Source organism: Saccopteryx leptura, chromosome 1, assembly GCF_036850995.1.
Source record: "Saccopteryx leptura isolate mSacLep1 chromosome 1, mSacLep1_pri_phased_curated, whole genome shotgun sequence".
Lineage (NCBI taxonomy): Eukaryota > Metazoa > Chordata > Mammalia > Chiroptera > Emballonuridae > Saccopteryx > Saccopteryx leptura.
This window is the reverse complement of record NC_089503.1, coordinates 167,390,448-167,462,536: the sequence shown is the minus strand read 5'-3', so window position 1 is coordinate 167,462,536 and position 72,089 is coordinate 167,390,448. Positions and strand designations below refer to the sequence as shown.

General features: G+C 37.4%; 1 protein-coding gene across 1 annotated transcript; it reads left to right on the top strand.

Moving 5' to 3' along the window:
- Positions 1 to 23,101: 23,101 nt before the first annotated feature.
- On the top strand, positions 23,102 to 44,802 carry RGS21 (regulator of G protein signaling 21). Its single transcript, XM_066360879.1, has 4 exons — positions 23,102 to 23,112; positions 28,312 to 28,388; positions 32,255 to 32,421; positions 44,599 to 44,802. The coding sequence occupies exons 1-4, from the start codon at positions 23,102 to 23,104 to the stop codon at positions 44,800 to 44,802; spliced, it is 459 nt and encodes a 152-aa protein (XP_066216976.1).
- Positions 44,803 to 72,089: the final 27,287 nt, after the last annotated feature.

The window sequence follows — 72,089 nt, the reverse complement described above, 5'->3', positions numbered from 1 at the left end:
CCTTAAAATCTTAAAAGAGAGGTAAAATTTAAAAAAAAATTGTAAGAGTACTTTCTATGAAGTAGAAAAAATGGATAGTATGTTATTCCTAAAGTGAAAAAAAAATAGATGAAAAATAACCTCTATTCCAGTAATAGATGAGATGCTTGCAACAGACTGTATTAAAGGGAAATTGAGGTATTTGGGAGAACTATAGTTAGCATTTGGAGACTGTCATGGTTGACTTCCTTAGATAGAATGCTAACTTTCAAAATTATTCTCTGAGAACCAGTGTCAGAGACAAACATTGGGTTTAATGAACCAAAAATCTGACATTACTTTTTAAAGATATTACTAAAGATCATTTGTGTGTAAATCAACTGCATTCTTAACACTGTTTTGCAGACAAAATAGGGTAACCTGAAGAAGGAAATGAGAAATTCAAATATTTTTGCTTTCATTCTGATCTTAGTCAAATTAATTTATTAAGCTTTTTATGTTTTATTAGAAGATTACCATCTCTGTAAATGTTAAGCAATGATATTGAGCCAACCAAATAAATATTACTTGGAAAGATCTAAGAACCTATCTTTAAATGGAAAGGAACATATAGTGTTAATCATTACACATTTTAACTGAAGTAACAAAGTTCTCCAGTGACGTTCAAGGACAAAAGTTTTCCATCTCAAAGTAGTATTTTTGTTATTGACCTTAACAGATGTTCAACCTCCTTCCAATACAGCCTCACCACACTTTTGAAATAATGATAATTCATCTCTGGCTCACTGTCCATCAGTATTCTGCCTTGACCTATTTCCCTGGGAGTTAAAGGTTTCCTCTTAGAAGATCATAATGGCATGAATTTCCAGAGAGTTAAGGGATATTGAGAGAAAAATCCAGAGGTGTGGAACAATTTTCTTTGTACAATGTTAAGGATTTTGTATCACTGTCCTTATCTCCCAATGATTCTGTATCATTGACCTCCTAATTACCTTCCCTAATAAACTAATCATAATTTTTTTTTTTTTCCAGAATAATGAGGTTGGGTGAGGCAGGAAAGCAGCCATTTTGAACACATACAGTGTACAGAAACAGTGTTAGGGGCTTGGCATACGTTATAGATCTCCTTAATGTTACTAAATCTTGCCAAGGTAGATATGTCAGAGTGTTTTTTTGTTGGTGTTGTTTGTTTTGTTTTTTAACAGTCGAGGAAACCAAAGCTCAGCTGGCCTGTGTTTACACAGGAATGAAGTGGTAGAGATGCAATTCTGATATAAATTCATGCAAGTAAAAGAAAAGCAGGAATGAAAGCTGTGTAAATTCTAGTTCTTGCCAGTTTTCCTACAGTCTGCCTGTCCAGACGCTAAGGCTCTTTATGAGCCGACTGGTGTTTTTGTGAGAGATTTTCCTTGTTTTGCTGTTTGGTTTTTCAACAGCAGAAATTAGAACCTCAATAGAATACGGAAGACATCCATTCATTCATTTTAAATTGCCAGTATTTAAATATATCAAAATGTATAGTACTACTTTGGAATCATGGGGGACCTTCCAAATGTTTGGTTCTAATTCCCAGCCTTTCCAATGGGTCAACCATGATGGTCCAGAAATGATCACTCTTTGTTATCACACAGCTGGGAGTGACCAAGTGAGAATTTGTACTTAACGTCTTCTAATGCTGAGCCAGTGAAATGCCCAGGACATTAGTTTTTCCTATAGAGAGTGGCCTGCACAGAAGCAGTCATTTTAAACTGTGTTGTTTTACAGTTTCTGCCTTCACTTGCTTTAAGAGCACCTCTTCCTGTTTGGTCTTACAACTGCCAGTTGCCAGAGAGACACTCCCCAACTCAAATTTCAGGAGCTCCAAGAAGCATGTTTTCTAGAATGGGGTCTTGACTATGAAATTACCTCCACTTTTCTTCTGACAAAACTCAAGTTTATTAAGTTTCAAGATGTTGCCCAAGGACTAGGGCTAAATATAAGAGAAAGATTTATGCTTATAAACAGTTATTTTCCCTTTATTGTGTAAGAAACCTCAAGAGAAATAGCTCATAAACCTAGAGAACAAAAAAATAAAGTTTTAAAATAAAGTATGAGTTTTCCTAATAATTCTTCTTACTTCTATTTTTTCCTAATAATTTTTCTTAGCTCTATTTTATATATACATATATATGTATTTTTACTCATATTTTTCAATTGTGGTGAATATTTTTTTATTTCTAAGAGTTCCTTATATATTCTGCACATACATCTTTGGTCAGATTATATATGGCAAATATTTTCTCTCTCTCTGTGGCTTGTATTTTTTTTCTTTTCACTCAGTGAGATTACTTAATCTCCCCCCCCACACACACAATTTTTTATATGTTAGAGAAAAGCAAGAAACTTCTTTTTATGGCAACAGGTAACCATAGGTAAGATAGAAACATGTTAAGTTCCTGTGATACAGTAGGAGCTCAATAAATAGGTTTTGAATTACCATTAATTACCAGAATACCTTTTAATTCTGTTCAATGAAATCATTAACAAAATATTGCTTCAATAACATGTTCAACATAGTAACTACGGTTTTCTAGCACACACATACACAAAATGAAAGCATGATTAAGAAAATTTTTGCAATATCTCAAGGGTTTGTCCATTTCCCACTGACTATAGAAGAGAAGCGTGAGTTACCATTGTTGAAAACTCTTAAGAACTGTTAAGCAGGTTTTTTCTTTAATTATTAATTCAGGCAAATATACTATACACTGTATTATTGCTAACATAATTTCTAACTCAAGAAGAAATATTTTTTTAAAAAAAGACATTGAGGGGAGAGAATTCTAACTAGTAGAAAAGGAAATGGAAACATATTGTGTCTCACTGGAAATGTTTAAGACCTTAGCACAAGAATATTTCCTGTCAAATGTAATGTTCACAACCTGTTTAACAAAGAAAACGGTGACTACTCAACTACCATAAAACTATTTGTAATTAAAAAATAAAATATAATTTTATTTGCAACCTGCCTTGGACAGTGTTTTTGGATTTGTTTTTAAAGAAGCTGCTTGAGACTTCAGTAAAAATCTTTGTAGCAGGCATGAATGTGAATAAAACGTATATTTTGAGCAGTTTCTCTTGTATATTAAAAACCGCTTGGTTGGAGGGGCATAAATAAATCTATATAAACAAAGCAAGCCTTTTAAAATGTCAATTTAATTTTGTGAAGGCTATCTACAGCTCTTAAATATTTCAATAGCTGCAATCAATTAAGGAATCTATTAACATTTCCTATTGTCAACTCTCTCATGTCATAAATATATAATATATTACTTCGCAAGGTGAAGTGATAAAAAAAAGGATCATTTAAGGAATGATACATTCCTTTAAAGCCTAGCCTTATAAAAGTGGAATAAAACAAGTACCTGTATAGCTACAATAATTTTACCAGTATGGTCGACCACTGACATCTATTGGCAAAAATAAGTAGACAAGGTTCAGTTAACTTTCAAATGCAGGTTAAAATTGTAATGGCTCTGGTTTGAATATTAAAGTTTATTTAGAAGCCACTGTTTAACTATAGTTTTAGTAAAGTTAAATAAGGATATGAATATTTAAAATATATTGCCCTACATACTGAAGTTAAGTATCAGAAGTAGCCTAAATAATTTTGTTTTCTCCATCATAAGATTACAAATCAAAGAGAAAACCAATTTTGTTATTTAAAAAAAAATAATTTAAACACCTTGTTTTAGAACAAGCTTCACATTTGGGGAATTTTTTCTAATTTGCCAAAAGGTTAGATAAGCTCAGTAACTATTATGATAGTCTTAACTCAAAAAAAAAAAATAGTGTCTCTTAAATTGTCAAGCAAATCATATCATAGCTGTATCTCTTTTGTGGACTTTCCTGGGCTTTTCAGAGCCTTTATTTAATTTTTTCTCTAACGTCTCTCTCTCTCGGTAAGCACCACTTCTCAGACTTAGCCGGATACATCTCCCCAGGGTTTTATAACTCCAAGACCACGATGCACTTCATCAAGACTCTGTTCCACTAGCAAGCTTCCAGGTGTAATAACATCCTTTGTTTAAACATTCAACAAATATATATATTTATATACCTCTACATGCTATACACTGTTTTAGGCTCTGTGATTCAAAAGTCAACAATCACAGATAATAATCCCTGTGTTCCTGGAATTTTCCATTCAAGTAACGCACGAGAGAATACACACAGAAAGTGAAATAAACGGTAGAGAATGCCAGGTGGTGCTCAGTGCTATTCAACAGATAGAACAAGGAATACAGGGAAGGGGGAGGGGAGTCATCAGCAAGGAGACAGCCTGCTCAATGGAGTGGCCAGGTAAGGCCTCCCCTGTCATTTGAGCAGATCAGCTGAGGCGGTAAGTTATGGACATGTCTCAGGAAGAAACATCCAGAAAGAAGGAGAGAGCAAGAGGAAAGAGGCTGAGGAAGGTCAGAAGACAGCAAGTAGACGATGAACATAGCTAGCATGAAATGAGCGTACAGTTGTGAACGAGGAGATGATGTCAGAGAGGGGGCAGGTGGATTAACTCTGCAAAGACGTTCAGCCCACTCTGAGACCATGGCCTTGACTATGAGTGAGACGAAAGTCGTAGAAGACTTGGGTGGAAGAGTGATACAATCCAATTTACATTTTACAAGGATGCCCCAGGTGGCCAGATTGAGAATAGTGTATAGAGCAAGGGCACAGCCAACTTCTTGGACATTTTTGACAATCCAATGTGGAGTCACTGTCAGCTGTGACAGGTGTGTCAAGTGCTATGTCAAGACAGAGGTAGTGGGGTATAATGGAACACCCATAGGAGAGGCCAAGAACCCCCAAAACCACAAGTTTAGACACTCTGATAAGGATGCCATCCAGATGCCAGTATGACTGGGACCTCCCTCCTGGTGGGTTATGAGGACTCAGAACTCCGACCACTCAATGCTCAAACATGGCTGTACTGTGGACACGCTGGCTGTACTGTGGACACGCTGGGCATCCTGCCAGACTTACACTCCACGGGACACATGCCACCACAGCAGCTGCCTGGCTTGACACTCACGCCCACACCTCTACCTGCAAATCCACCAGTGTCTGGGACTTCATTGCCACATGTTCACTCTGCCTCTGCCATAAGCTCCCCCTCTCTGTGTGTAACCTGCATGTGATTCTAATACACCTGGCATCGTGGAAGGACACAAAGACGTGTGAGTGACTCCTTTTGAGGATGCTTCCTTGGTCTCAACAAAGAGACTTCTGGAGGAAAAGTAGAGAGCCAGTGCCGAACTACTGCCGTCATCCAGGGAGAGGACTGTAGTGTGAGTCAGCATGCTGGTGACGGAGGTGAGTAAAGACAGGGTGTTGGGCGTCGCGTGAAAGTAGAATCAGAGGGGTTTGGTACTGAAGGGGAGAGAGGTCAGAACAACCAAAAATGGTCAAAGAAAAAGTCTACAAACTAAGTCAAGAATGACCCCCTCTGCAAGTATCAGAAAAAAACCCGGATGAGACTGACAGATTTTTCTTTTCTTGTTTGCTCTGAAATGTGTGTCCAATTGGTATAATAAAGGAATCAGATAACATTCTGAAATCAAGGATGTGGAATTAGGTCTTTCATGGCTTTCCATGGCCGCTGCAGTTGGAAATGAAAAATCTATTACCATCTTTCCAAGTATACTTCAGACACATAACACAGCAGGTCATTTCAATGTATCATAGCCTTGTAGTCTTGAGTTGTTCCCCCTGAGCATTTACTGCTTCCAAAAGCCCCTTCCTCAAGTCATTAAGACATTTACTCTTAAAACCCCAATTCTATTTAACTTCAAAATTCCAGTTGATAATACTTTTCAGTAGAAACATTAATGTGGTCACCTAATTAATTAGGGCATCAATACGATATCTAGAGTTAGATCATGAAGGGAGTGCAAACACTCAGTGGTAACACATTTCAATTCAATAGTGCTTGAAATTTAAACAGGTGATTTATTTCAAAGGCATTCTGTTAGCCAGGTGACTGGATAACCAAGTCTACATCAATTAATGAGGTCCGGACACTTAATCAGCAGCTCCACATGGGACACTCTGGGTGGCCCTGTCTAATTTCCTTGTGTTCCCCTTGACTCTCTTTGTTTATCTAAAAGTGGCCACAGATTGTCCTGCAAGCAATTTCTCTCAATTATTACCAGCACACCATTTTAGGGAGGTTCTTTAAACATTTCTATCCTTCAAAACACTTCCCTGTAGTGTTTGGCAAAATAATTTTTATGAACATACTGGCTTCTTTAGTATTTCTATTGTACTCTCTCTTTTATAGCATTGTTTCCTTAGACATTTATTCCAAGTTCACTCTTTGCTCGACTTGATCTGCATTCCTTTTAACCTCGCGCACTTAAATCATTCCATCCTAAGTGCAGTTATCTTAGAAATAAAAAACATCCTTCTACATATAGTCTATTATTTTACAAGATAACTCAAAAAATCAAGATAGTCCTATTTGAAACTCTGTGTGTGTGTGTGTGTGTGTGTGTGTGTGTGTGTGTGTGTGTGTGTTCTTATAGGAGCTTTAAAATTTTCTTCTATTCTTGACCTTCCATTTCCAATATCCTTTGCTTCTTACTGGATTGTGAATGTGCCCTTTCCTTATGTCTGAAAATCTTTCAACCTTCACCATTCATTCTAAGAATCAGCAATATGTTATGTTTTTATAGAAGCTTTCTTTCAGGGAACAGAGAGTGTTTCATATATATTACCACATTCATCCTGAAAATCTCTCTCCCAACGCCCATCACCCTGGCTAAACGACACCTCGGTGGAAACCTCCACCCGTGGCTTCCATTCTCTTTTCCTTGACTGCCTCTCCTATAAACTCTGTAAATCACGTTCTCAGAATTCTGTGTCTGTGGAAAATAAGCATAATTCTGTCACCTAAAGGACTTTCCTTCCCAGCCTAGTTCTCAGGATTCACCACCTCTGTTTCAATATGTTACCACAGTCTCCCTGGTAGACTTAGGTGACGAAGATCCTGCTACTCCTCCTTCTGGAACTTTCTCGTGAAAGGGGCATATTCTGACTTGATAACATGTGGTACCTGGGTTTTTCTTAACCATGCCATGGAATGTTACCCTAAATTACAGTTGTGTTTCTTTAAAACTTATTTCATTTTTTAATAAAGATTAAATATGTTATATTTGATTTTTATGTTCATTCTAAATCATGTTTGAAAATGCAGATCTCTTGGTAGCCATAGCTAGCATTTGGAGTTTTATTTGTTTATTTTTAATTAAATTTATTGGGATGACACTGGTTAACAAAATTACACAAGTTTCAGGTGCCCAATTCTACAATACATTTTCCGCACATTATATTGTGTGTTCTTCCACCCGCTCCAGTCAAGTCTCGGTCATTTGTCAATGATTATCATGAAGCAGTCACTTTGACAAATGCTCAGGGAGAGTGCCTCATTTAATCTTTACTATAAGCTTAAAAGCTCAATTCTATTTCTATACATTAGAGAGAGAGAAATGAAGGTTTTCAAAGTTAAGTAACTTGTCCAATGACGTACATAAGTAGCTGAACACATACTTAGACAAAAGTAGCCAAAACATATCACTATTTATCATTCTATACTGTCTATACATAATTATTTCAGATTGAAAGTTAAAAAAAAAACAGCATTACATTTTCTCAGCATTCATCCATTTTCTATAAAACACTGTATTTGGGGGCTAAATTCTAGGATCAAACTGATTCAGAAAAGCAGTCTAAAATCTGACTATTTACCCTGATAGGACTAGCCATACTCAAATGTAAATGGTTTTTCTGACTTACAATAATTACTTTTAATGTGTATGTTTAAAGTGAGAAAAACCATTAGAGAAACGCTAAAGGAAAGAGACACTCAAAGAGACACTCACAGAGGCTCTGCTTCCTAGTTTTCTGTCCAGAGCTCTTCAGTTTCCCATTCTTTTCTGTTTTCTTAGTGGAATGGCCTGTTTGTATGAGTTAAAGGCTATTCTAAAGGGCCCACGCCATTCCATGCAGTGGCTTTTTCCTCTGACATCTTAATTCTGAGGATTTCATCAGTACTTCTAGGTGAACTGCTTTCTGTAGTCATGTTAAGTAGCAAAGAACCATGGTGAGTCTGCAACTCTGAGACAAAAGGAAAAACTAATAATCTATCTTCAAGGACTGTCACGGTCAAGTGAAGGATTAGGGCTAAGTATTTTTTATAGTTGTATCACATATCAAATAGTACACACAAGATAGAGTTAACAGAGCCAAGTAAAACATGAGCAGGCAAGCAAAGAAATAGGAATATGTTTCCCCACACAATGTAATACTCAAGTAAAATTACTTAATTTCAGGGCTTGTGAAAGAGGAAAGAGTTAATTATTCAAAATGTCAAGAGTAAACATGCTACACACGAGTCTATTTAGCTTTCTGATATCATGTCAGTGTGACAGCAGGGAAGATAAACCCTCTTTTGTTAATGTGTCATTAGTGCCTCTGGATTCTAATGGCCTTAAGATGCTCTCACTGTAGCTGTGGATATTTCACTGATACAAGTTAGAGTCACATGATCTGGGCAGAGGAAGTGCTGGTATCTTTCTCTTTCACCTCTCCATGTTAGACTCATTCCTTTAAAAGAAAAATACTATAGTGTGACAATTTCCCTTCCAGTCTATTTGACTTGATAAAGCTGGTGTGTACACATTTAAAACTACTCCCTCATTAGCCAGAATTAAAAAAATAATAAGAGCTATTAAGCATTTCAAATGGCCTTGATAAGCTTTGAATCCTTGACACTAATGGCTATAAACCATGTGGATGTAAAATAAAAGATAAATTTCCTATGCAAATATTTATTTATACCCTATGGAAGCCATGCAAATGAGACTTTCAGAAGAAGAGAGAAAAAAAGGTTTGTCTGTTTTCTCAAATTAAACCCTTTTCCTCAGAGTGCAATTGCAAAGTAAAGATTTACATATTTTTGACTGAAAAAATATTTTACATATCACATGGAAAGTGACTTCATAATGTAAAGATTTCAGAACACTGATCTTGTATAGGTACCAGATCATTAAAAAAAGAGACTTGGATAGTCAAGGTTATTGTTGGACTTGATCTTTTATACACTGGGTAAAGACACTACCCAAATCCTTCAAGTTAAAATGAATTAAAACCTAAATATCTTGAGTATGGAATGGATTCAATGGCGGTTAGATATTAAACTTTATCTAAAAAATAATGCAGTTATATGAAGATTGTATAGATAAATATATATATAATAGAGAATATGTCAACATAGAAAAGTCACCACTTGGGGGGAAAAAATCATCTAGAAGAAGCATAGATTCTCTCGTCCATCCTGTCAACAAAGAAGGAGTCCAGAGAACAAGAGGGAAGTGATTTCTCCTGCATTGCATTTGTGTGAGTATAAAGAGATTCAACATTTGTTATATTAATGAACTTGCTAAAGATTAAAATAATGACATTCAAAGATGAATATGCCAAATTTGACATTGTAGTCATCAAATTCAATAGCTATAGAATCATTAAAAAAAACCACTTTACTAACTATAGGTTTGGTCACACTTGCACAAAATACTCTATTATCACATATTGCCAGGGGACCAACACTGTGCTAAGCTGTCTTTGATTCAAATTTGTAAAAAGAATAAAACAAAGAATATCAAACTCCACAGAGAGAGGGGAAGAAAGACAAGACATAGGATCATAGAACCTACAGAATTTTAGCACTAGAAGGAATATGGAAAACAATCATCCCTTTCTTCTATCTTTTTAGAAAAGCAACTGGACTACATAATAACAAGACCATTAAGACCTGAATTATATAAAAAAGTAAGATGTTTTCTACATCACACAAGAGCATATTCAATATAAAATTATTCTTTCTATTGCTGTATTTATATATAGTTTAAATAACTTAGGTGAACCTTGTAAAGATGAAAGTGTTACTTGTATCATGTTCAAAGTTTTAAAGATATATTTGTTACTATTTTCACTGTTCTTCTACTATTTATTTTAAAGATAATTTTGAAAACTACATTCTCATATGACCTTAAATAAAATGGTCATAAAGTATTACATTCTTTTGAAGTAGTTTATACATTTTTTTTAATTTGTAATTTAGTAAGATATTTATAGTGTCCATTCCAAACTCGAAAAGTGGTGTTACCGCATCTGTACCTTTTCTAGAGTATGTATCATACTCGTCCATACCTGCACACGAAGCAGACAGTGGTTTGTACCATGCTCTAAAATTTATATCAAGTGCTAACAGCACTTTCCCTTTGTTTCCAATATTTATCATACTATAAAATAAAAATAAATATAAATATATTCACCATCCATCAGCATTTTAAAGAGATCTAATGCCTTGCTGTTTCTAGACACTGTCAAAATATTGCCCTTTCTAAAAAAAAAAAACAGAGTCATTACTTAAAAATGTCAAGTATACCTTTAGGTGGGTTATGAAAACACTACAATTTTCTCTTTGATTTGAAAATAAATCCAGGGACCACAGCATTCTTGAAGTAACCCTCTTAATTATTTCTGCTGATCATCTGTAAGCAGAATGAACCCTTCAGGGGGTGGGGCAAGGCAATGTCCTGTGTGGGTGGACTTGAGGGACATCATCTCAGGGTCTCAGCCCATCAGCCTGCCTGTAACTCTTCACCTCCTTGGGGCTAGACTCTGACCCTCTCCACACAGCAAAATCAGTGAGAGCTTCTGTGCTGAGCTCAGCTCTCTGTTCTGGCCCTTGTGCAACACTGTCCTCTCCTAGGATGGGCCTTCTAGCAGAAATAAGGAAAGAAAGGGAGGAGGGGCTCAGCTTGCTGGTGGCATCTGGGAGCCTACTGCCAGAGTTCTGATCCCAGGTGTGCCATCCTGGTACAATTCTTCAACTCTCCATTCCTCAGTTTTCTCACCTAAAAAAATGGTGCTTAGGGAGCTATAGGAGGATGTTCAACTGAGGTCTACCTGTGATATCTGGGCAGTGGAAGAGTTTGATTTAGAGGGAGGACCAGGTGAACAAACTCAGTAACATATTCCTGTGAATTAGATGCAAAGACACATCCTTTCAAAAAGGACAATGATGAATGGAAGACGAGAAGCAGAATAAATATATCACACAACATCATTTATGTAGTTAAATCAAAATGGATGCATCCAAAATAGCCATAGACGTTTTGCAAGAATCTTTTGCACATGAAGTGTTTCGCATTACAGTGTCTACATGAGCGGTTGAGAATCAGCAGACAGTGTCGAGTAGAAACTCAGTAAATGCTAACTCTCAGACCATAAAGTACTGTAAAGAGAAGTGTGTATGTGAGAGAGTGTGTTATAATAAAGCCCTTCAGGATTTTCTGGCACGAAAAACATTTGCAATCTAAAACAGCAACTACAAGCAGTGGACTAAAACTTCATCAGAACATGATATTTTTGATTTTCTATATTATTGTGAATTTAATTTCCTACTGTTAGATTAGCAGTTTCAGGGGGGAAGGGGAAGAATAGGAAATAGCATAAGAGGAAACAAAGCAAATTTAAAATTGCTAATTAACTAAAAATATTGAAAAATTCTTTTTTAGCTAAGCTGATTTTAAATAAATCATTTGCATGCTTTTAAATTAGGGTAGCAAAAAAAATCATACAGGCTAATTACAATGCTTAAGGATTTACAAAGATTTTAATCTCCACATAATTTATAAAGCTTGCAGTTAGCATATTTTCAAAGATAAGACTATATAATAGATATTATCATGAATCTTTGTCTTTAGTTCATTTAATTTTACATACTTAGTTTAAAATTAAAGTTTTATATAATGATGAAAAATCCTCATATTTAAATTCTAAGCTAAGGCTTCACATCATTAAAATAAGCATGTTAAAGTTTATTAATAACATCAAGTCATTATTCCTTACAAAATTATTTTGTTAGATTTTGATTTCTATTAAAATTATTTTTTTGCTAATCACTTATTTAGAAAAAGGAAGAACAATACACCTTGATTTTCCAAAAAATAATGAATAAATAAAGTCTTTAAAACTGTCTATCAATAATGCAACCACTAATTTAATTAATTTTCCTATTCTCAAGAACATAAAATAGCCTAATTTCTAATAAGGGTTGTTATGACAAGTGCCTAATAAACTTATAATGATTTGACATTAGGGCTGAATTTTTATTGGAACTAGTGGGAAGTTTTATGACTTTAGGCTTTTCTAATTCTCAAGCATATTGATGAAATCCCTCTCTAATAAAACAATCCTCCTGATCCTTGCTGTTTTCTACTTATAAATTTAGAAACTAACACTAAAATATAAATGAAAAAGAAAGTTATTGACACTTTATAAAAAGGAACAAATTTATTTTCGTTAATTTTATGCTTTGTACTGCTTTCCTATGAATTATTTGCATATTCATAATAAAATAAATGTGATGGTGAATCACAAGATATGCTATATGGCAGTACAATTAGCATAAATCAGAGTGTTTTTTCATGAATCTTACCTACACACTGATATAATAACAGGAAGAGCTTGATCTGAGTACAATAATATGCTTTTTAAATACATATTTTGCATTCTCAGAACGTGGACAAATCCTGCATTTTGAGATGCACATTTTACTTTCTTGGAATGAAAGATCAGACTCTAAAAAGCAACCAAAACACAAACCCACAGCCACATACTTTCCCCAACAAATACAGATTACAGCAAGTCCATTTTTTTTGTAATGTCTCATTTTTAATAAAGAAATTTAATGCAGATTTTTCTTACAATGTCCCTGTAACCACACAATATGTTCCCAGGAAATTAAAGGTGGAAGAGCTAACCCAATATCCTGCGCCTTGCAGGGGACTCCAGCGGATGCATCCAGGGACCTTAAGGACCACACAGACATTCTCCTCAGAATCCTAGGGAGATGATTTAGCCAAAAGTTCTGTTTGTCCCCTCTGGAATCTGAGATGATTCATTTGAATAGGAAAATGTGACATTCAAATACCGAGGGTCAATCATAAATTCTGTATCAGCTGAAGAAAACCCTATCATAGCAAGACAATAACCAAACTAATTACTCCAAACCTCAGAATATCTTTTCCCATCCCTAACCAACATCTCCTTCAAACACCGCACAAGGAACCTCTTAAGAAGAAATGTGTACATTTGCAATTCTGGTCAATGATACATATGCTTTTAATTTTTCCCCAAAAGATATTTTTCATTTTGGGTTTGGAATACTAGGATTCAATCATTATCTATCTATCAATAAATATGATTCTCAAACAAACCTCTAATTAAAATGTTCATTTGCAGTGATTCATTTTGCTCCTGTATTCATTCCTTCTTCATGTTGCATCTCCTAAGTCAAGTGTTCCCAGGGTGTCCCTGGTCCCCTAGAGGCTCCCAGCCATCCTCCTTCTAGCCTGGGATCTCACACTAGAGCACACCAAACATCCCGAGACGCTCATTACAAGTTTTACTACCCTTGTCCTACTTGTTTGCTCTGCTAGTCCTATTCTCTCCTCATTTTTTCAGTGGATAAAGAGTGACTGGCTAGTTAATCTGATAAATTGTCTTAAACTAAGTTTTCAATAAATGCAATTAACTTTTTCTATCAAAATAAGTGTTGTCTAAATGCACTGTGGCATTCTGGATGGTTCCTGGAACAGAAAAAAAAACAAAAAACAATTGGTAGGAAAACAGATGAAATCAGAATAAATTTTGGAGTTTAGTTAACAGTACTAGACCCTTCTTGGTTTCTGAGTTTTGATAAACAAATCCAGGATGATGGAATACAGTTAAAGCAAGGAGGGCAGCATGGAGGAGGTGTCTATAAGAAATCTGCATAATTTTGCATTTTCTCTGTAAAATATATATAATCCAGAATAGTTTATTTTTAAAAAATAATAACAACAGGTGCTGCGTTTTAAGATGAGACTTCTATTTATTAGCACAAGGGATGAAGATGGTGGGCCTTTTAGATGAGGCGATGGTGCTGCAGAGAGAAGTCTGTAACAAAAAATCTTCAAGTCACCTTCCCTTCCCCTCACAGGGGCAGCTGGTTCTGCCTTTGCATAACGCTTGGTTGGGAAGGAAATAGCATTCATTTGCATGGCATCTGGTCAGGCAAGGACAGAGCCTCAGATTTACTTGAAAAGATAAACCTTGTTGCATTATTGAGAGTGGCCTTCAGGATGTCCAGTGAGGCCACCCAGCTAACAGTTAAAGAGAGAGTGAAATGAATGAATCAAGAGATATTAACAGACTCTATGGACTGTGGTCAGAGAGAGGGAAGGGCTAGAAGTGATCCCTTGCTTCCTTGTGCTCAGACCATGGCGCAGATGACAGAAACACCGGCTGAAAGAGAGTTTACAGAAGAAGGAGCCGTGGAGGTGGAAGGCAGAGATAGCAAGCATGTGGATGATTCTGAGCTTGGAAACATTTTAAGTAGCTATGAAGGGACAAGACGTTCAGGAGGAGGGCCCAAGCTGCACGTTTAGACTTGAACATCATTGGCCATAAGGTGGCATAGAGAAGTTTATTGAAGAGTATTCAAATAGTTACCAAGATGATGCAAACACAATGCACATTTATAAGAGGAAAGCACTCAAGTACCAAGCTATAAAAATTCACCGCCCAGAGATGATTAACCTAATCATTTATGAGAAAAGACACATGGCCTTATGCTAAGGAATTCATACCAAAAAAGTAGCTTCAAAGGAAAAAAAAAACTCTTAAAAACCAATTTTATCTCATGTAAATATTTATGTTATGTTTCATTATCCAGCCCCATGAAATACCACATTCGACAAATAAAAGCAAATATATAGCTAACTGCAGGTAAAAATGATACACATATAATATACATTAACTTTTCCACAGACGCATGTATATCTATCTAGTCAGCATGTCAAAAAAAATTAGCAGGGGAGTTTTCCTTAAATATCGCAAAATTAATGAGTCTTCTGACAAACTATATATACATATATAGTTACGTTTTGGTTGAAATGAAGTTGGTAAAGCCCTAGGATAATGACAAATTGCACAAGAATAATTCTACAATCAGTCTACTTAGATAATTTTCCCACTAGGAGAGATTTAACTTCTGTTTGATTATTGATCTCCATTTGGAATTAAGTCTCTTCTTGTTTAGGCTCCTCTGTGAAGAGATCTACTTCTCAGAAGGGTCAGGCCTTAATAGTAGCAGTTAACAGCAATTTCACATTGCACTGGTTGTGAAATTGAACTAAACGTCAAAAATAGAATTTGCTGTTCCCTTTAGAATGGTATTTCACCTCAATGGGTGTTGGGCAGATAAAATATATTATGCTCACTTTGTTAAAGACGGCGCTGCCCACACAGAAGCTGTCGCCCAGGTGATATTAATGTGTGTTGGGGGCAGGCTGTGGGCAGGTAGGATCCTTGTAGCCTGGGGCTTGGTTTTGGGATTAAGCCTTTCCCACCCTTTTTGATGTGGGGTGGTACAATCCCATCATGTCCCAGATAAGTGACTTTGTATTAGAGACTTCCCCATTTTGTATATTGGATTAAAGGTTTTGATTTCTACACTATAAGATGGGGGCAGAACGGGAGCTTGCTCTCTTGGTTCTTGAGATTAGCATTAGAGAGCAGAGCAGAGAGAGGCAACGTGTTGGAGGCCAGGAGAAGCAGCCAAGATGGCGGAGTGTTGAGTGAGAAGCCAGTTTGTGCAGTTTGTACAGGGAGAAGGAAGGAGATGGGGAACAGAGGTGAATAAAGTCTGATGAGCTAGGAACCTTTGATTCTAGGAAACTCGGATAAGTCAGTAGCTTTGTGAGCACTGAATGTGAGTGGGTTTTGGAGCCCAGTGTGTGTTTTTACTTGCCCGCCGGGTGCAAGCTAGGATTAAAGATGATGGCCCACCAGTTTTTGGCTCCGTTGTTTCTTTACCGACTGTCTGAATCCAATGCGGACCTGCATGGGCCAGGCGGCTGTAGTAGTGGTCGTGGCTTCTGGTTTTACAATGGGAATTTCACATTGGGAAGGCAGAAATAATGATTACATTGCACTTAGAAATCTGCACATAAAAAACCAAAAGTATATTCACAGAGGGAGATATATATAGACATATTAAACTTTAACTTTTAAGAATCTGTACCTACAGTAAAAAGTTATATTGGCTTCATCCATATTTATTTAACACCACCTACCTCTTCTAACTTTGATGTTAAAATAGAAGTTATATTACATTTCACCAAAGGTAAGCCTACACCAACAAATGTCCTACAAGACAAATGAATCAGAAGCTGAATTAAAATAATAGGAAACTGATGTTTCTTAGAGGAGACTAGGAAAGGGAGACGTCTTAAGCTATGAAAAACTGTTTCCCAAGAGAATGAGAAAACGAGTTACAAACTGGGAGAAGGTACTGGAAAAGACACATCTGATAAAGGATTGTTATACAAAACATATGGAGAACTTAAAAAATTAGCAAGAAAATAACCAGACTAATAAATAAGCCAAAGATCTCAACAGATACCACACAAAAGACAATGCTGGTAGAAATTAGCATATGAAAAACCTTCCTCATCACTTGTTACCAAGGAAATGAAAATTAAAACAACCAGGAGCTTCTTCTACTATACCTCTCTTAGAAGAGCCAAAATCCACAACCCTGACAGCACCAAATGTTGACGAGGATGTGGAGCAATAGGAACTCTCAATTCTTGCCAGTGGAAATGCAAAATGGTGCCGTTACTGTAGAAGACAGTTCAATTGTTTCTGACAAAGCTGAACATATGCCCCATATAATCCAGCAGTTTGGCTCCTTGCTATTTACTTAAAGGAATTTGAAACTAGTATTACTAAACACACATGCACCAACGTCAAGTGGCTGGTTTTGATAAGCTGCTGTAATAATTTGTTAAGATGCAACTGCTAGGGAGGATAGAGTAAAGGGTGGATAGGACTTCTCTGTCTTGTGTTTATAATTTCCTGTGAAGCTACAATCATTTCAAAAAAAAAAAACTTAAAGAAGTAAAGTAAAATATATTGTATGGCTTTAAGTATAACCCAGAATATATCATTAATAAAATGTGGCAAAAGTGAACTACTTTAACATATGGCTGCCTAAGCATATTACAGTTATAAAGAGATGGACTTCATGTATATACATATAGCCTTGTCTTTGGGTCTGGGCTCTATTTTAAGAAGTAGCTTACTAAAAGATCCCCTATAATAAAAAGCATAAAAGGCATGAAATAATAGGGTTAAATTTGCAAAACAACCTATGTCCACCCCCCTTCTCTTCAGTCCCCATCTCTTCTCCCACCAAAATTGGGTTGAGATGAGGGTAGCACTTCTTTTAAAATAAATCACAATATGTATTCCACTTAATGTCATTATGAAACTTGAAATCCTGCTTCATGAGTTTGCAAACCCTATTTTTAAGTTGTATTTTAAATACTTTACTTATTAAATACATATTACCATATCTGGACCTTCAAATAGCATCATTAAGACATATTATATTACTCTCACAGACATGTCTTCTATTAAAAAATGTTCATAATGCTTAATACTTTTTGTTCTTTTAAACTTATGACAAATGCCTTCACATAAAGAATGTACATAATTTGCAAGGTAAAAAACATAGGTTTTGGAATCAGTTAATGCCACATTTGAATGTTTGCTTCGACACTTAAACTAAATGACTTTTAGGCAGGAGGAACAGAAAGAAGGCTTTTGCTGTTGTTCAGAGAAGTATACTCATTGTAATCATGTGTAGGTTAACCACTTTGTATGATATCCTTCTGTATAAAACATATTGTCTAAGAATCGATTGATTGAAAATTAATGTGTGTGATGTTCCTGAATTTCCTGTCGCCAGTCTATAAGTCAAGCCTAAGCACCCCTGATCAGATGATTAAAAATAGTCAATGAATGATAAATTCAGTGGAAGACATTGCTACTGCCTGATTCCTGGTAGCCCACAAATTTGATGACTTCTTGCCTTCTTTCTAGGGTTGAAAAGAGAGTTTTTCCAGCAATAATCTACAAATTAAGAGAGGCTCATTCAGCCTGTCAAAAAATTAAATGATTAAACATCTCTAAGTAACTAGCCAGATATTTTACTAATACTTGCTAGAGTGAATAGATTTTCATTGTCTTTTTCCTTTCTCCATTCCATAAAAACAAATTTTACAAGTTTAAAAGTCAAATATATACATATATAGTGTATATGTATTTTTTCATATATATGCAAAAGCAAAATTATTATGCAAGGGTAAATACCTTGCTAGAAAAAAAAGAAATGGAAACAGTCTTGTTGTGTGGTGACTGGCTTGGCGAGAATTCTGTCTTATTGCCTCCCCTTTGCAGATAACTAGTAAGTAGGAGAAACAAGTTATGCTCTGTGGAAATTTGGATCTCATTTAACTAACAGAATTAAATGAACTTGAATTTATATCACAACTTAGATCATTGATTCTAGTAATATATAATACAATAATGGAAACCTTCCTCTTAAACAATAGTAAAAAATATTGTCTGTTGTACTTGAAATGTGTTTGGATATAGCAGAGAAATTCAATTTAAACATATATAGCCAGGATCTGTGTTTCCCCCTTCTTATTAGGGATCAGTGCTCTCAAACACAAGGACTTTAGCATCTTCTCTCTATTATTTTAAAAAGCTATAATATAGAGAATCATTTCTTTTTAATCTATTGAAATTCTGCTACCTGGTATTTATTTCCTATCAAAAGTTTTAACTATTCTGTTGGACCACAAAAAGTGAATGAAATATTTTTAGCAAAAAATGTACACTAGACTCCAACTGAAATATTCTAAGAATTATTTTACTTAGCTTTATTAATCTCTCCATGACTGCCATCCTACTTGACATGTTTTTATTTTTGTATTGACGACTGAACTCTTTAGCACCTAGTAAATAGAAAGGGCAGGGTAGCTTAGGAGCAAGTCAAATAGATGCTGTGTGTATAAGATGGCAACACAGAAATTGGAAACGTGGGGGAGAAAAGTCAATTCAATGGTTATTGATCTCTATGTTGTTAAAGTACCCAGCAACAGTAAAGCAAAACTATAAGGAATTCAGTTAATAGCAGATATTATGAAGAGTATGAGACTATAACATGGAGTCAAATATTCTTTACCAAAAGGAGAGGAAAGGTGATCTTGTGATTTGGATAATACTATCATAGGATTCCAATGCAATTCTAATTAACTTAGGTATGTGAATGTATTAACATGCAAAACGATATTTAACATGTAAAACATCAGAGACATTCTTGCTTGCATCCAAAAAAGCTTGTTAAACTTACATATTTCACTTTATGGAGGGAGATGTTTCTTTGACTGTCAGTGACACGGTCTTCTAAAATAACACAAAGAAAGTGCACGTAGGACAGACAAACCTGAGCTGTGACCAGCCAGTAATATGACCGATTTGTCAAGAAGCACACCAAAACTAAACAGCGAAATGAGCGTTATGTTTTTGAGCAGCCACTTTGGGAGATGAGACACATTTCAGCGGTGCTGCCATTGCTCAAAACAGTTCACACTTCCTTTTTAGAATGCTCTCTTTAGTAATTTATGAACCATACAAAACTCAGTCTCATTGCTTTATAAATTACACCTCATAACTGGAGGCAAAGCAGAATTGGAAAAATATTATTTCCCCCTCTCTTCTGTATTTATAAAAAGAAATAAATTTTAAATTGTTTAGTCCCAAATAACTGCTTTTATAAGCCTATTATATAAATCAAGAAAGACCATTGTAAAACAACAAATAACAATAACAATCATCTTTCTCTTAAATTTGAATAAGAATGTAATGTAGACTAATAATCATGCAACTTTGTTTGAACAGTCTCTCTCATCTAATCTCATACTTGTCGGTCTTATTCGGTTTTCCAGTGACCACCTTGGCCAGTCCCACAGTATTGTTTCTCTCCTCACGCTCTTTTACCTCTCTCAGTCATGTGACAACCTTGGTCATCTTTCCTTTTTGCCAAAATGGTATTAGGAACAGTGTTCATAAAGGAAATCCACACCGCTCTATAACTTAAGTCTTTCTCTGACTGCGCGCCCCGTCTTCTTCCCCAGTTCATTCATACAAGTGTTGCTGTACATCCAGACATTCCTAAACTATCTGAATATTTCTTTCATAAGCAAACAGCTATGCCCTTGGGTCTCTGCTCTGTCATTGCATTGTAATTGTGAATACCAGTAGGAACGCCATCTGCAGGCTATCAGGTGCCACTCTGTTCCTGTAACCCTCTTTGTCCCATCCATCCCTTCTGCACGGGCACCGCGTGGCTCAAACAGGCTTTTCCATCCTCCTCCGCCCTCGCCCACACCCCCGTTGTCTCCTGCTCGGACCAAACTACACTTCTATGGCTTCCCCGACCCCGCCTGTATTCTCACTTTCTTTCAATTCATTCCACACACAATCTCACCGTGTTCATTTTCCAAAATTACCAATGCCATCCCACCCGATGAAAGTTTTGCATGCCTACACCACCTACCACATTTACCTGCACAATGTGAACTAACAATTGTAAAATAAATCTCACACCCTTCCAGAGAAAACCCCATTGACTGCATGATGGTAGTTGTATTGTCCATGGAGTTCTGTAGGACATCTTAACTATGCTGCTGTGATTACCAGATAAGGAGGAAGGAAGTAAAACAAACAGCTACAAGTAGCGCTGTATATGATGCTCTCTGGCTTAGTACATTCCCACGCCATTTCACAGTAACCCGTGAGAAAGGTACCACCTCCATTTCAGTAGCAAAGAGACCCAGGGAGGTCAAGGTTACTGTTCAGTAGAAAGGGTCCACACTTACATATATATTCACAGATCTGGTCTCAAAATTCTATTTTATTCCATCCATAAGCAGAGTTTTACAGACTGGAGTTCCTTGGATGTCTTAGCTATCTATTACTGCTGCATCAAACTGCCACTAACTCAGTGGCTCAGAAGAAAATAATTTTTTACCTTAGGGTCCAGAAGGGCAGAAGTCTGAAATCAGTCCCACTTGGCCTAAAATCAAGACATTGGCAAGGCTGGTTGTATCTGGAGACTTTGGGAGGTGGGGTGGAAGATCTCGGGGGGGGGGGGATCTGTTTGTGTGTCTCTTTCTGCATCTCAAGGCCACCTGTATCCTTGACTCTTGCTTCTGTCCTAACATACCCTGTCACTGTCATTGGCCCTCCCATACCCTCTGTGGTAAGAACCCTTGTTATTACCCTGGGCCCATCCAGATAATAAACCCACGTTGCCATGTTGGGAAGCATGCTCACAAGTTCCAGGCAGTAAGACGTGGACATCTTTGGGGGCCATGACTGAGCCCCTCACACTAGGAGCTCTGATCATGGATACCGAGATACTGGGTTCCCTGGGACTAAGGCTTGGTGACATTTCGATGTCTTAACAATACTTTTATACATGGTGATCTTTTGTCAAGATGTACTGAACACAACAAAGAGTCATTCGACCTAAAGACACAGGTTATTGACTCACTGATCATTTCTTATGAACCTTCATGTCTATGAATTGAATCTAACTCTTAGCTGTTCCTGAAACAGTTAACAGAAGCATGGAAGGAATGGGCAGGGCACATTAAATGGACAGCCACTGGGCATTGTGCAAGGATTACGAGAAACAGCTCATGGGCACTGCCACTGCAGTCAAAAATAGAGCTTTAATTTTTGTTTTAAAGTTTTTATGTAAAATAAGCCTACTTCAGGCTCATACTTCTTACAGACTTAGCATGGTTTCTCATCCAGGGGGGTTTTTACACTTTTTTTTTTTTACATTTTTAAGTTTATTTCTTTACAAAGCTCACGCATATGTGGTCAAGTCAGCACTTCATTATCCCCCCATCAGCAAAACAAAGCCTAAATTTACCCCCCCCCCCATTCAGATCTTGCGTTTCATAAGAACATAACTTAATGGTGCTTGAATTAACAAAATGGGCTGAGCTAATTGGTGCTCTCCTTTCTTAATGAGACAGTGACTTTGTAGGTCATCTCTTCCGATCCCAGCCATCTCGTTGGCCCAGTGCCGTCTGCACACCAGGCACCCTCGGGCCCTTCTGCAGCCCCCCTAAATGGGGACACCTCCATGCTCCATCAGGGAGAAGCGGATTGCGGCTGTCCTCTGACTCCTCTCCTTCTTCCTCCGTGAAAACCATCCATCTTTCAAGGATGTCTGATGGACATGGAAGATCAGAAATATACACCAGTAGAATTTCACTCCCAAAGAACTCGGTTAGGTTGAAATAAATGCTTGATGAAGCATGGGATTATATGTACACAACTTCAACCTCAAAGAAAAATACCAATCCATGGCCTTGGTTTTGATAAATATATCCAAGCATTATTACCTTAAACATCAGCATTTCCTAAAGAAATATTGGCATAAAATGCCATGAGAGTCATGGTTAAAGGAAGTAGAAAAATACATGTTATTAAGATGTATAAAGCCTATAAATTTCAAGAACAAAAAATCTATGATGCCTTGTGCTAGAACACTTTAGTCCACGCATAAAATTATAAAAAAAATACTTAAACATATATAGTCGTTTAAGGTAACTGCATTAAAAGTAGAGATTTCCTCAGACTATTTTTCAAAATAATCAAAGAACAAAGAAAAACAAAATAATCTTTGGACAGATGAAAGGCCTGAGGGTGAATACTAAATTTTCCACATATATATGGTTCTGAGTCGATTTAACCTCCTGCGAACAATACTTGTCTTATAAACAGATGCATATGAGCTTTAGAAACCAAACGTGTAAGCAGAATTTATTTCAGTTGTGGCAAAGACTGGGACAAGTGTCAACCTCATTCTAAGAGCTATTGGTTACTTAGAAGTTTAAGTGTTTTGACCAGAGAAAAGTTAACATCAAAATGAAAACATAAAAATAATAAAAGCTGGGAATGGCATGATGTAAAGGATGCCAATCTGTAACCCAGGGGACAGGTATGCACAAACTAATTGTAATGTTCCTTGCTGTCACCCCACCTTCAGCTCCAAGATCAGCCAGGGACTCAGCACCACCCGGCGGTCCGAGGACAAAAGATGCCCATGAAGTGAGTCACTGTTTAAAGCTCTTTTTGTCTCAGAAGGTGTACAAATGAAACACTTGAGTCTGCACTCGTCTCGATGTGTGTTTCCTTCACTTGTGGTTGTCTCTCTTCCTGCTTTATTTTTTCGCCCCTCCTTTCTCTATTTATTTCTTCTTCATTTCTAAAATATGTCAACAACTGGATTGCTTCCGCAGCTAATGTTTATACTCGCTAAAGATCAAGAAAGGTTGTAGAGTGGAGACAGAGCTCTCATTATGTGAAGCTTTTCAAAGTTATTCAATGTTCAAGTTAAAGACATATATATATGATATCATATATATATGTATCATCTTAGGTGTATATATATGTACCATATATATATATAGATATATATGTATGTATATGATCCTTGCAAAAAGTATTCACTATTGCAATGCTTCTTTACAAATTTGAAAATGGATATTAAATGCTGGATAAGGAAGCAGCTGTCACGTCCTCAAACACATGGACTCCTTGCTTTAGTTTTCCATTCTCCAGCACGCTGCTAATTGAGTGTGAACAGTGAAGTTGTTGGAGTCCACATTTTTTAACGCAATACAACTGGTCCTGGTTGGCGCAATTAGCCAGATAACTTGGTAGCTTTCATGCCGCTCCCATCTGGCCTGACTCTTCTCTGGACAGAAAACGTGGGGGCTACTGGCCTTGAAGGCAACAGAAAGGAAATCAGCCAAAATCCCATAAAATGCTAAGCGTGATTTTGGCTCCTGCTACGTGGTGTATTTTCATGGTGAATCATGGACACACGAAGAGCTACTCTGATTATGCATCACAGTTACATGGGAAATACACACACAAGGGAAAGAGCCAGGCAAAAGCTCTGTCAAAGTTACAACTAAATTCAAACAAAGGGAAAAAGAGAGAAATAACATTGCCTACTTAAAGTAACCCATGTCTCGTAAATCAGCCACCCTCTTTCCCCCCAATTTTAATTCAGTGGATTCCTTTCACTTATATAGTTGAATTTTTTTAAACATGAAGGCTACTGCTCACTCCCACCTAATAATAGAAATGATCTTGTTTTCATCTGATAATTTACTTTAACTTAAGAATCTGTCTCCTAAAAATTTTCTGTTGAGTACTTATAGTAAATTACCTTTTATTCAAAGCAAATGCATGTAGGAAGTACAATAAAACTTTGTCACAGGAAAAGCCTTCTCAAAGAATTTATTCTAAAAGTTCCAGAACATAAGCAAAGCATATGCATATATTGGCTCATTCATTCTAGGACAAACTGTCAATGGAGTTTGGGTTGCAAACAGGTACACCTGTGTTTGAAGTCTAACTGCCCACTAATAATATGTGAGATATTGCACCAGTTATTAGCATTTCTGAATGTCTTCATTCAGAAGTAACATGGGATTAAAATAGACTCTATAATTTTCAAGGTTAAATGAGGTAAAGTATGTGACATGCTTTTAGTACAATGTGGTACAAATTGCAAACAGTCAATATATGGTTGTGTGTTTTAGTGCCATTAACAATATTGTCTTTTAGGTTAGACATATATAACAATAATTGAGTCTTTCACAGAATTATAAATATACCCAAAATTTAAACATCAAATTAGCATTATTCCTCAAAATAGTTGCATTTGTCCTAACTTCTAAAAAGTAAATACCGCATTACCAGCAACCCTTTTAAAATATGGTTTAAATTGAACCTTGCAAGTCAAACTTGAAATTGGCTAAAAAACAGTTAAGTAATGTGAGGGCAATCCAGGCATTATCATACACCCAGCGGGGGTATCGATTCAGAGTTAAAGGCCAACGTTTCCCTTTATAACAATGTCAGCACTTGATGGACCTTAAATAATACTAGAATAGTCTAGTGTCTCTAATTCTATTAGCTCTATTATTCTAAAGCTGTGGGCGACCTTTAATATTTTAATGTCTTCCTAATTCAAGACATAAGGATTTTTCCTTTGTCCTTGGTTCTGCACCATCTCCCAGAATTTGCTTTCTTCTGTTATTATTTTCTATGTCCATTACTGAAGAAAATAAGGAATAGCTACCATTTACTTGGATACTTCCATTGCATTCAATGAGCTCTTCACTATTCGCTTAAACAAACCTGTCTCTCCCTGAAGGATGTGACCAACCTCAATATCATCCAGAATGCATGTGGTCCATTTCCTCCAATTTCACATACTGCAGGGTCGACAATGAGGTCTGTGGTCTGCTGCCCCCTAGTGATGGTTTCACATCATTTCTCCTATTCCCTTGCTCAGAACACACTTTGAAGCTAATAAAATTCAGTGATACCAGTATCATGAAAGACACTGCATTGCTTTCATTGAAGGCTTCCATATCGGCTACTATTTGGGGTTTGGTCATTCATTCATTATTTGTTTTATATGTTTAACAAATATTTTACAGACCAGACAGTGGTCTTTCTGCTGGAAAATAACAGCATTTATTCCCATCATTAGAGAACATAATACTAATGGCAGAGTATGTATTTGTCCTTGAATGATGTTGCCTACACTGTCTTTCTCTGTCTTTTAGTTTAATGGCTGTTACTCCTTCAAAATCGGTATACTATGTGGCCAGGTTTGGAATAAAACCTTTATTAGCATATATTTCACAATAGCTTTTAACTTGAATACCCTGCTAACCACCCAATTTCGGTCTACAAGTAGAGATGACATTTTAAAACATGCATATTAATTTGACTAAATGATAATTTAGCACTTTTTGATAGAATTCCTATAAGACCTTATATTTGAGTCACAGGATTTACAACATAAGCTTATTAGAGTAACAAGTTTTACAGTGCTCAAAAACTCTTCACTGTAAAATTTAATCTAGAGTTGGGTCCATTTCTGAAAGGTGAAAATTGAATAATCAAAGTTATTTAAAATGCCCATTTGAATGAAAAAACACCATTTCAGCCTTGGCCCAGTGGTTCAGTAGATAAAGCATTAACCTGGCACACCAGAGGCCAACGGGTCAATCTCTGGTCAGGGCACATGAAAGAAGCAATCAATGAGTACACAACTAAATGGAAAAACTAAGTGAAACAATGAATTGAGAATTCTCTCTCGCTTCCTCTCTCTCTCTCTCTCTCTCTCTCTCTCTCTCTCTCTCAATAATTTTTATTTAATACATTATTTTAAATTTAAAAAAAAAAAAAGCACTACTTCAAAATGGTTTCACAGGAAAGGTTGTGTCCCCAAGATTAGTCACTCAAGGGAGAAAGGAAAACCAGCCTCCCACCACTGAAGAAGAAAATCCGATATGGGAATATAAGGAATCTGAGATAACAACATGAATCCCAGTCACACAGCCCCCTGGACCTCTCTGCTATGAGAACGGCCATTACTGCATGAAAATCCAACAACAATCACCACAGCAGAAGGGACCAAACCCCCTCTTAACACAAATAATGTAACCACAGCAAATGACCAGAAGTAACAGAGTATGAAAGCTTAGAGACACTTCACACTAGCATACTGATGGTTAGTCACCTTGATAGGCAAATGTAAAATTTGTAAGAATGACTAGGTATAAGACTCTATTGTCAATCATTTTAATAGAAAGCTTTAGTTAGACCCCTGGTCGGCAAACTGCGGCTCGCAAGTCACATGCAGCTCTTTGGCCCCTTGAGTGTGGCTCTTCCACAAAATACCACGAGCGGGCGCTACCTTGATAAGGAATGTACCTACCTATATAGTTTAAGTTTAAAAAATTTGCTCTCAAAAGAAATTTCAATAATTGTATTGTTGATATTTGTCTCTGTTGACTAATGAGTTTGCCGACCATTGAGTTAGACCATCCCTTTCTATAACTAAGTGATTTACACATCACAGTTACATAATCCAAGTTTGTTTGTGGTTTTTTTGGCAAGCAGGTATCTTCTAAGGATAGAGTTTATTTCATCAGGATCTTTGTTTATTAAGAAGAATAATGCATGATATATTTGCACCTCAAAAGCTTATATCTTAAACCAGATTTATTATTTCTACATCACATCCCCAAAAGTATACCTTCTTCAGAAGGCTTATGTCTATACATTTTTTTACTACTTTACAAAAGATATTACTCTGTCCTGACAGATTCCTGGATTTAAATATATCAGCCAAGAACTAGAATCCTACCAGTCTAAGGAAAAATAAAGGCTGTCTCATCTCAGAGTAGGGGGTAAAGATGTCCCCAAAATACATAAATATATGTTTTCAAGATAATTACACATTGAAATCCTTAATAAAAACTTTTAAAAGCTTTTCTGAGATGCAATAATTATGGAATGGATAATTTCATATATTGTGAAAACTTGGAAAATCATTCATCACTATTATTATCATGATCACTTTTCTGGAATAGCCCAGACGAATGCCACATACAAGACATCCACTATTTCATAGGCCCGTAAGCAATATCTCTCTTGTGCATTTCTTACAATTGAAGAATTTGAAAATATTAATACTATCAGCTAGATTAATAATTAACTTGTTAATGTCAAATTACATCTTATTTTGTGTTGAACTGCTGTCCACCATGGGAAAACATTGTATAGGGTGGGGCAAAATACATTCACAGTGTTTGGTACAAAAAAATACAATAATTAATACATAATAACATGGCCCTGGCCAGTTGGCTCAGCGGTAGAGTGTTGGCCCGGAGTGTGGATGTCCTGGGTTCGATTCCCAGCCAGGGCACACAGGAGAAGCGCCCATCTGCTTCTCCACCCTTCCCCATCTCATTCCTATTTATCTCTCTCTTCCCCTCCCACAGCCAAGGCTCCGTTGGAGCAAAGTTGGCCCAGGTGCTGAGGATAACTCCATGGCCTCTGCCTCAGGTGCTAGAATGTCTCTGTTTACAGCAGAGCAATGCCCTGGATGGGAAGAACATTGCCCCCTGGTGGGCATGCAGGGTGGATCCTGGATCAGGGACATGTGGGAGTCTGTTTGCCTCTCTGCTTCTCACTTCAGAAAAAAATTAAAATTAAAAAAAAATTTTAAATACATAATAACATAAGGATAAACTCAGTTGCTCACAACTATAAACCTACTTCTGCCCCACTCTGTATAATTCTAGTCAATCTTTTGCAATTTAATCAATGGTATAAAGCTCATTTGAATGATGCTATTTAACAAAATTTACATAACTCAAATATCACTATAGGTTTTAGTAGAAAAAGATCACAATGCTATTTCAAGGGTAGATGTTGTTTCTACAGGTCTCCAACAACAGAAACAGTGGCGTGGTGTGAAAACATGGATACTCTGTTAACCAACCAAGGTAAGGACACCTAAGAAGGGTTCTGAAAATACAACACTTAAAAGTAAATTGTTAAATCCTGGAAGTGATCGACTTAGGATATGGTATGATTTTAATCTATATTTGAAGTATAAGATTCTCCACAGTCCTACAAATTTATGCAGGCCCAAAGTCTACATGAAATTGTGTTGGGCCAAAAATAAAATATGGTAATAGAAACTCCAAACATGAAGAAAGAAAGCAGTGTGAGGAATTTTTCATTTCCTTAGATCCATTATTGTTTGATGTCAATAATGAGTATTTTTGTTACTAGTTGTGAGAAACATACAAATAATTTAAAAGTTAAACCACTTGTTTTAAATGTCCTGTAGGTCAAAATAAAGTTCATGAAGTATTTATTTTAACTGAGCTATTCTTATTTTTAGTAAATACAAAACCATATTTAAATGTATGTGTGTATATTAAAGTAAAGTAATTTTGGCCAATTATAAGTAAAATATTCCAGATAATACAAAATATCATTGGCAAAGGTCACTAGACCTTCTTGTGATAAATCATTCTGCTTTGCAGTAGTTCTACCTCAAGAGGTTACACTATAAAGACATATATAAAAATGTTTAAAATGTTGTATTGTTTGAACTAATCAAATGGCATTTCCATTTTAAAGTCATAAAATAAATATCATAATTTTAGAAAAAAGTTAAACACATGGCAAAGCTGAATAAATTCTTCGTCGTTGTTCATTCATATAGAGTTCTATTAGATTAGACTAAATTATACTCTTTAGTTTAACACTCTTAAATAACTAATTCTTAAAATGATTCATACTAGTACTAGAATTCAACTAAGGTCAGATATGAAAGAGTTTAAGAATATGGAATAGCACATTTGTAAGTTTTGAATGGCATGATTTGTTTTCTTTTCTTTCTTTTTTTAACATACAGTCAGTGGGACAGACTGGGCTAGCTCAGAGGGGACCTTTCTCTGCCAGGGGTCACTTTGCTGGCTCCAGAGCAGGGGCTTGCAGCACAGGCAGTTCAGTTAGAGCATTATCCTGATATTCCAAGGTTGCAGGTTTGATCCCTGGTCAGGACATATACAAGAATCAACCAATGAGTCTGACCAGGCAGTGAAACAGTGGATAGAGCATTGGACTGGGATGCAGAGGACTCAGGTTTGAAACCCCAAGGTTGCCAGCTTCATTGTGGGCTTACCAGCTTGAGCACAGGGTTTGTGGCTTCAGCGTGGGATCATAGACATGACCCCATGGTCACTGGCTTGAGCCCAAAGGTCGCTGGCATGAAGCCCAAGGTTGCTGGCTTGAGCCCAAGGTTACTGGCTTGAGCAAGGGGTCACTCATTCTGCTGTAACCCCCCGGTCAAGGCACATATGAGAAAGCAATCAGTGAACAACAAAGGTGCCACATGAAGAATTGATGCTTCTGATCTCTCTCCCTTCTTGTCTGTCTGTCCCAATCTGTCCCTTTCTCTGTCTCTCTTTCTCTGTCACACACAAAAAAATTAACCATTGAATGCATAAATAAATGGAACAGCAAATCAATGTTCATCTGTATGTCTCTCTCTTCCTCTCTCTCTCTCTCTCTCTCTAAAATAAATAAATAAATAAATAAACAAACAAACAATAACAGAGCCATGGAAGACTCTGAGACCAAGGCAGAGGTGTCCATAGACACGGCTCCTGGGATACTATAGTTCATGCCCATGTTGTGTGGAAAAGTTATAGATGCATCTGAACAGCTGTTTGGTTCTTGGATTTTATAACACCAGAGAAAAGCTTACACACCTTTTAATGCTCTTGACAATTCAATGACTCACAAGATAATCTAACTATTTTGGGGGAGTATTTTTGTTTTTTTGTTTTGACGTGATAATAATGCCTTGCATGCACTGGGCATGAGCATTAAAGAAGATTTCACCGGTAATTACTGAATGTTTTTTCTTTTGTCAGCTTCTGTTGGATCTAACCAATAGCCATTCCATCCTGGAGAGTATGCCCTCAGATAATTGGATTTTAATTGCACGTAGCATATAATTCCAAATTCACTTGACATCTTTTGAACAGTCAAATTGTATGTACAGAATAGAAAAATAGTTCGATAGTGTTTCCGAGATAACTAGCTCCAGTTTTAGCTGTTTATTCTGTCCTATTGTGTCTAAGATGATAACAACTATTGGTTCAGAGTGGTCTTTCACAAGAAGGAAGCAAATAATAATTGCTTCTTGATCTCCAACTTCCCATCTATCTGGGATATGTTTAAATAATCCTCAAAATTGGGGTAAAGCTTCATACGCCTTCATGAATCCACAATATTCTTTCATTGCTATTAAAGTATACTTTATCCTCTCTATAGATATATATTTTATCATAAATTCTGTTTAGAATCCTCAAATTTTATCATTGTTTAAACCAAACTTAGAGAACATTTTCATTAGGGGCTACTATGAGGATTTTCAGGACCTAAATGTGTGTCACAGAAACTTCTTGGGTATATTTTTTTAATTCAAGAAGCATGCAGTTAATTGAATTTTTTAGAGTGCTCACTTATTAACAATATTCACACTCTCCAAATATTTCTACTGAGAATTTTAATTGGTACCCGATAACCATTTGCAATGACTTGTTATGTCAACTCTATTTCAAAATAAATAAATAAAAACATTGTTAAATCTATTTTAATCAACCTATCAACACATAAAAGGAAGAAGCATTTATACCAAATATCTTATCAGTTATTTTTTTTTAAAGATTAGACTTGGCCAATATTTCCCCTAAAAACTAATAAATGCCAGCCCCTACTCCTTTGCATTAATAAGCCCAAACCAATACAATCTAACTCCTCAGCATCAAATTGTGTTTTCTCAAGAACTCATAATAACCATGATATTCTTACTCTGAATAAGTAACATCATTAACTTGATCTGGGTTCAGTGTCATGGGTCTAAAAATCAAAGTCCATGGGATTTTCCATGAAGTAACTGACATTCCTCTAGCCCTAGAGACGAATAGCTCAGTTGGTTAGAGCATCTTTCCAATATGCCAAGGTTGTGGGTTCAATCCCTGGTCAGGGCACACACAAGAATCAACCAATGAATGCATAAATAAGTGGAACAACAAATTGATCCCTCTCCCCTTCCTCTCTATAGTCAATTTAAAAAAATCATTTAGCCCTGGCCGGTTGGCTCAGCGGTAGAGCGTCGGCCTGGCGTGCGGGGGACCCGGGTTTGATTCCCAGCCAGGGCACATAGGAGAAGCGCCCATTTGCTTCTCCACCCCCACCCCCTCCTTCCTCTCTGTCTCTCTCTTCCCCTCCCGCAGCGGAGGCTCCACTGGAGCGGGGATGGCCTGGGCGCTGGGGATGGCTCCTCGGCCTCTGCCCCAGGTGCTAGAGTGGCTCTGGTCGCAACAGAGCAACGCCCCGGAGGGGCAGAGCATCACCCCCTGGTGGGCAGAGCGTTGCCCCTGGTGGGCGTGCCGGGTGGATCCCAGTCGGGCGCATGTGGGAGTCTGTCTGACTGTCTCTCCCTGTTTCCAGCTTCGGAAAAATACAAAAAAAAAAAAAAATCATTTAACAAAAAGACTTTCCCTCAATATAATTCTTAGATTCTCAGATCTAAAAAGTACAGGTTTTCTTTGTTAATGGAGCTAATTATAGAATTAGAGCTAAATATGATTGTACTTTATGATTATGGTGACTGATCCAAATAAGGCTTTGAGAGCTAAAACTAGAACATATACATATCATATTTAGAGAGATGGTAAGTATTTGTCACTGGATACCCTATAAGCACTCACCCTGTACAAGAAAATTATTTCGGCCCTATTACTGAGCTCTGTGTCATACAACATCTTTCCTACGTGTTTTGTAGCTGGTCTGGATGCTTTTCGAACATTTCTAAAATCAGAGTTTAGTGAAGAAAATGTTGAGTTCTGGCTTGCTTGTGAAGACTTCAAGAAAACAGAGAGTGCAGAAAAAATTGCTTCCAAAGCCAAGATGATCTATTCTGAATTCATTGAAGCTGACGCCCCTAAAGAGGTGAGTAAAATAGTCTGACTTAATGAATATTCATCCTTGAGCAAATCTACTCCCAGTTAAAAGACACTGAATCCATCTAAGAAGAAGTCAATCTGCCGCTCTGTACCCAAGAGAAAAATGTCTATAAACCCCCATAGAAGTTCCTGAAAGGGGGCGCTCTGTCCTTCAGTGACTCAGCAAGTCTATTTCAACACTGTTTCTGTTTTCTTAGCACAGCAGCCAGGCTTTTGAGAAATAGTGTCTATTCTCTCTCACATTCCATAGTTCTAAGGCCAACCCTACAGAAATCCTACTTACATGTGTTCTGTAGTTCAAGTTCACATTTGTTATGCCTTTTCGAAACCATGGAAGTCAAAGTGGAATATAATTTGGGAATAAATTTTTTTTATTTAAAATAGTATGTGGAGCCCTGGCCATTTGGTTCAGCAGTAGAGCATCATCCCAGCATGTGGAAGTCCCAGGTTCAATTCCCAGTCAGGGCACACAGGAGAAGCGCCCAACTGCTTCTCCACCCTTCTTCTCTCCTTTATTTCTATCTCTCTCTTCTCCTCCTGCAGCCAAAGCTTCATTGGAGCAAAGTTGGTCCGGGTGCTGAGGATGGCTCCATGGCCTCCGCCTCAGGCTCTAGAGTGGCTCCGGTTGCCAGAGAGCAACACCCCAGATGGGCAGAGCATCGCCCCCTGGTGGGCATGCCAGGTGGATCCCAGTCAGGTTAATGCAGGAGTCTGTCTCTCTGCTTCCCCGCTTTTCACCTCAGAAAAAAATACAATAAATAAATAAATAAATAAATAAATAAATAAATAAATAAATAAATAGTATGTGGGGGAAAAATAACAACTCCTATCCAACAGTATAAGTTCTTCATTTTTAATATTTTGGATGTCCCCACTATGGCATGTAAGAATGCCTCACTTTCCAAAACAAACATTTGCTGACCTTTATTCCTTTGCCAGCTAAAATGAACCAAAGGTGGGAGGCACTATCTGAGGGAGCAGGACCCACCTGCACTTTCTTAGAATCAGAACAATAGGAAAAAGGCCTGAGTGAGAAATCTGGAGTGACTTTGATACTAGCCCCTCCCCAAAAGTGTTGTATGCAACATCACATTTTTATTTGATTTACTTTCCAGAACTAAAACCATGATCATCTTCATATACCCCTCTTGTGTTTAACTTTAAATTGTAAGCAATTTACATTTTAAAACCACCTTGATTCCTCAGTGGCTACATTTTAATGAATAAGTAGCAAACAGAAAGATACATTAAACTACTAGTACAAGTCATCTTTCCCAGAGGTGCAATACCAATACCCTGACAGGTGATGGTTATTGTACTTTCTGATCTAAAATTAGGACTCATGGTATAAGAAGGGTTGGTTGTATTTATGGGGACAAAAGACAGAGTGGATGAAATACAAACACTTTTGGACAACCTAGGGCATAAACTTTCCATATCAATAGTTCAAGTTTTAGACGGATATTAATTACTGCAGCACATATTGGCCCTAGTATAACACTCCAGAAATATGAACCACTGAATTATAACCTGGAATTTGTAGGGGGAAAAGAAAGGAAATTCACCTCCTGTGGATCTATTTCAACATTCATTTCCCAGTCACCATATAAAGAATCAATAAATAATTCTAAAAAATTTAAAGTATAATACATAAGATTTATCAAGTTGATTAATGTGTCATTCCCTAAAAGGATTTGAAATCAACTTTAAAGATATTCTATTTATAGTGATACTGGTTGGAAAGCCAGATTTTTTTTTCCTTCTCTATAAATCTATCTAATTAACGATGACTGTTTTAGAATAACATCTCAAACATCACGTAGACTAAATAAAATATAACTAAATTTGTGGCTGCTTTTCAAGTGATAGATTATACTGACTGCTTGAAGTGGCTATGTGACAAAATTCACTGAAAATAAAGAAGCACACATATACATTTGAAATAGTCATTATATTTTCTATTATTTGCCATTTGTTTTCATTATTTTCTATGATTTACTATTTATTTCTATTATTTTCCAATTTGTATTACTAACAGGATTTGTATCTTATATTATACACCAATTGCAATCTTCACAGTATTTCTCTACATGTTAAATATAATACAACCGTTAGGATGCTAATTCATTAAGCAGATTATTTTAAGTAGCTGTCCCCACAATAAAGACACAGTGTAGGAGAGAATGACCTATAATAAAACCAGTCAATACGCACTAAGCGACATGGTAATACAAGCACGAAGTTTGTTATTAGCCCAGTAGGAACGTAACTGAATGTCCCTGGAGAGTTACGAGACCGAGTTCCAGAGTGGCTCACACTTGCAAACCACAGGCATCTCATGTGAAATAAGTACTATCTATCAAGAGAGCAAATAAGCAAGACTGTTTCAGACTGAAGGTACGGTGGCATAGCACGGAGGTCCAGAGTTCTCCAGTGCTCTCCAGAAATTCTAAGCACTCTGATATTGCAAGTGAGGAGTGGGAAGAGGAGGCTGGATAGGCAGCAGCAGAAATAAGGAAGGGTGCTGTTTTCTAGATTTAACTAGTGGGACGATTTAATAAGACAAGGTGATCTATTTGATATGGTGGGTAGAAAATAAAATTTCCATGAGTAGAAAATTAATTCAAGAGTGAGATTCTTATGAAAATATTCTCCCATTTTTCTATATTCAATTATAGTTGTATAACTGACTCTTATAAAGAATTAAACTTACAACCACTTTCCCTGATAGAAATGCCTAAAGATCAATGACAAGGCCGTGTCCTCAAGATGGTCTCATTGACTTTCTTTTCAAGTTCTTGTGTCTTTAGTTCTTCATCTATCAAATGGTTAGCATGACTTAATAGTATTTAACCGATGCAATTAGACAATTTACAGTGAGACTGGAAGGAGCTGACTAGATGACGCCTGTCTATAAATTGACATCAGTATGGTTCTCAGTTTCCTGTTCAAATAGGCAAAGACTGAACATAAAAATGGAACTTCAGGCCTTGGTAAGGTGATCATAATTGCAGCTGGACTGAGGCCCTGTCCCTCCTGTGTGGACTTTCATACTAGTAGAGAGTTGGTCTGATGCCAGAAAACCTTCAGGTTGGAGATTCCCAGACCTTATTTCACATCTGTAATCTTGGGCTAAGTGATTTCTGCTCTCGGAGCCTCAGTTTCTTCATATAAAAATACGTTCATTAAAAGAAAAAATAGCATATAACAACCACTCAGGAGAGATGAGAATGATGAATAAGATCTGGTGATTACATCATCAGGACAATTTTAAACAAATGTCAATCCCTTTATGTCCTCAAACAAGTCACTAGAAGTACTACTGAATCAACTTGAACACAATCAGTATATAATTTGTAAGGACATTTGAGGAAAAGCAACTCTAAAAGACTTGGAAAATATATATACATGGACATGTTATAAAAACTACTCATTTCAGGTAAAGGGAGCTACTTATTGAATGGATGGTACCTAGGCAGTTTCAGAAGAAAATACTGCAGGAAAAAATAGATGTGAGCTAGGTATTTTGACTACGTGATTTGACAATTATTAGACAAGCAATATATACATATTTAAATTGTCTCTGTTTTGCACACAATAAGAACTTGTGAATGACAAAGAAAATCATCTTAAACTTTATTTACTATCACCTCAAAGTGGAACGCTAATTTCATAATATTTGAAAATTTTAAAAACATGTTACTTAGTTTTAAGGGAAATTTACTTAGCCTTCAAGAAATTTAAGATATTTTTATATCAAGCTAAGACACTGATATATTTTAAATATTGCTGTGATATTTATATAATTTATATCTTATATGTTTATCATTGTTCCCTTATATTGAAAAGAAATTTTTATTAAGGGGGAAATTGTCTATGTCGATTGTCCTTCCGTGGGGTTAGAAAATGTTGGAACCATCAGACCACAGTGTATTGTGGTATCTACATTCAACTTCATATTATCACCAGTCCAGGAACAAGACACAGGCAATCAAAAAATTATATAACTCTTAAATCTATTTACTAAATGTGAAGAAAACTGTAGCCAAAAAGGAGATAGTTTGATGAGTCTGTACAGGACATTTTTTAAATATCTGTTTATCTGGATTTTTGCCTTTATTTTTACCATAGTATAATGTTATTTACTGATTTGTATTTTATGCCACATCAGTAAATGCTTATTCTGTGCCTATTGTTCACCTCCTCATGAGATAAATCCCTCCATGGAAGGGAAGCCCCAGGGAACAAGTGATAAGAGTATTAAGTATAACCCTGTGTGTTTTGTGAATGAGGCAATTTTATTCTCAATAAAGAATTGCAAGAAAATAAAACAGGTTCAAATTGTGGTTTGGCTCAAAAGAAACATTCAATCTAGTTGGATTAAAAAAATAAAATTTAGAACTAGGGAAAAATAGCTAAGGAGCAAATGATCAAGTGCAAAAAAAATGGGTGAAATCTTTTTTGCATTATGCTGGAAAGGCTATGACGGAATAGTACTGAGATAGGACTTTAAGGGAAGGTCTTTATTTTAAATGAGGTTAGGTTTGAACTCCATCTTGATGGAATACACAGAGTTATTGGCGGAGGGAAGCCCCTGAAAATGAGCATCTAGAGGCATTTCCTGACATTACTGTAATGCCAATTTTGTATTCTCCGCTTTCTATTCACATTTTTTCTTTGCATTGTAAGAGCTGTTTCCCAACATTGCGATGTGTTGTTGAGCATTAGTCCTGCTCCACATTTGCAGCTTGTCACTCGTCCCTCCTGAGAATAGAATCATCCCCAGATGTCACGTCTGCATTTTTAAAAACCCACTGCCTAAGTTTTGCTACACTGGTCAATAGCTCAGTGTGTCTTTTATATGTCAAGCACTACACTGGTGCTGCTGAGAAAATAGTATCAGCATCCCTGAATAGATCTAGTGAAGCGTCATCTTGGTAGAAAGACACCAGTTAGAACAATAATTGCAATAAACTTTTATGAGGGATGTGATAGGGAAATACAGATGATGAGGTAGACAAGATGGGAGCAGGGAAGGACAAAGTAGGACAAGGAAGAAGAGTCAAGCAAAAGACCAGCCAGCACCTCAAAGGCTGGTCCAGGGGGAAGAAGCCTTCATGCTCTGTGGCCCAGAGTGCAAAGTGAGAGAAGAAAGCAGGAGACGAGCTCTAGGCTACACCTGCACGGTGCATGGACCGTCTCATTCAATCAGTCATCATGTTCACTGGCTTAGGGAGGTGTTGCAAGCATCCACATTGCACAGGGGAAAATGAACTGAGCCTTAGAGATAAAATATAGAGCCCTCAAGTCACTAAGATGCACAGAGCCTGAGGACGGAGGTCCACAGCCCTCCTGTGAGGTTTCAGATTCCAGTCTCTGGATCAACTGCTTAATTTAAATGTCCATGATGCAGCCTGGGAACCTTGATATTTATGCTAAAGGCAAACACCTAAAGTTATCTTGTCCCATGGCGTCTACCTCTCTCTTACCAAAATTCTTTATTTCTCTTCTCATAGTGTCTCTACTTTATAGAAGTTCTTAAACTATGAAGCCCAGATGCAAATATGCCTTAGGAGACAAGAAAGTGGCAGAAGTATTTCTTCGAATACTTTGCAGTAATATTTTGCACCCTCCCACCCCCTGGAAAAATTGGTTGCTGCATTTTAATAAAAACAAAACACTCAGGTGCTTTTTGAAACATCTGTACGGCCCTGTGCCACTATCCTGGGTGAGCATGTTGGGCTGAGCAAAGAACCCAATTAATTTCACTCCCTTTCAGCTTCTCTAGACAGCTGTTGCCTATGTCCATTTATTTTTAGCAGTCCATGTACATTGTGGTTTTATACGTACATACAATCTATAATCACCAATGTCGTGGTTTCTTTGACATCTCTTGCCCAACTGAACGTGTTAGAACAGAGCGGCATTTACCCATATTTCACTGTGTATAAGACTCTCCCATGTATGAGACGCACCTTGATTTTGGGACCTGGAATTTGGGGAAAAAATGTATTTACATAAAGTTATTGAACTCAAGTTTTATTCATCATATAATTCATACAACACCTGATCACTGTCAAAACTCCCATCTACTAGCTGGTCCTCATCTGTGTCTGACGACAAATCACTGTCTTCATATATTGCCTCATCCTCAGTTCCATCTATGGCATTTGAAATGGCTCAACCACTGTATAAGACACACCCAGTTTTTAGACCCCAAAGTTTTCAAAAAAGGGTGCATCTTATACCTGGGGATATACAGTATCTCTGCCTCCAAAGTCAATAACCACATAAGGACATGGTCCCATGCATGGATTGAATTCCATATGTTGCAAAGCTTGCTATCCTCTACTTTAATAGACATCCTTGATAATATATTTCAGGATACGTTTTCACATTTAATGATGCCCAACATGAAGTAATACCAGAGGCGTTCGTGGTGATTAAATAGAATTATGTCTCTGAAAGCATGATGATAGGTCACTTCAATTTGAACAGTGATTTTTTAAGCTCAGTTGTGAATGAGAGAAACAGGCTGCCGGTGGTGGGAGTTTAGCAGGGTGTTTTACACGGACCAGTACACACCCTTTGCATAATGAATCTCCTGATACACAATACCTCCTTTAATGAAGGAGGCTATCTGATTTGAATGTGAGAGCACAACTGAAAACTTTTTATTCAAATTATGTAAAATATATAGAAAGCACAGCTTAGGGTCATAGGAAAGCCAAAAGGGACACTTCAAAATGTATTCTTCCTGCAAAAAATAATTTGTTGACAGTCCCCTCAAAAAAATTTTAATTCCTGGTATTGACACAAGGACCTTGGCATGCATATCTGGCAGTTAAGAAAATTGTGTATTAAAAAAAATTCTGGATCTTTATAATACAATTGTTTTGCAATGACTACCATAAACAACATTCAGAAGGTGGTCATTTTATTGCTAGATATTGCTGTCGATGTCAGCTATATCAAGGCATTTTCAAAATAAATGGGATTTAAAAGCCACTAAATGGTTGCAGTGACATCTCAGCTATCACTCCATAAGAGTCACAAACCCACATCTTGTTTTTGAGCTTGATAGTACAGCGGTCTCAAATCTCTAACCTAATTCATGGCCTTTTGAAAAATACTGTATTTCTCAGAGTCCATGAAACAGAAGCATATCCATGTAAAGGAAAGGGAAGTGACTATGCACATCAGTAAATATTATTGCTATAACTCTGTTTGTTTCATCAGTTGATACATTGTCTAGCCCCATGCTCTGGACCTACTAGTATGAGATGCTCAGCAAAGTCTAAACTTCCGTGTAACTTTCAATGGCTCAGAAGTTTTTCAAGATTAAGCAGGTCTTTCCTGAAGATCACCTGCTAGTAACATCCCGCTTTCATTGCGTTCAAAGTTCAGCGTCGCCTCTGTCTTCTGTTTTGAGATGGGAAACGTATGCATGCGTCTTCTGGTAGAATCCAACCAAATACCAAATTTAGGATGAGTGCAGAGGTAGGGGGTCAAAGTTCAGAGACATACCCCAGAAGTGATTTTATTCAAAGAATTTAGGCATCCAAATATATATTAAGACTAATATTTTCACTCTTATCCTGATACTGAAATTTCAGAAAAGTTGAGGAGAAAAGACAGAGCCCTTTTGGTAGCCTATTCTCAAACTTTGTTTCTATGGACTCTTCAAGAGCATTTAGTGAAATGGAGAGCTCTGATCGCTGGAATATTGTCTTCCCCTGGCTTCTGGCATTGCATTTCCTCCGCTCTTCCTGCCAGCCCTTTAACAATCTCTTCTGCTGTTCCAACTCATCACACAACACACGCTATAATGAGGGAGGCGGTCCCCATTTATTTTCTGCTTGCGCAGACTCTCCCGGGATCTCTTCCCATCCCTGGGACTGTAAAGGGCATCTCAAAGTTAACAAATTCAAATCGGAGTTTCGATTTCCTGCCCAAAGCTTTCTCCCGCCTTAGTCTCTCCATCTCAGTCAAGGGCATCTCCATTCTTCAAATCCCTCTGGCCAAACACTGGGCCATTATCCCTGATTCTTCTCTTCTGTTTAGACCCCGTTTCCAACCCCTCGGAACTTTGTCATCTCATTCTTCAGAGTATTTGTTAAAGATTTTGCTCCTCGGCCCAGCTTGTTCCCGTGTGATGCTAAGTTCCATCGTGCTGCTTTCCAAATACCTTTGAAATCTATGCATGCCCCTTCACTTCCTGTGACATTACGCAGCCTAATCCACCATCATGGCCCACCTGAACTTCCGGTATGACTTCCTAATTTTTCTTCCTTTTATCCACACCTAGCTGCTATATACTGCATGGCAGCCAGTGGTGTGTTTTCTCAAGCATAAGTTGAACATTGGTCCCTCATTAAAATTCTCCTCAGTGCTTTCAGGTTAAGTAAAAATTCTTCAACCGGACCTGTAAGGGCTCACCTGCACGATCTGGAAACTCCATTCCACCCCAGGCTCTTACCTTTCCTCCCCTCAAACATCCCTGGGTGGTTTTCAACCCACCCTCCATTCACAAGTCTCTTCATCTTCCAAATTTCTAATAATACTTCAAAGATCAAGAAATCTCCTTTCCTTCAGAAAACATTTTTCCCCCCTCTGGCTTGCTTTTTCAAAATCTGTCTTTTTGATGGACCTCTCATCTTAATCTTCTTTATATGTATCTTTAGATCCTGACATAATTTCTAAGCTCCCATTCAAGAATACTTTAAATGAAGAAGTACTAGGAGTGACTATAAATTAATTACTTTTTCCTATATATGTTGGCTTTTTACCCAGAAAAACAGGGGATAATACTACTACTTATCTTAGAGTTGTATCATATAAACTAGTCATCCGCACTAATAGTAAGTATCACTATTAGTTTTACAGTTCCAATAATCATCTTTAAATATCCTTATGATTATTTTGATACAATGCCATTTTCAAATATTTTGTCATAAGAAAAGACAGAGTCAGCAGGAAAAAGTCTAGAGAGAGAAGACTTGGAACAGAACTTGGATAATGCATCTCTGCTCCGATCATATTTTCAGAGACTTCTACAGAAAAAAAAAGGAATTAGTGAAAGAAATTGGAAAAAGCAGATAAAAGACAGGTTAATTCCATGTCACAAACTATTGAATTCCCTGTGTGGGGAATTGACAAATCTTTTTTTCTCTGATAATCAGACTGAATACTTAACATTAGAAGCCTTTGTATCCAATCCTGTTTAAGCAAGAAATCTAATTTCTTAAGATTTTCAAATCAAAACAATGTGTAACGAGAAGGAAATTAGTGACGTTCCTTCAGTGATTGAGGAAAGCTTCATGGAAGATATTCAACTTAAGCTAGATGATAAGAGACCAGGATAGTCAATACAGAACAAAAATGTGGGGGAAAGAGGGATTTTAGACAATCCAACAGCATAAACAAGGGCTTTAGGGGCTCTGGGAAACAGAATAGACCAGCATGCTGGCTACCACTAGGACATGTAGGAGATGATCTGGGGACAACATGCTAGAGTCCAGGGGTGAGGAGGCTCAAATACCAGGGTAGGAAGCTTAAATTTTATGTTACAAAAAAAATAATAGGTTTTCAGCTGAATGCTTATACAATGAAAAGTGATATTTTGGTGAAACTCATATACAAATGCTATTTACAGTATTCAGGAGGGAAAGACATTGTAGGAAAAGGTGTCAGGTGAGAGGTGAATTCTGTGGTTTAGTGAGGAGATTCAGGTTGGAAAGAAAAACTAAACTGCAGAGACAGGAGCGAGAATGAAAATGAACATTGTGAAATTACAAAATAATAGACAAATGAGGAAAAATATCTATACGTGCCATATAAATATGTTATATATTTATATGGGAAGCAATCAGAGCAAAAGGAGGTGTCAGAGATAATTCCTATGTTTCAAGCTTGAACAACTTGGAGAAAAATAATGGCATTTGTACAACCAAGTAGGTGTGATGTTTCGTCACTAACATTAAGCTGAATTGCCAAGACACATCTTCATAAGAGCACTGGTTATCTCCTGGGAACAGTCTCTCTGCTCACCACTCAGCCATCAGTAGCTGATGTTGGTAGTTCCTTGGTAGAGAAACAAGCAGATTAGAAAACAAGAGGGTCAGGGGGGCAAGCTTTTCCTCTCAGTAAATAATAATGATGATCAGTATTATATGGAAATAAAATGGTTCCCTTCAAAATCGAGACATGATTCTGATCAAATACAGACATATTGTCGCACTTTCTTGCTGCAGCGGAGATGTATTTGAGTCCCGACACTGAACCAGGCAGGGGAGTTGCAGAAAATACCAATGTTGTCTAAGTCACACAAAGTCCTTTGAGAGGAAGAGCACTTCACAGGGTAGATGTGATTTGAATGCCATCTTAAAGATGTGCAGGATTATTTAAGACTTAGGTGAAAAGGAGTAACGTACAGCTATGTTGGAATAGTACAGAAAAATGGCCCTAGCTTGGGGAAACGCAAGGGATTTGAGGGAAACTGTCTCGCTTGGTGGGAATACAGAGCATGCACAGAGGAGAACAAATGTGTAAGTTGGGACCAACCCAGGAAGGCTAAGAAAGCCCCGATGAAGGCTTCGGCCCTATTGCCTGATACAGGGAATAAGGAGTGAGTGTAGGTGTTGCGTTCCGATGAAAACAAAATGAGGCGGCACGGTGTCCCTGCTGTCTGTGGAAATTCACCCTCAGTAAATGAGAGCCTCACAGAGCCCAGTTGCTATAGTTACCGTGATGGGGGATAGAAAGTTAAACAAATAGCAGATGATGCCGTGAAAGAATTAACAGCATCGTTAAAGGAGGAAAGCAGGCAATGTTCATGTCACGTCCCCACCACGCAAGACGGGATGCAGGAAACAGACCATGACAAGATCTTGACAACAGCAACTGTTCATTGGTGTCCACTCTGAGACGGGCACTACAGTAGAGTCACAGCATGTGAGCATGCCTCATCCTGCTTAAAATCTTCAGTGTCTTCCCATTGATTCTAGGAGAGAAGTCATAACTCCTCAAACTGCACTTAAGTTCTCCAAGCTCTGGCCTGTGTCACCTTTCCTGGCCCCGACATAGGAACGTTCTGTCTCATACCCTATGCTCCAGCCTCCCAGACAGAATGACTTTTAGGGACATGACCCATTCTTTCTTGCATCAGGGACTCTGCCTTTGTTGTTGTTTTTTCTGCCAGAAGTGTTTTTTCTGACCCACGCCCACCATGCCTCGGGGACTGGCTTCATCTCATCCTTCATGTTCAGGTCTAAAATAAAACTATTTACTTAGGTGTTGGTTGTCGCTCCTCAAATACAGCAAAACTTGGCACATAACGACACCCAGACATATCTGTAGAATTAACACGTGTCTGTGCCATGTCGCTTTCGTCCTTGTAACAGCTCCGTCCAGAACTAGCTGCCTGACAGATGAGGAAGGAAGCAGAGCTCAGAAAGATAAAGTCAGTCAGCCCTGGTCACCAAGATCATTGAATGTCAGAGTACAGTTTTGAAAATTACCCTGAAGTCTTTCCTCTACCCCACAGCAATGTCCTACATAAAGAAGTAGAAATGGATTCCAGATGTTGAGGCCTCCCAGGAGGCTGTGGCATTGGACCTGGAACTTTCTGGGGAAGGCACAGGGGTCAGTGTAAAGAAGGGTGTTTTTTGGTTTGTTCTGGCAAAAAAAAAAGCAAATTAGAATGAAAGCAACATGATGGGAAAGAGCACAGGAATGTATGGAGAATAGAAATGGGTTGGTGGAAGCCACCTTAATAAATTCTAGATATTGTTTTACCTCTGGAAACACATTTTAGGTATTAAGATCAAAGCACTGGAAAAAAACAAAACAAAGAATGGGCGAGGAGAGAAATTTAAAATCATAAAGTATTTTGTTTGCGAGGGCACTTTGCCATTATTTTTATAATCTCAAAGTAAGGCTTTACCTGTGTTCTCTGTCAATGCCAACCCTTCTCAACCTAAAAAAATACACACCGAGCATGTGTTCTGCATCAGAAAATGAATGCATGACCTTTCTGGTGTTTTGCATCAGATTGTCTTTGGGTTAAGGGGAAAAAATTCAAATAATATGTGCATCTGCCATCTGTATAAATGGTGTCGTCTTTGATAAACTAATCTGATGATATGCAACTTTATCTCCACAGATTAACATTGACTTCAGCACCAGGGACCTCATCTCAAAGAATATCGCAGAACCGACTCTCAAATGTTTTGATGAGGCTCAGAAGTTAATCTATAGTCTCATGGCCAAGGACTCTTACCCTCGATTTCTAAAGTCAGAGATTTATAAAAAACTGGTAAATAGCAACCAGGTGGGAAATCATAAAAAATGGCTCCCTTTCCTGTAAATAAGGTAAATGACAAACCAATAACCAGGTTACAATTTGGAGGGAAACAAGTGATAGACAGATCAACGCTTAATCACTACACTTTAAGGCAAAGGTTTTTCATACACAAACACAATGTAAGTTCTTTAGGGTTTAGAAAACATTTTTTTACTCCAATGGAAAAATAATATTTTTAACTATAAAGCCTGGATTTCTAAGTCATTTGTTTAGAATTTATTTATTTCATCAGGTACTTAAAAATCTTCTACTGGGAGAGTTCAAAGGGAGTTTGGAGAGCTAAAATACACTCTTAAACTGTAAGTGGATATTCTTATGACATTATAAATGCAAGGAACTATATATCTTCATGTTGCTGGGTGGGAGACTGTTTAACCTTATAAACATGATTTTTAAATACCCTTTGCATTATTCAAATCATTTCCGTAAGGAAAAAGAAAGTCTGAACCAAACACATTTAGTGTATTCAACTATTTCTTTTCAGTCAGGATCTGCTAGATAATAATGAGGTAGTTATTTAAACTGCTCTGGCTGTCTGATTAATTAGAATAAAAAATTGCAAGAATATATGCATATGATGTATAAAATCTGTTTAATAACACAATTGATAAAACTTTGTCAAAATACATCATTTGGTTTAATTCAATGGCATCACAAAGGCACGTATGGAAATGGCCTTGAGGTTGGAGAGACTGTATTTCTTAGATTAATAAGAATATAAAAGAAAGAGAATGAATAAGGAACATGGATGATTCCTTATATGATGAACTGTGTAGCAGCATTGTCCTATAAAATAAAAATTACTGCAACATTATGTACGCAAGTAAGTATGGAGGGAAGTATCTATTCACTCAGCACTGGAACTTGTTTATAAAACTCCAAGAAATTACAAAATGCATTTATTTTGAGATGTTCCCAAAACGGTTTTTCTCTGTATATAGATGTCCTGTGGTAAGTGTGAATAATTTCGTGTCAATATGAGAAGCTATAAAGACTCAACAGATCTTTTATCTTTCAATTTTATTTGCAGTTAGTTATCTTCGTTGATATCTCTATTTTGCAGATTATTTGAACATTAAAAAATGTAGAAAAAATAATGTGACTTATTTTGTTTCTACAATGACGCATTTGCTAGACAAAATTTCGTCATCAAAAGCAAACACTTAAATACATGCAAATGGAATGTTCCCTGTACACTTGCAAAAAATAAATAAATAAATTGTTTTCAAAGAAGGCATAAAAATACAAATTTATGGTGAAGTATTCAGTGCACCTTACAGTGCACTCAGTGGAAAATAGCTATATACTTTGCAACATTTATTCTAAAGGTTCCCACCTTAATTGAGTCCCTCACCTTAGAGATGAAATGAATGGGAATTAGGTTATTCGTTGTTAGTGGCAGAGCTGGTAAGAAGTGATTTTCCCATGGTACCAGCTGCTTTGTGCCCCCAGCAGTGCGGAGTGTCCTCCAAATCTCACTGACCCTCAAAGATCCAGACACTGTTCCTTCCACTATTCGAATCATCCTCTTACAGCCCGTTTGCAGCTTTCTTTATTGTTATCAATAGAGTAACATTTCCTAGGTCATGGCTACCTCTCCGGTTTCCCCCAAATGGTGCCCAGGAAGCCACAAGTCAAAGCTTCATCACTCAGAAGCATTGGTCATGGTTAAAATACAGTCAGTGTCAAATGTTCACTGGAAAAGTAGATGTGCAGTGTCTTCTCATAGAGCCCAACCCAAGACCCATGATGGCCATACTTTCTCACCTCTGCACCTCATTCTCCATCCTAAGCTTTTCATAGGGTTTCTGTCTGAGTAAGACAGAAAAGAAAACAACAGCAGGTTTGGGGAATAGAATCAGTTTCGGGTTTTGGGAAGAGCTGGTACTGAGAATTTTTCAGTAAAATATCAGATGTACATCATTGTGGTTCTGTTTCTATCTCTTCCACTCCTTAAGTTACTTTATTTCAGAACTTATCATAGAAGAGTGATTTTATGGATGAGATGTTTAAATAAAAATGACTAAGTCTGAAAAAGTAAAATGCAATATTAACATTCCTAGTAAAAATATTTAAATATTTACTGAGTGTGTAATGATGTTTTCTGAAAATATGTGCATTGGCTTTTAGAAATGAAAGGCTTAGAGACCTGAAGATGGCAATGGAGTAGGAAAATGCACAGATTCCCAGCTCACACCACCAAACTGGATTATAAACTAATTTATGAACAATCAAAATGAAAAACCAAATCTGGACTACAAGAAGAGCTTTCAAAAAGCAAGGAGCAAAGAAGAAGCCACAACAAACCTGGTAGGGAGCGCCTGAATCTCCCCTGCTTACAGGAACAGAATGGGGGAGTGAGGCTGGGCTCTCACTCTAAGAAAAGGAGCAGTAAATACTGCTCACAGCCACTTGCCTGGCGACCAGGGAGCAAGGTGTGTTGAAAGGGCCCGCTTGTCTTCCTAAAAGAAAGGAGAGAGAAAGAGACGGATGGTGAGGGGGAGAGGGATATAGGTGATGACATAAAAAGCTGACTCATTCAGTGCTGGAGGTGGCCATAACTGGGGGAGGGGCTGATCCTTCCACAAAGCAAAATACAAAAGTACTTCCAGGTCACAGAGATACAGACATCTCTCCAGCTCCAATCAGCGCAACAAGACACAGCTGAAAACAAGAAGTGGGGAGGAGGGGCAGTAACTCAGGTCTCCATGGAGATCTGAGATACACCTCCCCCAACTGAAGCTGAGAAAGCAACCCACCCCCAGAGAGATTAACTGGCAGAAGAGGACTTCAGAGCCTCAGGTCACACCCACCGCATTCCTGGATGCAGTTTCAAATAAGCCCCCTGCTGAGATCAGCAAACAAGACAATCACCTGTTAAGATAACAAACAAATCAAGACTTCAAAGCAGCCCAAATCCTAAAGTGGATTACAAATAATAGCTGATGCCAACCCAAGAAGACCTAGAAACAACACAAGTAAAAACTAGAGGCAGACAACACCAACCCTAGACTCAACTAGCTCTACAAAGAAAACAACCAGACACCCAGGCACAATGAGAAGACAAAGAAGTGCAATCCAATGAAACCACAAGAGACACCTACAGGAGATTAACTGAGTGATATGGAAATAATCAAACTTCCGGATGCAGAGTTTAAAATAATGATTGTAAGGATGCTTAGGGATCTTAGAACAACAATGGATGGTCATCATGAACACCTAAATAAAGAAATAGCAAGCATAAAAAAGGATATTGAAATATTAAAAAAGAATCAGTCAGAGATGAAAAATACAATATCAGAAATGAAGACCACAATGGAAGGAATTAAAAACAGGATGGATGGAGCTGAGGATTGAATCAGCGAGTTGGAAGACAACTGGAATGAAGGCATGAAAGCAGAGAAGAAAAAAGAAAAGAGACTCAAAAAGTCTGAGGAAACTCTTAAAGAGCTCTGGGACAACATAAAGAGAAATAACATCTGCATCATAGGGGTTCCTGAAGAAGAAGAGAAAGAACAAGGGATAGAGGCTTTATTCAATCATATCATAGCTGAAAACTTCCCTAAATTAATGCAGGAGAAACTCTCACAAATTCAAGAAGCACAGAGAACTCCACTAAAAAGAAACCTACACCAAGACACATCATAATTAAAATACCAAAGCTAAGTGATAAAGAGAAAATATTAAAAGCTATGAGAGAAAAAAAAAAGCTATCACCTACAAAGGAGCCCCCATAAGGATGACATCAGACTTCTCAACAGAAACACTTGAAGCCAGAAGGGAATGGCAAGAAATATTCAAAGTAATGCAGAACAAGAACCAACAACCAAGACTACTTTATCCAGCAAGGCTATCATTTAAAATTGAAGGAGAAATAAAAAGTTTCCCAGACAAAAAAAAAAAAAACTCAAGGAATTCATTACAACCAAACCAATGCTGCAGGAAATGTTAAGAGGCATGGTGTAAACAGCTCAAAGTGAGAAAAAAATGTAGCAAAAGAAGAATACAGCTTTAAAGAATAAAATGGCAATAAACAACTACATGTCAATAATAACCTTAAATGTAAATGGATTAAATGATCCAATCAAAAGACATAGGGTAGCTGCGTGGATAAGAAAACAGGACCCATACATATGCTGTCTACAAGAGACACACATTAAAACAAAAGATGCACATAGGTTGAAGGTAAAAGGATGGAAAAAAACATTTCATGCAAATGGAAATTAAAAAAAAACTGGGGGAGCAATACTTATATCAGACAAAATGGACTTTAGAACAAAAACTATAGTAAGAAGTAAAGAAGGTCACTACATAATGATAAAGGGAGCAATCCAACAGGAAGATATAACTATTATAAATATCCATGCACCTAATATAGGAGCACCTAAATATATAAAGCAGACTTTGATGGATATAAAGAGCAAGATCAACAGCAACACTATAATAGTAGAGGATTTTAATACCCCACTAACATCACTAGATAGATCCTCAAGAAAGAAAATTAACAAAGAAACAGCAGACTAAAAAGGACACACTACATCAACTCGATTTAATAGATATCTACAGAACCTTTCACCCTAAAGCAGGAGAATATACATTCTTTTCAAGTGCTCATGGTACATTCTCTAGGACAGACCACATGTTAGGGCACAAAAGTGGTCTCAACAAATTTAAGAAAATTGAAATCTTATCAAGCACTTTCTCTGATCACAATGGCATGAAACTAGAAATGAACCACAACAGAAAAGCTCAAAAATTCTCAAACACATGGAAACTAAATAGCAGGTTGTTAAATAATGAATGGATTAAGAATGAGATCAAAGAAGAAATTAAAAATTCCTAGAAACAAATGATAACGATCATACAACAACTCAAAATTTATGGGACACAGAAAAAGCAGTACTGAGAGGGAAGTTTATAGCACTACAGGCACACTTTCAGAAGCTAGAAAAAGCTCAAATAAACAACTTAACCCTGTATCTAAAAGAAGTAGAAAAATAACTGCAAGTAAAGCCTAAATGTAGTAGAAGGAAGGAAATAATAAAGATCAGAGAAGAAATAAATGACATAGAGACTAAAGAAACAATAGAGGATCAATGAAACTAGGAGCTGGTTTTTTGAAAAGGTAAACAAGACTGATGAACCTTTAACTGGACTCACCAAGAAAAAGAGAGAGAGGACGCAAATAAATAAAATTAGAAATGAGAGTAGAGAAATAACAACTGACACAACAGAAATACAAAGGATTGTAAGAAAATACCATGAAGAACTGTATGCCAAAAAACTAGACAACCTAGATGAAATGGACAAATTCCTTGAAACATACAATCTTCCAAAAATCAATCTGAAAGAATCAGAAAACCTTAACAGACCAATTACACCAAATGAGATCAAAACAGTTATCAAAAAACTCCGAACAAAGAAAAGTCTTGGGCCAGATGGCTTCACAAGTGAATTCTACCAAATACTCAAAGAACTAACTCTTATCCTTCTCAAGCTATTTCAAAAAATTCAAGAGGAAGGAAGACTTCCAAGCTCCTTTTATGAGGCAAGCATAATTCTGATTCCAAAACCAGGCAAAGACAACACAAAGAAAGAAAATTATAGGCCAATATCCCTGATGAATATAGATGCTAAAATCCTCAACAAAATATTAGCAAACCAGATCCAACAATATATGGAAAAAATCATACATCATGATCAAGTGTGATTTATTCTGGGAAGGCAAGGCTGGTACAATATTCGCAAATCTATTAATGTTATTCATCACATAAATGAAAGGAAGGAGAAAAACCACATGATAATTTCAATAGATGCAGAAAAAGCATTTGATAAAATCCAGCACTCGTTCATGATCAAAACTCTCAGCAAAGTGGGAATACAGGGAACATACCTCAATATGATAAAAGCCATCTATGAGAAACCCACAACCAACATCATACTCAATGTGCAAAAATTAAAAGCAATCTCCTTAAGATCAGGAACAAGGCAGGGGTGCCCCCTTTCACCACTCTTATTTAACATAGTCCTGGAAGTCCTAGCCACAGCAATCAGACAAGAAGAAGAAATAAAAGGCATTCAAGTTGGAAAAGAAGAAGTAAAGCTATCATTATTTGCAGATGATATGATATTGTATATAGAAAACCCTAAAGTCTCAGTCCAAAAACTACTGGACCTGATAAATGAATTCAGCAAGATGGCAGGATATAAAATTAATACTCAGAAATCAGAGGCATTTTTATATACCAACAATGAACAGTCAGAAAGAGAAATTAAGGAAACAATCCCCTTCACTATTACAACCAAAAAAATAAAGTACCTAGGAGTACATTTAACCAAGGAGACTAAAGACTTGTACTCAAAAAATTATAAAACATTGATAAAAGAAATCAAGGAAGATACAAACAAGTGGAAGCATATACCATGCTCATGGTTAGGAAGAATATACATCATTAAAATGTCTATATTACCCAAAGTAATTTATAAATTCAATGCAATACCAATTAAAATACCAACAACATACTTTAAAGATATAGATCACATATTCCAAAAATTTATATGGAACCAAAAGAGAACACGAATAGCCTCAGCAATCTTAAAAAAAGAAGAATAAAAGGGGAGGTATCACACTTCCTGATATCAAGCTATACTACAAGGCCATTGTACTCAAAACAGCCTGGTATTGGCATAAGAACAGGCACATAGATCAATGCAACAAAATGGAGAACACAGAAATAAACCCACAGCTCTATGGACAACTGATATTTGACAAAGGAGGTAAGAAAATACAATGGAGTAAAGACAGCCTCTTCAACAAATGGTGTTGGGAAAATTGGACAGCAACCTGCAAAAAAATGAAACTAGACTAACTTATCCCATTCACAAAAATAAACTCAAAATGGATAAAAGACTTAAATGTAAGGTGTGAAACCATAAGCATCTTAGAAGAAAACATAGGCAGTAAGCTCTCTGACCTCTCTCCCAGCGATATATTTGCTGATTTATCTCCACGGGTAAGGGAAATAAAAGACAGGATAAACAAATGGGACTATATCAAACTAAAAAGCTTTTGCACAGCCAAAGACAATAAGAACAGAATAAAAAGACAAACTACACAATGGGAGAACATATTTGACAGTACGTCTGAAAATGGGTTAATAACCAAAATTTATAAAGAACTTGTAAATCTCAACACCAGAAAGACAATCCAATCCAGAAATGGGCAAAAGAAATGAATAGATACTTTTCCAAAGAGGATATACAGATGGCCAATAGGCATATGAAAAAATGCTCAACATCATTAATCATTAGAGAAATGCAAATTAAAACCACAATGAGATATAACCTCACACCAGTTAGAACGGCGCTCATCAACAAAACAACACAGAATAAGTGCCGGCAAGGATGTGGAGAAAAGGGAACCCTCCTGCACTGCTGGTGGGAATGCAGACTGGTGCAGCCACTGTGGAAAACAGTATGGAGATTCCTCAAAAAATTGAAAATTGAACTGCCTTTTGACCCAGCCATCCCACTTTTAGGAATATACCCCAAGGACACCATAGAATGGTTCCAGAAGGAGAAATGCACCCCCATGTTTATAGCAGCATTGTTCACAATAGCCAAGATCTGGAAACAGCCCAAGTGTCCATCAGAGGACGAGTGGATTAAAAAGCTTTGGTACATATATACTATGGAATACTACTCAGCCATAAGAAATGATGACATCAGATCATTTACAATAACATGGATGGACCTTGATAACATTATACGGAGTGAAATAAGTAAATCAGAAAAAACTAAGAACTATATGAACCCATGCATAGATGGGACATAAAAATGGGACTCAGAGTCATGGACAAGAATGTGATGCTGAAGGGAAGTGGGGTGGAGGGGTGGGGAGGGGGCGGGGAGGGAAAGGAAGGGAGTGGGGGGAGGGGAGGGGCACAAGGAAAACCAGATGGAGGGTGACGGAGGACAATTTGACTTTGAGTGAGGGGTATGCAGCATAATCAAAGGTCAAAATAATCTGTAGATGTTTTCTCGGAACATATGTACCCTGATTTATCAATGTCACTGCATTAAAATTAATAAAAATAAGATTAAAAAAAGAAATGAAAGGCTTATATTAAAAATTAAGCTATATAGTAAAACAGTAATAAAATTACAAGACTTTGACATGTATATGACCTTCAAGTTATAAGAAGAGTTTTTCCGAGCACAGTGTTTTCCACCTTCTAACAGTTCCTTCATAGTATATTTAAAGCAATTTATGTTTGCCCTCCGTTAGACTAAACCTAAAAAAAGATATTAAAGGATATATTCCTAAAGGAATCTTAGCTTCTGTAACAATCCAATGTAGAGCATTATCCTTGAATTTATCTACAATTTCTTTAAATTTATTTGAATATCAAATAATAATGATTCATCAATAATGAATACCGATTCCTATAAGTTTATGCAAATATGGTTCCTTACGTTTGCCTAGAAAGGATCTATTTTGGTCTCAACCCAAAATCAATGGATTTTTTTTTAACTAAGATTCTAGTAAAAATTGAAAATGTTCAAGATATTACAAACATGGGATAGTGTCAAATTTTATTTTCCCAAACATTTTTTAGTCTATCTCTACCTAGAATTCATTCTATCTGCCTTCACGGGTTTACTTTTCTCTAGAGTTTTCTACTTTTGTGTGGGATAGCAACTATGTGTATGGTTAGTGTTTCTGAGGAGAGTTTACGTTGTTATAATAAGCAGAGAAAAATGTTTTCTATTTCCTTTCCAACATCCTTTCTAACAAGCTCAGCATCACCGTGGGTTTTTTTTCTAATAGTAGCATTTGGCTCATAACTTTGGAGAGCAGTTTAGATTTCTTTCCTGGAATTTCAAGAAAAGTTTCATTCCATTAGCCTGAACTGGAGATTTAGACTGGATTGATCTTCCTTTTGTTTAAATGGAAGCTGATAACCTAATCTTCCCAATCGTATGGACTATGTTCTAACATAAGCAATCAATATCAATCGTTTTTGGAAAATTAAAAAGATTCATCTTAAGAAAAAAAAATTCTCTTTAAAAACCAGACCAGACAACCTGGTCTCAGTATCATTAGCCTTCACACATTTATTTCTGGTGCAAAATCTCTGTCTCTACCTTCACCTGCACGTGCCTAACAGCTACACCCCAATTATGTTTATTGTGGGGCTATCTTCCCAACCACACAGCCATATAATTTATTTCACAGTGATGCCAATTAAAGTGAACTTGTTTCACAACCATGTGGAAAAGGTGGGATGTTGTCAAAGCAGTAATCGGTTATTATGTAAATAAAGACTCACTTGTTCTATATCCCTCTGACCGGCCAGGGGGCCACTGCCTCTTAATAGGAAGCTCAGGAATCATTACTGTGATAACTATTGACTCCAGCAATGCCAGTCCAGAGGAATGTTGTTTTATACAATTACTATTTATAGTGCGTACTTGATTATGAAATACCTATGCATAATTAATTCTAATAGTAAATGAGCAGCTATCAGTGTGTTTCCAAGTATAACAGAAGGTGGAAAAAGTAACTCGTTTAAGAATAATGAACTCGTTTCTTTAAGAAACTGAGTGGTTTTTTTTCTCCTTAATTTGTTAAAAATGCAAAAATAGGATCAATGTCTAGTACAGAAAGATAAAAACGGTTTAATGGGTTATTGTTTAGCCACTGAATATTTATGCCTTGTGCTGTATCTAAATTAAAGTCTGCTGTACATATTCCTGAGAAAACAAAACTGTCTTGTTCAATTCACACGTTTTCTCTTGGGTGATGATTGTTTCACTATTCTTGGATGTCATGCATAAAACATCATTTCATTGACATACTTTTGCAAATAAGAATTTTTAAGGCATTAACTCCTTACAAATATGATATAGATTTCTTGTTCTGATACTTTTACTCCTATAGTGCATTTAGGAAAATAAGTTGTAATTCTGGGTCATTAAGTATGTATGTGATGATGGCTTAGAGATAAAATGTAATATATATCTGGCTCTTTAAAGACTGATAAGAAAAAATATTAAAGGTTTCATAATGTAGGTATATTGAATAGTCTTGCACTTATTTTATTTATATAGATTTTAATTAAAATGTCTTAAAGTATCAGTATAGGCCCTTAAAAAGTAAATATTTTTCTGAATGATGACTTTGAATTATTGTGTTTGTTCTACTTTCCAAATGTGTCATATTTACCACAAAGACATAATCATGAATTCAAAAATCATAAGACTGGTTATCCTTACTTCTAATAAACTGGAAAGACAGAGGAAATTCCTATTATTTAGTAGGAAATAACAAATTTTAAAATTAATCATTAGAAGCAGGGTGTGTTTAATATATGAACATGAATCTTTTATGAGATCATTTTGAAATCTATTATTAAAAACCGAGAGCACATCAAGAAATTTAAATGTTGAATTTATAATTGATCTACTAAAAAAATGCTTTTAAATTACTGTCTAACAAGTCCATGTATTTTTCTATAGGATTTTATTTTTACTAGAAGCAATCTTTTAAAAAGAGTAAATAAACCCTAAGACTTAAGAAGAGGGGCTTGCTGGGCAGACAGGTGTTTTCAGAACCAGGTATTTCCAAGCAGAAGCTGGTCAGAGCCAAGCACACCAACCCCCCGCGGCTGCCTCACCAATACTTAACTGCATGGCAATTGTTTAGCTATTCACCATTGCTGAGTCTTTTCAAAGCATTCAACATGGCCTCCCCCTGAATCAACTGTCTTCCTGCACTGATCTTGTTTGTGTGTTAGTTAATTAAATCATGCAGTAACTTTATGTAAGTAAAACAATCTGGGTTCTTCCTTATCCCCTTCTACCTGCCAACCCCGGTCTATGGCTTCGATGGACCAACCCTCTAAGTATGTAAAACTGAGGAGGAGGAGGAGGAGGAGGAGGAGGAGGAGGAGGAGGAGGAGGAGGAGGAGGAGGAGGCGCTGGAGGAGAAGAAGAAGCTTAAGAAGTCAGGTAGGCCCTGGCTGGTTCACTCAGTGGTAGAGCATTGGCCTGGCATGTGGATGTTCAGGGTTCAATTCCCAGTCAGGGCATACAGGAGAAGTCTCCACCTGCTTCTCTACCCCTCCTCCTCTCACTTCTCTCTCTCTCTCTCTCTTTCTCTCTTTCTCCTATCGCCATGGCTCAATTGAAGTGAGTTGGTCCCAAGCATTGAAGATGACTCCATGGCCTTTGTCTCAGGCACTAAGAAGAGCTTGGTTGCTGAACAACAAAACAATGCCCCAGATGGGCAGAGCATCGCCCCCTAGTGGGCTTGCCAGGTGGATCCCAGTCAGAGCACATGTGGGAGTCTGTCTCTCTGCCTCCACTCTTCTCACTTAATTAAAAAAAAAAGTCAGGTAAATATGGAAATAGAAGAAATAGAAGTAGGGAAAACACAAAAACCAAAGAGGAATTAAGAGAAAAGAAGGCATAGTGCACAATAAAGCATGCTCATTCTTGAGGGTATGCTTTTATTTCTGCACAATAGATGTTGTTGCCAGTATTTAATAAACCACCCAAGTTAATCCATGAAAGATAATGTTTAAAAATAACTATAATATGTATACATCACTAATTTCAAACATTTATTATCACTGATTAACATTATAATTATCAGGCATTAATTTTTACATCTATCAAATTTGCATAGTAAAAAAGTTATCTCACAAAATTTTGCACTTCTCAGGTAATTCTAAAACTAAATGTAATAAAATTGTTATGTTGAATTACTTTTATTAACTCTACACTATGAAATTAAAAGGTATTTAAATTTTTGTATAAGTGCTTAATGAAAATTTTAATTTTATGAAATGCCTATATTATAAAATTACATTTCAGTTACTTAAAATTGTTGTTTAAATTAGGCTGCTTAAAGATTTTAAGTGAATCTTACCCAACTTATTAACAATTATAATGTTCCATGAATTTAAAATAATATTTCATAGTAATTAAACCATACCAGTTCTTACCAATAAACATATTTGAATGTGAATAAAAATAGAATTTTGTGAAGCATGAGTGTTTCAGAAACATGCTTTGGGAAACATACTATTTCTTGGAGACATGAAATACAAGAAAATAACTGAGAATGTTTGTGGTAGAAAGTACATGAAAACTTTTTTAACTATATAACTATTTTAATTTAAAATTACTTTTCTCCCCTAGAGAACATTAAGCTAAGTGAAATAAGCCAGTCAGAGAAAGGCAAGTACCATATGATTTCACTCATATGTGAAATTTAATGAACAAAACAAACTAACAGACAAAATAGAAACAGACTCATTGAGACAGAGAACAGACCAACAGCTATCAGAGGGGAGGGGGTTGGGTGAAGAAGAAAAAATCACAGACACAGACAACAGTATGGTGAGTTGAAGACGAAAAGGTGGGTGGAGGGGGTAGACTACAGAGGGGGGGTGATAAATGGTGATGGAAGGAGACCTGACTTGGGGTGTTGAACACACAATATACTATACAGATGACAGATTATAGAATTGTAGACCTGAAACCTATACAGTTTTATTTAACCATCACCCCAACAAATTCAATTAAAACAAAAAATGCAATTGCTTCTCTCTCAAGATTAAAATGTTAAGCTTAGAAAAGTAGCAATTTTTGGACAAAGCATAGCATGTACTGGCTGTCAAGAGCTAGGCAATACGTTCCGCACACACAATTTTATCCTTATTGTGATGCTGAATAAATATACGTGCTGTACCATAGTGGAACGTTTCTCCCTAGTACTATTCTAAACTCACCATGCAACAACTGAGCCACCAGCAAAGGGTTAGCGACTATATGTTGCAAGTATTTTTTCAAACTAAAGTGTTACTTGATTCTATATCCCATGCTTGAAATAATGTATATTTACCATTCTGTTCTTACATACTGTGAATGAGATGTTATCCTATTTTGAAGCCAACAAGGTGGTTGACTTCAGCCTCACAGTTGCTGACAGAAGACCCAAGATACCTAGATCTGAGACCAAAGATGCCCTCACTCATAGCAAGAGCAGTAGCCAGAGAGTCCCATGTCTCACAGAATAATGTGCAGAGGGCCAGCTGGCCCCCGAATACTCATTGGTTTGTGTTACAAGAGAGAAAGCCTGAGCTTAGGAAACCTAAATCTTTTATAAGGGGCACTACACATGCCTATCCTTTCTTCTGCAGAAAGAGACTCTATTATCCAAGGCTGTTTGGACCAGAACAGAAGTATCTGTGTTTCTGCAAAATGGGCCCACGAAGAATTATCTCTCAACAACTATCTAAAGACTGGAAAATAACAAGTCTTATTACAGGGAACACAGGGGAAATACTCAGACATCTTTGCTCTGGGGACTGTGCATACAGAGCTGCCCTTGAATGTGCAAGAAGCCATTCCCTGAGAGCAGGAGGTCACAATTCACAGAGAAAGGCACCAGCCACCTTCCGTCAGAAAATATGCTCTCCATAAAAATCGTCAAAGTGGATTTCTTTGTGTGGCATGGGGGTTGACTCTTTGGAATGCTCTGCCAAAAGCTGCCCTGGAACGGAGTAGGGAAATGTCCTCTATTTTGTAAAGAGGACAATCCTTTGAGTTAAACAGCTTGTGTTGGAAACAAGTGTTACAACTGAGATGTCTCAACTGTAACTTTGCTGCTCTCCAATCTACTGCCTGATGTCTTCCAAAAATAAGCCATCATTGCAAATCCCAAATTTCCCAGAGACCGCTTGGGCTGTGCACGCCGCGTGGGGCCGGCGCTGTGGCTATGCAATGTTGCCGCTGAACACGTCGCCCACTTGTATGATGCTGCTTTGACAGTATATGTTAGCAGCAGAGAGGAAATTAAACAAGCCCAATAATATTTTCTATTACGGGAGAAAGCACAGGGTTCCTGGCGTGATCCATCCCAGCCTCTGCCAAGGATCAAGAGCTCAGAGAAGGCTTTCTGAAAGGCATTAAGATTCCGTGTGCCCGAATGAGAAGCAAACGCGGGAAGGGTTTGTTAAGCCATGGAGTGAAAAAAAAAAATCAAAATTTTATTTTAGAAAGTTTAATACCCAGAGTGTTGAAATACCTTGGAAATGAACAAAACTTCTGCTTCTAGATGGTAAATGTGTATATGTGTATGTATAATCGTGTAATTGTAGGAAAGTTCACCAAAATATTCGTTTTCTTCGACCTCCCTCCCACATACCAGTCACGAGCAACTGCAGGGCAGGACACTGTCCCTTCCCAGAGCAGTGGGACAGTGCTTCCTATGCTGGAAACATGCTTGAAATACTCTTGTAATGTCTAATCCCAAACCAGAAGATACAGCAGTGCCTGCTTGCTTCCTGTCAGCTACGAGGAAGTTGATTCCACACCCTAAAAGTAGCTACAAGCACGGAGGACATGACCCTAGCGCCCTGGCTTGGTCAGCTTCCTATGTTCCCTATTCCAGCATTTGACTAAAATTCTGGAACCAGGTCCTGAAAAATACCAGCGGGTTCCTCTTGCTCATTCCCTTGGTCTACATCCCACGAGGAAGGATGTGAACACAAGTACCGGTTTTCACAAACGAAGCCCATCTTCACGCAAGATTCCCGGAGGGGCCCACGCATGTCTCCCAGAAGGAGGGCACCTTCCACCTGATCATTTCACATCAAAATTCATACCAGGAAGGGGAGGGAGAAAAAAATTATCTCTCAACTTTCACCCAGTTCAAAGTCTAAACAAGGGGAGGAAGCAAAAGGGAACCCTGATGGAAAATGAGATGCTTGTTGCTAATTAGGCTCTTCCACGGTCCCCAAGGAAGGGTGACTGGCCAATTAATCTTAATCACTCCATGCCGGGGCCTTGGGGTCCAGCCCCAGCTGAACTCACAGCTGTGCTGACAGGAGCTTCCTCCCCCAGAGCAAGGCTTCAGGACCCCACTTCGCAAACTGGCCTCAGTGACGCTTGTACCCAGAGAAGCAGCATATGAACCTCTACCTCGTTGCCATATTATTTAGGACTGGTTTCCAATTAATATCCTTCTCTGAATTTCAACATCTTCCCCGGTCTTTGCTACTTATTTAGTTTATGATAATTAAGAGACATCCTGGAGAAAAACAGACCTGTGTGGAGAGCTGGCAGCCAAATTCTCCTTCTAGAACTCAAGACACATTGAATAAAAATCAGAACTCCCAGATAGATATTTAATTTTACACACGTGAAAATGACTCCTTGCTTGTAATATAAAAAATATTCCAAAAACAGTCAGCTATAGGAATCTCCAATAACCGAAAGATGGATATATTTTATAGCTTCACCTTTGTGAAAGGTATGTTTTCCTGTTATTATTCTTTCTTGAGTGCGCGTGCGTGTGTGTGTGTGTGTGTGTGTGTGTGTGTGTGTGTGTGTGTGTGAATCCTGATAAAGAAGATTTTTCAGGATGCATTCTCCATCTAACATGGATGAGAGGAAAATCACAAATGTGTCCCCAGCCTTCCCAGCCACCATGGCATTTCTTCAACACCCGCAAACATGCCCTTTCTCTCTGGCACTCGGGTCCCACCCAGATTCCACTATTTGCTTTTAAAATGAACGAATGCTGAGTTATCTCCTTATTCAAGCCTTCTTCAAATGGGTTTGCCTCCAGATTGCTGCTGGAGAGTAATCATTTTCATGCTGCATTCATGTGTCATAAAAAAACTAGTTAAAAATAAAAATTATTGGAAATAACTGGACCTGGAGGCTGATTTTTCCCCTTTTGGTAATATTACTCATATTTTTTTACTTCCATTTCTTTTTCAGTTCTAAGAACACCAATGATAGGCAAGAAACTTGCTAAAACACAATTAGATAATTACCACCATTAAGAAAAATATATGAATTGGGATTACGAAGTTTTATGTAGCTGAGAGAAAAATAGAAAAATGAGAAGCTTCCAGGTCAACACAGGAAGGATGAAAAGAGGAAGAGGCCAAAAAAGAGAAAGGCACGTGAAGGAAGTGCTGTACCAATCACGACGATAAAGAATGGAAAGGCTCCAAAGGTTTGTTCTTTGGACACAAGTGTCATTACCGTCTAGTTACAGGTCATATCCCTACCTCTCCTCCTTAGACCGTTTTCTCAAAGACAGTCAATCAGTCCTAAGGTTTTCGATTCTCTCCAAGTGCCAGACAATTCATATGGAGATGGGGAAGCAGGTGCATGGTAAGCAAATGTTCGCTGGGCCATTTTTAACAATGGGACTCCAGGAGGACTCCCTGTCAATCACACCCACATCCTTTGAAATCAGAGTTACCGATGATAATGCCTCCCTTCCTGGAGCACGTCCTTTCTCTAAATCCTTTTCTACAGTTAGAGGGAAGGTCAAGGTTCTTCCTCAGTCTTTTATTTCTTAAAAATAACCAGTTTAAAATAATATCCTTGAAAAAATACGTTTTGCGGAGACAAACTCTGCTCCTCCTCACACACAACTTTGAAGACTGAAATTGTTAAAAAGATTTGGCTTACCTTGGTCCAATCACAATTCAAATGGAGACTCGTCCAAGAACTGAAGAAAAGGTGGAGACTCAGAAGGGCAGCAAGGGAAGAATTAGGGAAGGTCACCATGAGCACAGACATGTCATTAGAGACCAGGGCTGAGACCACCCACACTGGCATCTTCCCAGGCACTATATGTATAGATGCGAAAGCAGGACAGTGAAGAAAGCTGGTAGGGAAAAAATTAATTCATTTGAAACATGTGTTGGAGGAGAACTCTGCAGAGACCCTGGACTATCCAAAAGATAAACAAATGGGACGCAGAGCAAATTAACCCTGAAACATCACTGGAGACAGAAAGACGACACAGAAGCTGTCCTACTTCAGGCACATCATGAGAAGAAGGCAGCGCTGTTTGGAAAGATGGTAAATCTGAGAAAAACAGAAGACAGCGGGGAAAGAGGAAGACCAACTAGGAGATGGAGTGACCCCATAAAAGAAGCCACAGGCTGAGTAGGGCTGTGAGGACAGCACATGGTGGACATGACTCATTCATACATAAAGTAGCCAGGAGTTGTAGCCAACTCAATGGCACATGATGTGTATGCGTGTGTGTACACACACACTCACATACAACTCATCAGAACATCTCAACTCCCTACTTTATTGTAAAGCATTTTGATCACATAAACTATTCTTCCCATTTCTACTTATTCAGAATTTATCACTACTGCATTCCATATTAAAAACCTAACACACAGCTTAATGAATGTTACAGGTCACCATACAGGCAAGATTGCAAGGTTAGCACATTTGAGTTTGAAAAGATTACAAAGTAACTTCCAAACTGCAAGAGTTTCTCCCAGCAGTCCCACTCTGGGTGTATATCCAAAGAAACCCAAAACACTAATTTGAAAGAATATGCACTCCTATGTTCATTGCAGTGTTATTTATAGTAGCCAAGATTTGGAAACAGCCCATGTGCCCATCAGTAGATGAGTGGATAAAAAAACTGTGGTATATTTACACAATGGAATACAATGCAGCCAGAAAAAGGAAGAAAATCTTATCTTTTGTGATGGCATGGATGGACCTGAAGAGCATTATGCTCAGTGAAATGAGCCAGTCAGAGATAGACAAGTACCATATGATTCCACCCATATGTGAAATCTAATGAAAAGTATGAACTAATAAGCAAAATAGCAACAGGCTCATAAAGAATAAGCCAACAGCTGTCAGGGTGGGGTGGTGGGGGGTCAGGGAGGTGGAGGAATAGAGAAAAATTTTTTTAAAAAGGACCAAAACAACCTCATGGACACAAACAATAGTGTGGTGATTGCGGAAGTGGGAGAGGTAGAGGAGGGTCAGGGGCGATAAATGGTGATGGACGGAGACTCGATTCCATGGGGCGTGAACACACAGTATGGTGTGCAGAGATGTGTGGTAGAATTGGACGCCTGAAGCCTGTATAACTAGGTTCAACAGTGTCACCCTGATAAACTCAATTTAAAAACCCCAAAGCAACTTTATTAAAATTACAGTCCTACTTGTGATGAGAAAAAAAACCCACAACAACTAAGTTGCTCTCCTTTCCTTCTGACTAGGAAAAACTCATTCTATATAGGAGGATTCCATGGAGTTTTATTTAACCATAGGCATTTGACTGAGTGTGTCTGAAGTACTTCAACACCTCTTGGTATGTCATCCTTCAGAACTCATTTAGAATTCAGCGAGACACCCAGAGCATCATCTATTCATGTGCTAACCGTCTGAGTGTCACGTTTCTTTCTATCTGGGTGCAGTGGGAATTCAACATTATAGGACACTCAGGAACAAACAGCATTAGCCTTCATTTCTGCAGTTGCCCCACTGTTAGAAATCTCCTTCCGCAACTAAACCAGCACATTTGCATACACAATTTATTCTTTATCTGAGCTTTATATTGTCAAGAACTTCTTTTTCCTGATTATCATGTTAAAATGCAAATCTTTTGATACACAACTCATCTGTTACAGTTGTGAAGATGTCATATCAAGCAAGGGGTTCCATAGGTTGGATACTGCAGCAATAGTTGTATGAGCTTGTGTGATTACTATTTTTAAAATGTATATGGTGCCTGAATAACATAAGCATTTTTTTTTTTTGCTGTGTTCACCCATGCCAAACCCAACAAGGCCTGTTATAATATAAATACCCTCTGAGAAATTATTCTGAAAGTGTGTGAATTCTGAGGAATGCTATTCCTCACATGTGACCCATTTATATTTTAGGGAAGGGAGCTGAGCAATAACATAAGGGATCAAAAAATAATCCTGAAATCGGGTAGGACGCCTCTGTGGTGATTCCCAGAGATTTCACAGCCTCCGCAGGAACGGGAGAGTCATAACGAGAATGACGTGGATAAAAATGTCCTATCTCGAAAGACAGCTACAAAGATAGAAATAGTACATCCAAGATGCCTTTTCAATCTGCTGCACAAAGTCTACAGGGTCATGGTAAAATAGAACTGTGTGTATGCAATAAAAATATTTTTCCCGCCTGACCAGGCGGTGGCACAGCATCGGACTGGGATGTCGAGGACCCAGGTTCGAGACCCTGAGGTCGCCAGCTTGAGCTCAGGTTCATCTGGTTTGAGCCTCTGCCCCCCCCCCCCCCCGTCAAGGCACATATGAGAAAGCAATCAATGAACAACTAAGGAGCCACAATAAAGAATTGATGTTTCTCATCTCTCTCCTTCCTGTCTGTCTGTCCCTATCTGTCCCTCTCTCTGACTCTGTCTCTGTCACACACACACACAAAAATTTTCCCATGCTTCATCATATATTAAGGTTAAACAAAATTATAACAATTACAATTGCATGAACTAACCTCTCTCTATATATACTGCTCACAAAAATTAGGAGATATTTTATCACTTCATATTCAGTGATAAAATATTCCCTAATTTTTGTGAGCAGTATGTATATATGAGATATAGAAATGTGTGTGTGTCTTAGGTAGATTAAGAGATTATTGGTTATGTAGCAATATCATTCTTAATTATATCTTACCATAACTAAAATATTTTCAGAAATGATATCTCAAACAGCACTGCAATACAAGATCATGTCACAGAGGAAAGCTGAGGTGTAGACCCCACTCAACAGAAGTCTAAAAGTTGATCTTTGTATTCACAATATGATAAGCTCATCCTGAAGAAGAGAAGAACTGACTCTCTCACCCCACATTTTTTCTAAGGGTTTTGGGATGTTGAATTGTTTTCAAGTCTTAAAGCCATTGCCTTCTCTCATGAGAAAACAAGGGGAAAGGCAGTAAATCATAGTCAAATTAATGTGCTCGTGCTTCTTGGTGTTTTTGTGAAAGCTGAATCGTAATGGAATGAATGAGATGCAGCAGGATCGCAGGTCATTACGCGGAGCTCACGAACATCCTAGCGGAGCATCAGCACGCATGCACTCAGACGCACCTCAGCGCCCTGAGGGGGCACTCGGCGCTTCCCAGGAAAACCGTGGACACCTTTGCTGACCTGGCCCGCACCTTCAAATTGAGCAGCTCTTCCTCCCACCGCACAGAAAGGTCTTCCCTGAGAGGGAACTGAAGTGGCCTATTGTCTTTTTTGAATAGCATTATCAGTCACATAGTACAGAAAACAGACATGTGACGGTTTAGCATGTGTACCAGCCAAGGCAAAATACGTTTGTAAAAAGGAAGCTTGTTTCAGAGAAGGGTCAGAATGGACTTTGAGAGAATCACAGTCCTACTTTCCACTTACTATAATTCCTAACCAAAACGTCTCTGTTTACCATAGGTTTGCAGATCTACTTTTTAATTCTTTTAGACTTGACTTGTACCAGATGCTACTGTTATCACCAGTTCACATTATTTAATACATAAAACAATTTTTTTATATATAATTTTATTTTTTTAATGGGGTGACATCAATAAATCGGGATACATATATTCAAAGATAACAAGTCCAGGTTATCTTGTCGTTCAATTATGTTGCATACCCACCACCCAAAGTCAGATTGTCCTCTGTCACCTTCTATCTTGTTTTCTTTGTGCCCCTCCCCACCCCCTATCCCTCTCCCATTCCCCCCTCCCCCCCGTAACCACCACACTCTTATAAATGTCTCTTAGTTTCACTATTATGTCCCACCTACGTATGGAATAATACAGTTCCTGTTTTTTTCTGATTTACTTATTTCGCTTCGTATCATGTTATCAAGATCCCACCATTTTGCTGTAAATGTTCCGATGTCATCATTTCTTATGGCTGAGTAGTATTCCATAGTGTATATGTGCCACATCTTCTTTATCCAGTCATCTATTGATGGGCTTTTTGGTTGTTTCCATGTCCTGGCCACTGTGAACAATGCTGCAATAAACATGGGGCTGCATGTGTCTTTACGTATCAATGTTTCTGAGTTTTTGGGATATATACCCAGTAGAGGGATTGCTGGGTCATAAGGTAGTTCTATTTTCAGTTTTTTGAGGAACCACCATACTTTCTACCATAATGGTTGTACTACTTTACATTCCCACCAACAGTGTATGAGGGTTCCTTTTTCTCCACAGCCTCTCCAACATTTGCTGTTACCTGACTTGCTAATAACAGCTAATCGAACAGGTGTGAGGTGGTATCTCATTGCCGTTTTGATTTGCATTTCTCTAATAGCTAAAGAAGATGAGCATCTTTTCATATATCTGTTGGCCATTTGTATTTCTTCCTGGGAGAAGTGTTTATTCATATCCTCTTCCCATTTTTTTATTGGATTGTTTGTTTGTTTGTTGTTGAGTTTTATGAGTTCTTTGTATATTTTGGATATTAGGCCCTTATCTGAGCTGTCGTTTGAAAAAATCATTTCCCATTTAGTTGGCTTTCTGTTTATTTTGTTATCAGTTTCTCTTGCTGAGCAAAAACTTCTTAGTCTGATGTAGTCCCATTCATTAATTTTTGCCTTCACTTCTCTTGCCATTGGAGTCAAATTCATAAAATGCTCTTTAAAACCCAGGTCCCTGAGTTGAGTACCTATGTCTTCTTCTATGTACTTAATTGTTTCAGGTCTTATGTTTAGATCTTTGATCCATTTTGAGTTAATTTTTGTACAGGGGGAGAGACTGTAGTCCAGTTTCATTCTTTTGCATGTGGCTTTCCAGTTTTCCCAGCACCATTTATTGAAGAGGCTTTCTTTTCTCCATTGTGTGTTGTTGGCCCCTTTATCAAAAATTATTTGACTATATATATGTGGTTTTATTTCTGGACTTTCTATTCTGTTCCATTGGTCTGAGTGTCTATTTTTCTGCCAATACCATGCTGTTTTGATTGTCGTGGCCCTATAATAGAGTTTGAAGTCTGGTATTGAAATGCCCCCAGCTTCATTCTTTTTCTTTAGGATTGCTTTGGCTATTCGGGGTTTTTTATAGTTCCATATAAATCTGATGATTTTTTGCTCTATTTCTTTAAAAAATGTCATTGGAAGTTTGATGGGAATTGCATTAAATTTGTATATTGCTTTGGGTAATATAGCCATCTTGATTATATTTATTCTTCCTAGCCAAGAACAAGGTATATTCTTCAATCTAATTATATCTTTTTCGATTTCCCTTAACAATGGTTTATAGTTTTCATTATATAAGTCCTTTACATTCTTTGTTATGTTTATTCCTAAGTATTTTATTTTTTTTGTTGCAATTGTGAAGGGGATTATTCTTTTGAGTTCCTTCTCAGTTGTTTCATTGTTGGCATATAGAAAGGCTATTGACTTCTGTATGTTAATTTTGTATCCTGCGACCTTACTGTATTGGCTTATTGTTTCTAGTAGTCTTTTTGTGGATTCTTTGGGGTTTTCGATGTATAGGATCATATCATCTGCAAAAAGTGATACCTTTACTTCTTCTTTTCCGATGTGGATGCCTTTTATTTCTTTGTCTTGTCTGATTGCTCTGGCTAGAACCTCTAGTACCACATTAAATAAGAGTGGAGAGAGTGGACAACCCTGTCTTGTTCCTGATTTAAGGGGGAAAGCCTTCAGTTTAGTGCCATTTAATATGATGTTAGCTGATGGTTTATCATATATGGCCTTTATCATGTTGAGATATTTTCCTTCTATACCCATTTTGTTGAGAGTCTTAAACATAAAATTGTGTTGTATTTTATCAAAAGCCTTTTCTGCGTCTATTGATAAGATCATGTGGTTTTTGTTCTTTGTTTTGTTGATATGGTGTATTACGTTAACCGTTTTACGTATGTTGTACCATCCTTGAGATTCTGGGATGAATCCCACTTGATCATGATGTATTATTTTTTTAATATGTTGTTGTATTCGATTTGCTAGTATTTTGTTTAGTATTTTAGCATCTGTATTCATTAGAGATATTGGTCTGTAGTTTTCTTTTTTTGTGCCATCCTTGCCTGGTTTTGGTATGAGGGTTATGTTGGCCTCATAAAACGTGTTTGGAAGTATTGCTTCTTCAATTTTTTGGAAGACTTTCAGTAGAATAGGAACCAAGTCTTCTTTGAATGTTTGATAAAATTCGCTGGTATAGCCGTCAGGGCCTGGACTTTTATTTTGGGGGAGGTTTTTAATGGTTTTTTCTATGTCTTCTCTACTAATAGGTCTGTTTAGGCTTTCTGCTTTTCTTGACTCAGTCTAGGAAGGTTGTATTGTCCTAGGAATTTATCCATTTCTTCTAGGTTGTTGAATTTAGTGGCATAAAGTTTTTCATAGTATTCTACAATAATTCTTTGTATATCTACGGTGTCCGTGGTGATTTCTCCTCTTTCATTTTGGATTTTGTTTATATGAGTTCTTTCTCTTTTTCCCTTGGTAAGTCTTGCCAAGGGTTTGTCAATTTTGTTGATCTTTTCAAAGAACCGGCTCCCGTTCTATTAATTTTTTCTATAGTTTTTCTGTTCTCTAATTCATTTATTTCTGCTCTGATTTTTATTATCTCCTTTCTTCAGCTGGTTTTGGGTTGTCTTTGTTCTTCTTTTTCTAGTTCCTTAAGGTGGGAAGTTAAGTGGTTCATTTGGGCTCTCTCTTGTTTGTTCATATATGCCTGAAGTGATATGAACTTCCCTCTTATCACTGCTTTTGCTGCATCCCATAGATTCTGATATGTCATATTGTCATTTTCATTAGTCTGTATATATCTTTTGATCTCTGCACTTATTTCTTCTTTGACCCATTCATTTTTTAAAAGTATGTTGTTTAGTTTCCACATTTTCGTGGGATTTTTTTCCTCTTTTTTGCAGTTGAATTCTAGTTTCAAGGCTTTATGATCAGAAAATATGCTTGGTACAACTTCAATTTTTCTGAATTTGCTGATGTTGTTTTTGTGGCCCAACATATGGTCAATTCTTGAGAATGATCCATGTACACTGGAGAAAAATGTATACTCAGTCACTTTGGGATGAAATGTCCTGTAGATGTCTATCATATCCAGGTGCTCTAGTGTTTTGTTTAAGGCCACTATGTCTTTGTTGATTCTCTGTTTGGATGACCGATCTAGAGCCGTCAGCGGTGTATTGAGGTCTCCAAGTATGATTGTATTTTTGTCAGTTTTTGTTTTAAGATCAATAAGTAGCTGTCTTATATATTTTGGTGCTCCTTGGTTTGGTGCATATATATTAAGAATTGTTATGTCTTCTTGATTCAGTGTCCCCTTAGCCATTATGAAATGGCCATTTTTGTCTCTGAGTACTTTTCCTGTCTTGTAGTCAGCATTATCCGATATGAGTATTGCTACACCTGCTTTTTTTTGGATGTTATTTGCTTGGAGTATTGTTTTCCAGCCTTTCACTTTGAATTTGTTTTTATCCTTGTTACTTAGATGAGTTTCCTGTAGGCAGCATACAGTTGGATTTTCTTTTTTAATCCATTCTGCTACTCTGTGCCTTTTTATTGGTGAGTTTAATCCGTTTACATTTAGTGTAATTATTGATACTTGTGAGTTCCCTATTGCCATTTTATATCTTGCTTTCTGTTAGTTTTGTGTCTTGTTTGATCCTTCTCTTTTGTTTTTCTATCTTTTGTTTTTATTTGGTTGTATTCCATACATCTTTCCTCTGTTGCTATCTTTTTTATCTCATGTGCTTCTGTGGTGGTTTTTTCAATGGTGGTTACCTTTGAGTAATGAAAAGGGTCCCTACCCTGTTCATTGTAGTGAACTATTTTGTGAGTACTTTTGCACTCCATCATCCTTTGCTACTGTTAATCTCCATCTTCTCCCCCTCTTTCTTTTTGTTGTTGTCACAGTTTAAATTTGGTTTTATTGTGTTCTTCTTGGAGCTTTTACTTGTGGCTCTGTTTTTTTTTTGTTCTTTGTATCTGATTGGAGAACCCCCTTTAGTAATTCCTGGAGTGGGGGTTTTCTGCTGATAAATTCCCTCATCTTTTCTGTATCTGTGAATGTTTTTATTTCTCCTTCATATTTGAAGGATAGCTTTGATGGGTATAGTATTCGTGGCTGAAAGTTCCTCTCTTTCAGGACTTTAAATATTGGGGTCCACTCTCTTCTAGCTTGTAGAGTTTCTGCTGAGAAATCTGATGATAATCTAATGGGCCTTCCTTTATATGTTGTATTCTTCTTTTCCCTGGCTGCCTTGAGAATTTTTTCTTTGCTGTTGGTTTGTGTCAATTTCATTATGATATGCCTTGGAGTAGGTTTGTTGGGGTTAAGAAAACTTGGAGTTCTGTTTGCTTCTTGAACTTGAGGCTTTAGTTCTTTCCACAGGCTTGGGAAGTTCTCATCTATTATTTGTTTGAGTATGTTCTCCATTCCATTTTCTCTCTCTTCTCCCTCTGATATACCTATTATTCTTATGTTATTCTTTTTGATGGAGTCAGATAATTCTTGTAGGGCTATCTCATTTTTTTTAATTTTTGAGTCTCTTTCTTCTTCTCTCTGTTGTGCCTCAAGTTGCTTGTCTTCTATTTCACTAATCCTCTCTTCTATCTGACCTGTTCTATTAGCTAAGCTTGTTACTTCGTTTTTCAGCTCGTGAATTGAGTTTTTCATCTCTGTTTGATTTGTTTTTATAGTTTCAATTTCCTTGGACATATATTCTTTGTGTTCATTGAGTTGTTTTCTGAGCTCCCTAAATTGCCTTTCTGTGTTTTCTTGTATATCTCGGAGGATTTTTAGGATTTCTATCTTGAATTCTCTGTCATTTAGCTCCAAGGTTTCCAATATATTAAATTTTTTCTCCATAGATTTTTCCTCATCTAGCTGTGTTACCTCTCTTTCTTTTGTATCCATGATATTCAATTTTCTCTTCCTTAATGGCATCTTTGGGTGTATTGCGAAGCATCTGGAAGCTCCAAGTATAGGTTTTTCTGTTTCTGGTTGAAGATCTTGTTGAGTTTTGGGGGAGATTATCGGTATCACTTCCTACCCCGCCATTACTCTGACGTCATCTCCCATAAAACAATTTTTTATTAAAAAAGGGCATTTTCTGTTTTAAATTTCTGAATTGCAGCTATTCAAGATTCTGCAGTGCAGTGTTTCAACTGAAATCTTTCTTGACAGACACTAGTGCTCAGAATTCCTGAGTCACAGAAGACATTGCAATGGATTTTTGTCATTAACCCTTTGAGTATCACGAACGTTCATGTACATCCTCGTGCCTCCTGACCAGCCGGAGTATGATCGATTTATTTAAAAAATATGCAAGGCAACATTTAAAAAAAGGCAAATGTATGTTCTTCTTGTTTCCATAAATTGGTTATCAAACAAACATGATTTTAAGTTAATAATACTGTGACAGGAACTAATTTCGTTTTTTGGAAAAAAAAAAAAAAAAACACACTTCCAGGGGTCAGCAAGTATGAAAAAAACTCACTACTCAAAGGGTTAAAAAAAATAGCTAAAATGTGTTATGACGTTTAAGTGTCTCTGAATGACTAAAGAGCAAGTCAACTGTATGAAATAAAATTTATTCTTGTCTTTGACCTTGAGATGAGGACCACACCGCATTAAAGTTCCTAACTTTAGCGAATACAGCACTATTGGCCTTAGACGCTATTTGAAACCACTAAACCTCTGCCCCAAGTGAGAGGGGAAACAGCATTTCTAGGTAACTGGTATCAACCCCTTGCCTAATGAGATGAATTTGTTTCCCCGTGGGTTGACGACATCTATCCAGAACCATTTCTTCTCCAAAAATTTCTTCTTTATCAGAGATGGCAGACAAGCATTTAATCACCCCCTCATCTCTCTTCCTCTTGCCTGACCTGCTTCCTGGGAGGGAAGGCCTGGTTGCCGAGCAACAGACATCTCTAACAAGAGCACAGCCCTGCACTTCCCTGAGTCAGGAAGGGGCGGGCCGCTGACAGCTCACCTAACTGAGGCTCGGACAGGACAGCGGGAAGGGGCTCTGGCCCAGCTGCCCTCCCCGGCTGTCACAACTTAGCCATCTGTCATGGGGTGTGCAGCCATATAATTGCTCAGCCGCAGGGTATCAAAAGCCTTTGTAACAAAAGCCACTAAATCAGAGCCAACGGGATGCTTAAGATGGCCTAAAAATAGCCAGCTTAGTCTCAGAACATTTTAATAAATTAAAACAGTGCTGTTCAGTCCCAAGACGATCACTTTTGTGATCTCAGGTGAGGGTACACTGGAGAGCCCAGCAACATCTAATGTAAACATTTTATTTATTTACTTGTGTATCAATGTGTCCATTTATCAATATACTTATTCACTTAGATTTGGTTGTTAATGAACACATGTAACAAATTTCATCTGAAGAGTATTCATTAAATTTTTCCATGACTTCAATTGTGCTGTCCTGCAGTTGATATCATTGTTTTTAT

Bases quoted from the DNA above. Each gene is read 5' to 3' on its own strand.
- RGS21 (XM_066360879.1), top strand. The intron at 28,389-32,254 runs GTAAGGACACCT...CGTGTTTTGTAG, and splicing joins TACTCTGTTAACCAACCAAG to CTGGTCTGGATGCTTTTCGA. The intron at 32,422-44,598 runs GTGAGTAAAATA...TTATCTCCACAG, and splicing joins AAGCTGACGCCCCTAAAGAG to ATTAACATTGACTTCAGCAC.